At 35.0% G+C, this 72,089-nt stretch overlaps 4 protein-coding genes across 5 annotated transcripts; 1 reads left to right on the top strand and 3 right to left on the bottom strand.

Annotated features, from left to right (window-relative positions):
* Positions 1-3,046: 3,046 nt before the first annotated feature.
* On the bottom strand, positions 3,047-7,078 carry LOC105158768 (protein IQ-DOMAIN 22-like). Of its 2 annotated transcripts, XM_088885943.1 has the most exons (4): positions 6,458-7,076; positions 4,532-4,732; positions 4,100-4,180; positions 3,047-4,013 (listed from the first exon to the last, which is right to left on the bottom strand). In XM_088885943.1, exons 1-4 carry the CDS (start codon positions 6,881-6,883, stop codon positions 3,243-3,245), a joined length of 1,479 nt encoding a protein of 492 aa, XP_088742069.1. In that variant the 5' UTR covers positions 6,884-7,076; the 3' UTR covers positions 3,047-3,242. The 2 variants fall into 2 exon arrangements, with proteins under 2 accessions (XP_088742069.1, XP_088742073.1); XM_088885947.1 differs by lacking the exon at positions 4,532-4,732 and having other exon boundaries at positions 6,458-7,078.
* Positions 7,079-49,349: 42,271 nt separating this feature from the next.
* HAP2 (hapless 2) lies at positions 49,350-58,458 on the top strand. The gene is made up of 18 exons (XM_011073907.3): positions 49,350-49,595; positions 49,692-49,835; positions 50,440-50,528; positions 51,631-51,670; positions 52,591-52,648; positions 52,740-52,800; positions 53,207-53,285; positions 54,056-54,190; positions 54,376-54,570; positions 54,950-55,030; positions 55,108-55,208; positions 55,743-55,860; positions 56,103-56,135; positions 56,232-56,325; positions 56,443-56,531; positions 57,109-57,218; positions 57,668-57,768; positions 57,867-58,458. Exons 1-18 carry the CDS (start codon positions 49,425-49,427, stop codon positions 58,253-58,255), a joined length of 2,088 nt encoding a protein of 695 aa, XP_011072209.1. The 5' UTR covers positions 49,350-49,424; the 3' UTR covers positions 58,256-58,458.
* A 356-nt stretch (positions 58,459-58,814) lies between these two features.
* Positions 58,815-62,183, bottom strand: LOC105157494 (cytochrome P450 87A3). Its single transcript, XM_088875128.1, has 9 exons — positions 60,811-62,183; positions 60,371-60,692; positions 60,132-60,281; positions 59,778-60,029; positions 59,606-59,695; positions 59,442-59,520; positions 59,241-59,351; positions 59,034-59,157; positions 58,815-58,959 (listed from the first exon to the last, which is right to left on the bottom strand). Exons 1-9 carry the CDS (start codon positions 61,008-61,010, stop codon positions 58,815-58,817), a joined length of 1,473 nt encoding a protein of 490 aa, XP_088731254.1. The 5' UTR covers positions 61,011-62,183.
* A 1,968-nt stretch (positions 62,184-64,151) lies between these two features.
* LOC105157484 (uncharacterized) lies at positions 64,152-71,812 on the bottom strand. The gene is made up of 14 exons (XM_011073892.3): positions 71,501-71,812; positions 71,294-71,341; positions 71,153-71,213; positions 71,020-71,052; positions 69,717-69,841; positions 69,472-69,606; positions 68,033-68,109; positions 67,678-67,934; positions 66,793-66,849; positions 66,527-66,695; positions 65,659-65,716; positions 65,465-65,550; positions 65,305-65,361; positions 64,152-64,688 (listed from the first exon to the last, which is right to left on the bottom strand). The coding sequence occupies exons 1-14, from the start codon at positions 71,661-71,663 to the stop codon at positions 64,605-64,607; spliced, it is 1,410 nt and encodes a 469-aa protein (XP_011072194.1). The 5' UTR covers positions 71,664-71,812; the 3' UTR covers positions 64,152-64,604.
* Positions 71,813-72,089: the final 277 nt, after the last annotated feature.

Below are 72,089 nucleotides of genomic sequence, written 5' to 3'. Positions count from 1 at the left end.
ATTTTTGACATTACAAAAAACTGATATAGCAGTGTGAAAAACATCAAATTTGTGTCTACAGCACATCTTTTCATTATAATAGTACTAGTCGTCCTGACATACTATCCCTGCATGCGTATAATAAATAATTTTTCACACTTTGAAATATATTATAAATAATAATAAAAGGTATAACAAGCACATCACCTATATTAATATAAAAAATAAAAGTCATCCACACCCACAAATGACAATTAATGACACCGTTGTATCAATTTTTTGTAAAATAAAAAATGTCATTCGACTAATAAGATAACTCACTTATTCAATTTTTTAAATTTTGCATTAATTAATAAATTAGTTTTTTTTTTCTTTCTTTCTTATTTTTTTTTATATAATGTATTGATTTATATATTTTTAATTTTATTTATAATATTTTTAAAGTATGAAAAATTATTTATATATGCACACAGAAATGACATGCCACAATAGCTAGTATTTAAAAAAAAATTAATTTAAAAGTATTATTGGCACAACAAAAATATTGGTGCAATGGTGTTACAAACCTTGCGAGTTTGGAAAGTTCATTTCTTTTTCGTATTAGTATAAAATAGTATCAAAGATAATTTTGAGTTAATTATATTTAGATCCTCTGAAAATAATTTTATTACATCTGCCCAATTGATTTTTGGAAATTTCACTTAAACCTCAGTTTCGGAATAGGTTGTTCGTAAACCCAATTATTATTTTATTCTTGATTTACTAATTAAAAAGTAATTAAATAATATATTTTGAACATATTATCACTTATTATATTTCGGGAATTTCACCTAAATCATTAATATTACGAGAGAATACTATAATGATTTAACCCATTTACCTCGAAAAAATTCTTATTCGGATTAGGTTTGGCTGAATCGAATCAATCACAGAGCAAGTGACTAATCATACTTGATATGTGATTGGTCACTTTTTCTTAACTGTACACCAATCACACAGCATGTTGCATTTGCCATACAATTAATTCAAGTTCAACCGACCTCGATTTGGGCTAAAATTTCACTTTACCCCGCACCTATTCATTGATCTAAAAATGAAAATTACCAAAAGAAACATACTTACAACTCTCATTTAAAACTCATCTAAATTCGAATATGGATAAAATGTGAAATACCAAAACCATAATACATTATGTATATTGGCAACGACTGTAGAGAAATTCTAAACTCTGACCTCGATTGGACGGATTTGAATTAATCATATGATAAGTGTAATATACTTATTATTATATTGATACACAGTTCAAGAAAAGTGATCAATCACATAGTAAGTGTTCATATGAACATAAGGTTCATGACACTAGGATGGAGAGCAATGTCATATATATGTGCTAAAGTTTTTCAATGACTGATCAGAAAACTATATGTTCATGCGTATGATATTTTTTGTTAAAGCAATTTAAATTTCGATTTAAGCTACGATCATCTTGATTTCATTTTAACTTTAAAATATTTGTACTAACAAAAAGTTCAATTGACATGTCAACACAGTTGAATATTTGTGAATACGTTATATTACAAGCTAAGTGGGGGATTAATGAAAATAGTTTGTAAATAAAAATACCTCCCACATAGAAAGAATTAATAAATCTAAAATGATTTATAATGAGATATGTCTCTTCAAGTTTCAAAATAGAATTAGGAGGGAATGAAAATAAGTTTATGTATATATATATACACACACTCGGCACTTGCTTGAAACAAAATAAATAATTATACTTATTTATTTTTGAAATTAATTTTTATTTAATTTATAAAAATTTAATTTCAAATTTCCCAACAAAAAATGCAAGAAATGTGACTGTGACTTTTCTTCTGAGAAGTTATGCACCTTTTCTGTAAAATGTCAAACATTACAATGCTTGAAAGAATTATGCAGCTTTTCTACCAAACATTGCAATGGTTGTGAACCAATGAGCAATTTAAGCATTGCAATGATTCGAAAAAAAGGTTCAAAATGCCTATAAACACTAAGTGTCAAATAACATATTTTATCCCCTAAATTCTATATTCACATATATAAGTTTTTTGTCGGTTCTTAATAGAAGTCTTGAAATTGTTATTCGCAGATTTTAATGAATTTTCTGTATCCCAAAAGTGAATTATCATATCAACTCCATAGCAACTTATAGTGGGAGCAATTATCAGTTTAAGAGAAGTGTGCTTTATCCACACTTCAAGTCAAAATTGACTTTACTTATGTTTTGTTCATTATTCTTCTAACACTTATGACTAATTTAATTCAGTCCAACTTGATTTGATTTGAAATTTTCCATGATTGTATATTCACAGCTGGTGGGCTTATCAATAAATACACCAAAATTATTGTTCCTTCTGAAACTATAATTTCTCCCAAGAATTCAAATTCACAGCTTTAATGAACAATAAAAGTTGGATCAAACAGCCAAAATTGAAGGGGGGCAAAACCAAAAAAACAGAAATATGGTGGTAGTACAAGCTTGCCATCCCTATCAGCATATTCCCAAATATGGGATCATAAGGCCGCAATAAATTTGGAAGATTTAGATTCTTGATAACCATCGTGTGTCAAAACAATTTACTCATCAATATAGTACTCATATTACAATAAAGATCAAACAAAGTACTCATTCTGATCCCAACTTGGATTAGTATCATTAAACGACCACTTCATTTAAGAATTTATGTTTTTAAAAAGAAGAAATATTTAATGTTAACATCTTACGGAGTATATTTAAAGATTGATATGCATGTTAGTTAAGATATTCAAAGATTGATATGCATGTTTGGTATCGGAATCAACCGGTTTATGAGAAATTCTAATTTGAAAATAGTTGGCAAAATCTAGTGCGACTACGTTACGTTGCAATGATTTGTATAAAATGATCAAACAAGAATTGCATTTATAGCTCTTGAAATATAATTAGTTTAACGTGACTAAACCGGGTTCTGGTAAAAACTTCACCTCGTTGAGCATTTAGTTCATGTTCTAAAACAGCATTGCCATCAAGAGTTTATCAGCCATAGTGTATACTGTGCACAGATGCAATCCCTTTGCAGTTTACATCAGCAAAACATAGTTTTCGTGGTATTTTCAGCATCCAACCAAACTTTAATCCACACCATCAACACTAGAACAAAGGTAACCTAGACTATAGAAACCTTAACCGGCCACATTAGTTAGCATAATCAGTTGTATCGAAAAGAAAGTAGCAAGGCGAGTTACTAATATCTGTGCCAATGACCACCGCTGAAACCAGAAATGTCTCCTCTAGTTGGCATTCCGAGCCTGTCCAAGCGGCCAGATCCTGGATAAGCTTTGTTGGTGAAGTTGGCATGCAATGCAGAAACCTTCTGTGTGTTGGTTCTCGACTCACCGCATGCATGGACAGAATATCTATTCATCGAGCTCGATCTCTCGTACTGAGGTCTTTGTTTTGGGACACTGAGGGACCTCACTTTAGCTTTTGATGACTCAGTATAAGCCATGTAGTTTGGGTGGTCGGAGTAACCACTTAGATAGCTTCTCGAACCATCACTTTTTGTAGGGGTAAATGCTCCCCTTTTGGAGCTGCCGCCCATGGATGACGCCGAGTAGTATTGTGGGCTGTTATCAGCAGTGCAGAACGGGCTTTCATCTGTGTCTTGCGTAAACTTAAGACGGTTCAGGGATTGGACTTCACCAGATAATGGACTTACTGCTGTCGTATGGCGGGCTGTTGAGTCCTTTGATGTAGAAAAGCTTTGAGAATATTGTTCTGAGCTGTGGCTTAGATGAGAAGAGTGAAAGATGCTTCTATGTTTGGGAGTGACGTGTAGTTTCCCAGTGTCGACTTCAAGAATCTTGTCGGTTCTTTCGTCGTCCATGGGGATGATTCTAGTAAAAGATCCTTGTTCCCATGATCTTTCACCTGTTCTTCTGTCCATTCGATGACGACTCAACTGTGACTTTTCTGGATCATAGATGGAATTGCCATTTAATCTTGAACCATTTCTCTGCATTTTAGCATCAATTTGTGCTGAGGTGTATGGTACAAGAATCGACAAACTAGAAATCTTCCGAGACAAGGATCAAAACAAACCTTGAGCATCATATGCTGCTCCTGCTTCATGGTACTCCTGGCCCGTATCGTAGGCTCAAATTTCTCAGGGGTTGTTGGGCCCTACGAGTTCAAAGCAATTTATGCTGTCATCAGTACCTCAATCAATACAACCTATAAGCTTTTCAACACTCTCATCTAGTGAAAAAAAAGGCCAAAGTTATATATATACTTGCAGCAGCATGTGTGGCAAATTCCACCATAAAGATCCGCACGAGTATCTTTTCACATGGCATGTTCATATTTATGTCAAAAAGTGTTGCAGCTTTTTCCTCTGCATATATTTTAGTGCTAAGAAATCAAAGGGTCAAGAATGGTCCACCCTTCACTTTACTCCATATTCCAGCATTCAGACACCCAATCATCGAATTTAATTATACTCTTAGCAGGGAAAATGAATGTTATATCTCTTACTACATAGTTGAAGTGAGCAGACTTCATGCTCGAATGTGGGGCTTCAGAAATCAGAGCTCGCCCAGCCCGAGCTCGTGCTTGCACCCGGGCAATTGCCTGCATCTGTCGCAGAATCTCAGCAGTGTGTTTCCTCAAAATGTGACCTCTCACCAGCGCTTGGAGTTTGACTAATCCTTTCAATGCCCGTAAAGCTCGTCTTGACTACATATTTTGTCATAAACGGAAAAAGGACGAAACCCAAATCACAGAATTAAATCCAAGATATTAAAAATGACGATGTTTCTATCAAGTAAGGTAGAATTAGTACAAGGAAGCACTTAATGGCTCTTTATTAAACTAGAGTGAAAGATTCACCACTAAATGATGAAGCCATGTGTATTACACCGAAACCATGAAAAGTTCACTTGATTACTTTTGAATTCCTCTCAGGGTAAAAGCCTGACATATAACAAGACACCAACACTCAAAAGGTAAGGAAAAAGTTAACCCAAGAAGCTTTGATAAAGCATACAAAGAGATCAAACTATAGCAACCTTTCATCCTAAAAGGAATAGAAACCCTCTTCAAAGATTTGAAGGGTACTCAAAGATGTCTGTCCTAGTTAACTTTTTGTTGAGATGTAACTTTCCTGGAACTACTGTAGTTTTACCCATCACCAACAGTATGCTTAAAAAAGTTCAAAAAGTCCCCTCTTATCCTATACAAATAGCCATGCGTAAGCGTAAGAAATTATAACTTAAGATAGTAGAGGGAATTACTTGAAAATTTCAGGTAACAAGCTTCATGGAACTTCTTTAATTTCAATTACAAGGTAAGTTTCCAAGGTAATTCCTCAAAGATTAGTCCACCTGCTTTGAGTCCTTGCCCTCAAGTTAATAAAGAAAGTGAACCACGGTCTCATCTTAATCAAGAGAACGATACCACATAACTTCTAGTCAAGCTCAACTACAATTTCTCGAGTTATTGTTTGTGTTTTCATTTTCAGTTTCAAGTGGAAAACAAGTATTTTCACTTTCGCTTCAAATGAGAATATGTTTGGATTAGTTAATGAAATTATGTTTTGTGTTAACATGGTGTCAAATCAATATTCTCCACATGTTTTCACTTTAATTTCTGTTCAAAAAACTGAAAACCGGAAATAAAAACACAAAAAAAAAAAAGGGAAAGTTCCAAAATTTTCATTCTTTTCAGCTTCCAAACCCAATATCAAAAATAAGATGAAGGAAAGTTAGCATCACCTGTCCAGCAACTGTGGACAAAACGTCAAAACCCATTAACATATACTTGAACTATTTCAATCAACTTTTGACTACATATTTACAGATTATTCCAATAGGTACACGAAAACTCCACCCCAACCACAACACTTGCACGGATAACTGAAATAAGCACTTGATATCAAAATTACTACACAAGATTTCTCCCTGGTCCACACGGCTTCAGCCTAGCTTTTGACCCCACCCCACATCATCACCTCATTATAGCCCCACCCCCCACCCCAAGAAACCATAACCCACCACTTCATGATCTATACATATATACAGAAATAAAAAGATACACATTTGTGGGTGTATAACTTCAAGAATTTCTCTTTTACAACCATACCAAACAAAGGCATTTACGCCGAACACGTAAAAACAACCCAGCAAACAGCTCAAGAGTAAAGAGTGGAAACAAATTGCCCATCTATTCATTCAGCCTAACAGTTCAGTTCTTAGCCCCACAGCTTCTGTTAGAAAATTATGGATACCCGAAGAAAAAAGAAAAACAAACAAACAAGGAAAACTTAGAACTCATTTAGGCCCACAACACAGAGTGAATCGCTGATCAATACTCCGAAAATTAAGTGAAAACGAAGGATGAATATGTAAAATATGGCGATAGCATAACATGTATGTACACACTTGTGTATATACAGAAACTAACCAGATAAGCACGAAAATGAGACTGGATCGTAACGGCCGCCCGCTCCTCCCGCCACCCGTAACCGCCTCCACCTTGACCAACGCAAACCGCAGAGTTCAAACCACCACCACCACCACTCCCCACCGCCGAAGTGTTCCCTCCACTGCTTGTGAGCCTGACCACCGCAGCGGCTGCCTGAGCAGCCACCACAGCAGCCTCGGCGACCGCGGCGGTGGCAGTGGCCACCGCAATGGCGCGCTTGCTAGCGTCGTCATCGTTGTCTCCGCCGGAAACAACGCCGTTGTGGGCTCTGCGGCGATCTTTTTCCTTGTTCGACTTGGCAAAGCTCCATCTCTTCTTGGGGGGTGGCTTCTGAGACGGATTGGGATTCGGGTCGGACTTCTTGAAGCCCAACAAGCCTCTGAACCATTTGGAAGCTCTGCCCATTTCAGTTAGAGACGATTATGGCTTGAAGTAGAGAGCATGTTTGAGAGAGAGAGAGAGAGAGAGAGAGAGAGAGAGAGTAAGCAAAAATGGTGGGAATTCTACATGTTCTTCTTCTTCTTGTTGCTCCCTTGTAAACTTGGGATTAGCAAAGAGCAAAGGCATTTATTATATGGGAGAGTGTACCTACTAACAAATAATGAGCCTTATTTAATCTTACTCATATTGTCTTATTATTATTACTACTGCTATTTACTTGTCATTGTTTCTTGTCAGTCTTGGCTGCTCTTTTTTTTTTTTTTTAATGAATTACAAATAAGTCCCCCCATTAGTCAAAAGTTATATATACTCTATTGATGTTTGCTTCTATCTAACAAATAAATCCCTCCATTAGTCAAAATTTATTGAATTTGTTTATAATAATAATAAAAAAATCAGAAAAAAGATCTGTATTTGCCCAGATTGGGTTCCTACTGATTTATAGTAATTTGAATAAATTTTTTTATGACCAAATTACACTCATACGTCATTACGTGTTAATGCATGTGAGGAGCTATATATTTCTACCATTATAAGGGTAATTTAGTTCGAAAAAAATTGTTTGACCTTCAATAAGTCAGTAATAAGTCAATCAAAAATAAATATCTATTTTCATTCATTTTTTTTTATTAATATCAATAAATTTAATGAATTTTGACTAACATCAAGATTTATTTACTATACGAAAGCATACCTCAAGGGCATTAGATGTAATTTTTCAAATTATATGGGGTTTACGTGTAATTACACTAAATCTCAAGGGCGACGAGTGTAATTATCCCTTTTAATTATCAACAATCAATATATATCCGAATTACAATATCGAGTACGTATAACTAACCAACAATTACTATTCCAATAAACTAAGTTACAAACAACTAATATAACATTAGATTAATATCTACATAGGTGGGACTCAAACCCATAATCTATTGACTATGAAGCCTCAAATTCACCAACTAAACCTCATTGGCGCTAATATCATTCTTATCAATTAATTTTATTTCATTTATCGTACATAGTGCCCGTTTGATTCTGTAATCGAACGGACTAAACTTGCGTTTTAGGTAAAAATGTAGCTTTTATTATGTTGTTTTACTTATTTTTCTTATAATAATTCAAAATTAAATTCGACCAAAATCATATTTTGATAAAAGTTAAAATTCCATTCTAATTTTTTTTAATCTAATTATTTATTACAAAAATTAATTCCTTGGTTAAGAACAAGGTTAAATTTTTAAAATTTAGCTGTAATAATTGGCATTCACTATACCAATTATTTACTTGTTTATTTGTGTTTTTATTTTCAAATTTCAACGTTAAATGTAAAATATAATTTTTGTATAAACTCTTGTGTGGAATTGAAATATATTTTAATTAATTAACAAAATTAAATTTTATATTACTAATGATATCAAATTTATATATATATATATATATATATCGTATTTTAATACAAATGATAGTTTTATTTTTTTATTTGTCAATTGAGTCAAATAAAATATTTTTTATTTTCATGAATTGATTTTTTTTATTTATTCATAATTGTGGGTGATATTATGTCAATACAATCTGAATAGAATATATCGTCGACGTAATAAGTAAATGATTGAAAAAATTGTATATGAATGCATATATAGAGAAAAAAATAACGATTAAAATGATAATAACGGTAAAAATATCAAAATTCATACAAATAAATATATTTTTGAAAATAAAAAATTGATAATAAAAATAAAACCAAACAATAGTTCAATATTTATTGAAAAAGCTTGAGAGATAATGATATAAAGTTATAATTATTTAACAAAAAAGATTGACACATAAGTATACGTAGAAAATAATAAATGGCATGAGATAATTCTTTTAAATAAACTCCACAAAATAATAAAAAAGAATTATGGATTCATCTAAATAGTTGCTTTATATTCTTAAGGACAGATAAACTTTAAGGGACAATTATACGTACACCTCATAATTTACGGTTTATTTACACAAAGGATAATTATATTTTTCTTTTTTAAAATTTGGTATAATTACACGTAAACTTCATGTGGTTTGAAAAATTATATCTAACATTCTGAGGTTTGTTCCGTTTGACCAACAAGTCCATCCATTAGTAAAAATTTCATAGAATTTGATGATATTAATAAAAAAATTGGCTAAAAGTTCATATTTGACCTGATTAACTTATTACTGATATATTGCATGTCAAATAAATCTTTTTATGACCAACATACCCTTATACATCTTTGCACGTTAATTTATGTGACAAGATATATCTTCACCGTTACAAGGGTAGTGTGGTTTCAAAAGATTTATTTGATTTGTAATAAGTCTGTAATAAGTCAATCGAGGGTAAATATCGATTTTCAATTTAATTTTTCTGTTAATATCAATAAATTCAGTGAATTTGACTAATAGAGTGGCCTATTTATTAGACAGAAGCAAACATCAGAGATACTAGATATAGTAAAACCTCTATAAATTAATACTCTATAAATTAATAAACTCTATAAAATAATAAAATCTTCCGGTCCCGACTTGGGCATTTGTAAAAAATCATCAAATTCGATAAGATAATAAAATAATATTTTTTTAAAAAATTCCTTTATAAATATTAGGTCCCATTAAAACTCTAAATTAATAATTCATAAATATTACAATTATAAATATTATGGTAATTTACTAAAATGTGAAGTCTGTAATGCTTTACGCATTTGATCATTCATGGATGATTTTGTAATGTCTTTTAGATGAGAAGACATGGTTGGGTGTTATGAATTATTTTATTATCATATTGAGATTTATGTAGTATATGTTTCATTCATGATGCATGAATATATTTAATTGGGTATAATAGTTATTTAAGTGCAACGAATTAATGTAAACATGTATATTTAAGTTATTCCAATGAATTGATACATGTGTCTATGAATATTATAGTTAATTGTAAATAATGAATTGATATTATACATTAATATATTTAATTAGTTATAAAAAATTAATTGATGCATGAATATAATCAATGAAACATATATGAATTCATTTATTTTCAATACATATGTACTAAATTTGCTGAATTTAAAAAATCTCTCTTTTAATTAATAAAATATTAATTTATCGATAAATTATTATCTCTCTAAATTAATAAAATTTCATGGTCCCAAGGTTATTAATTTATAGAGGTTTTACTGTATTATTTTTCGAACTAAGGGGATTTACGTGTAATTACACAAAACCTCAGGGGGGAGTATGATTATCCCTTTATAAAATCATTATTATCATTCGCGTAATTACAAAAACCACCATTGACAACAAAATAATTTGTGTAATAATGTTGACGTTTTCATAGGTATATGTGTAAATTTTTAAAAAGTAAGAATGATTTGTGTAAATGATATTGACGTTTTTTGAATGTGTATGTATACCTTTTTAAAAAAAATGAGTAATTTGTATAAAATAGACTATAGATATCGAGTGCAATTTTAATATATTTATTGAATTTGGATGAGTAAATTGTAAAATAAATTATATAGAGGGCAAAGCTTATAAGGCAAAGTGACACCACGCACACAATTAAGGCACGCAAGGTTAATTCATCCTGAATTTAATAAAGAAAATACTTCAAAGTAGTTCTTTCCTTTCTTTAAAAGACAAAAAAAAAAAAAAAAATTGAATTTTTAATTACGTAAAATACGTTTTGGTATTCGTTTTATTCCTAAGATCTATCATCAATTTTATCAAGGTAATGTTTTTTACTTATATTTTAGGATAAATTACAACGAGCATTTTTAAAATTTGATATAATTATAAATTATTCTTTATTATTTGAAATATTATCAGTACCTCCATGATGATTGTCGTATTTCTTCTTTTTTCATAACAAAATTTTGAAAACGTATAAAAACACAAACAAATGAGGTGGATGAAAATATATAAAAGTTTTCAACTTAGTCTATAAAAAAGATAAAAAGAATTAAAAGAGTAAGTAAAATTATAAATTATAGTTTACAAGGGCATCTTTTTATCAGTTTTTAAAAAATAGATGGAAACCTAATCATTCTAACGGATTAGGCTGGTTCTCGAATCGCTGTTAATATCAATGAGGGTATTGGTAATTTTTCGTACTAGAAGTGGGTATTTGTAATTATGTCAAATCTTATGAAAAATCGTTGTAATTTACCCTATATTTTATACAAACTTAGATTACATTTGGATCAATATTATTTGGATTTGAGGAAAAAGTTTGAAGAAATGAATGAAAATGACCCCATATCAAAATAAGTTGAAATTTCTCAATTTTTCACAAAATATAGTGCAAATATAAGGTGATGCGGGGATATTTATAACGACACGTTAGGGACCTTCAAGATTGATAGAGACCTTTATTATCAAGAAATTACTACATAGAGTCGTCAAGAAACCTTTAGAAGTAGTATATTTGAAAAGCTTATTGGAAAAACTGTACTCATATTTATTTCGCTAAGTACTCAAGATACTTAGGAGACTTTCATACTTAATGTCAACAACAGGCGTCCTTCATTGTCACTGTTCAATTCTGATATGTAAGACCTACTGCACATCGTAGATCATATTTTAGATCAAGGGTGCACATGGGATCGTACAACAAACCAGCATGTATAAATATCTGCTCTCCTGCATCAGGTACAACTATTGCTATCCCAACTCTCCGTGCTCTTTTTCTCAGAGACCTTGAACTCCAAACTAACCTGAACGTCTGAGAGTCACTCCCAAAACCCTTTCCAGTCTGGCCTTAACATTGTCTTATTTTGCATAATACAACACATCTTTGATAATATATTTGGAATAATAAAAGTAATACAGACCTTAAACCCTTAATATACACGTATACCAAATATCTTGCTGTATTTTTTTAGGTACAATCTAAAGTTGAATGATTTCAAAGTCTTAAATTTGGAATTATCGAAATTTATAACTAAGGATTTGAAATGTGTGAATTTAAATCCATCCATACAAATGTAACTTAAAAGACATTTTTATTTTTAAAATTAGAATAGCGATTTTTCCTTTTATTTTTTCACAAAAATCAAAGGTTGAAAGTTGAAATGTAGCAGAAATCTTGAAAAGTTGAATACGTTCAAAGAACACTTTTTCTTCACTTTTGGGCTAAAGAAGTGATTGGAAGGCTGAAAAACTATTAGGGCGTGTTTGGTATGTTGGAATGAATTTGAGGAGAATAGAATAATTTCTTTTTTATTTTTTATTTTCTTGACCTATTTCTGTCTTGACTTTATGATCTGTTTAAGGCTATAAAGCTGTATTAGTGATTTCCAAAAAATTCCTTTTCTTTTTTCTCTCTCTCTATTTTTTCTTGGACATATTCTAAAAAAATTAAAATGTTATTTTATGAAAACTCCATTAATAGTAAAATAATAATTATTTATCTTATAAATTATTAGGATAAATTACAACGGGCTATCCTAAAATTTATCGTAATTACAATTATTCTCTTATTATTTAAAAAATTACACATACCTTTATATTATTAATAATCGTCTAACAAATATCATCTCGTGACAACCCATTATATGAGGGTATTTATTGGATGGTTATTAATTTCAGAAAAGTATTTGAAAATTTTCGTGACGTAAAAGGTGATGAAAATAGCTTGTAAATAAAAATACCTCTCACATTAAAAGAATAAATAAATAAATAATAAATATATCTCCTTAAATTTTAAAATAGAACTTAGATGGAAATTAGAGGGAATGAAAATCGATATGTATATAATAAATAAAAACTTGGCACTTGGCTTGGACATATTGCATGTGTTCGTGCTTGAAATAAAATAAATAATTTTATTTATTTATTTTTAAAATTCATTTGTATTTAATTTGTAAAATTGAATTTTGAATTTATCGGTAAAAATTGGAAGAAATGTGACTGTATGTTATACACCTTTTCTGCAAAACGACATTGCAATGGTTAGAAGAATAAACAGTATTTCTGCATAAATATTGGGGAAAAGTATTATTTTAGTCCGCTAATTATGCTTAATTTTAATTTTAGTCCGATAACTATGTCCATTTTTATTTAGGTCCAGTAACTTACGAAATTGCTTACTTTTAGTCATCTGGCAGATTTTCGGACAATTTTACCCGTATGCAACTTTGAAAGACAGTTTTAGTCCAGATGCACTCATAGGGGTAAAATTGTCTGAAAATCTGCAAGAGGACTAAAAGTAAGCAATTTCGTAAGTTACTGGACCTAAACAAAAATGAACATAGTTATCAGATTAAAATTAAAATTAGGCATACTTAATGGGCTAAAATAATACTTTTCCCTAAATATTGCGATGGTTGTGAACCAATCTACAATATAAGCATTGCAATGATTCGAGAAAATATTTAAAATGCCTATAAATACTAAATAGTGTCAAATGGCATATTTAATCTCCTGAATTCTGTATTCACATATATAAGTTTTCTGCCTGTTCTTCTTGATAGAAGTCTTCGAAATCGCTATTCGCAGACTTCAGGGCTTGTTGTATCCTATAAGTGAATTTTCATATAAATCTCGTACCAACTTATAGTGGGAGCAATTATCACTTTAAGAAAAGTGTGTTTTATTCGTACCTCAAGTCGAAATTCACTTTTGTCTTTCTTGTTCGTTATTTTTCTAACAAAAGGTATTTATAATTATGAAAATTCCATGTAAGCTCGTTATAATAATACCCATATTATTAATACAATTATTAAAGACAAATGCTTGAATTTAAGCTTTTTCATGAGCAAAATCTGAGCTAGACTAATTAATACAATAAGTTCTCTTGATGTCCGTCATAATTATAAATACCCTCTTGTTATCTATAAAACTACAAGTATTCTGATGCAATTAATAAATATTTGGTAAATACCCCGGCCCTATATTAGACTATCGTGAGAGGGTATTTGTTAGACGACCTTTAATTTTAGAAAATATTTATAATTTTTTAAATAATGATACGGTATTTATAGTTATGAAAAGACTCAGTACAGCTCGTTGTAATATATCCATGATTTTATTAACAATAATGGTGTTCCTAATGATAATTATACTATTAACATATTTATAGTAAGTTATGATATTTAAATTGATATTTATAGTTATTGATAGTAAGTTTGCACTTTAAATTGTAAATGCATGTGAACATATTTTTATTTGTATTATAGTATTATAATAAAATAAATATACTATTCATCATAATTATAGTATAATAATTATATTTAAATAATTAGAATAATAAATTTCACATTAATTCAAAATTCTTGGTAAGCTCGCGTTTAGGCACGTAAAAAAGTTGACGTCATTCTTATTATTTGGAGGGTATATGTCACTCGTAATTTTATTTATTTTTGCCAAAACTGCAAACATCGTGATAAAAATAATATAAATTTTAAGATTAATTATACGTAAATTCTTTCTAAAAATATAAAATTATATTTTATTCAAAAAAATTCCAAAATAATATTTACATCCTGAACACCTGACCTTTTTAATTAGAAGTTGAATGAAGCATGCTGATATTAGCCAAAATAATCATATAAATTTTCAATTTATCCCTTATTAACATTTTCATATAGCAATTTTGTACTTATAAGAGAAAAATTGTAATAATGTTAACTTCACTCCATATAGATATTATACTTATTCCATTATAAGTATAAAAAGATATACAGAAATGTGAAATGATGGGGCAAAATTTTTTATTTGTTAGCATTAGCATTTTTCATTCAAACCCCAACAGAAAGATGTAAGGTGTAACATAAGAATTTTCGAAGGGGTGTAATTTCAAAATTATTTTAGAGAAAAGTATATTTTTATATTTTTAGAGAAAATTTAAGTGTAATTAATCCTAGATTTTATCGAGAAATACAACTTTTCTTACTTTTGCCTTTTTTTTCCGTACAATAAGAGAAAATCATTGTTTTCACTTTGTAAAAAATTCATTACCTCATGAAATATTTATTCTTCTCAAATTAATATATCTTTTCTGGAGCATAGATTTAATTTTATTTTATCATTTGATTGATGCAGGCAAGCGTTTCATATAGATTGCAGATGAGGATTTTGAGTGTTATAAGCCCCAAAATTACCTCTCTTTAGCGAAGCACCTTTTCAAGATAAATCCGTGAGACTTATACGAAGGTAGAGCCGATAATACCTCGCACAACGGCCGCAGATCGAGTAGCAAGCTGCATCATTTGGTGTAGTCTGTGGGAAAGGCGATTCAACATTTCAGGATGAACACTAGATCAAGATAAGAATGACTTTCTTGAGGTGTCATAAGCGACACCCCGAATTGAAAGAAAACGAATTTCTTAGGTGTCGTATGCAACACCCAAAAGTCAAAGAAACACGACTTCCTTGATGTGTCATATGCGACACCCCGAAGTAAAAAAAAAATGGCTTCCTTAAGGTGTCAAATACGACACCGCGAAGTCAAAAGCAAATAAAATAAAAAATATCCTCCATAAAGTGTCATAAGTGGCACCCCCAAGTCAAAGTGACTCTCAAACAATTCTCCAGTGGATTCTACTATTTCACTCCAAAAATCATCCATTGAATTGGTACAAATTATGAACCACGTCAAGAGATAAAATTAAGAAAGTGAGAAATAAGAGGGCTGAGGAGAAAGCTCTGCTGCGTGATCAAAATTTAGGTAGAGGCGAGAAGCCTCGACTATGAAATTTGAAAGCAAGTGGAGTGCTTTGGAGCACATTATATTTCCACTAAGCTTGACAAATAAATTCATATATATAATGGTGAGTTGTTGGATAACATACGATGAAATTGGGAAGCGGCTTGCACGTAGACACGCAATGGGGCACGACACAGTATGACATAATGCAACATTGCAACGATGCATAATAGGGCACGACACAGTATGACACAACGCAACATTGCAACGATGCATAATAGGGCACGACACAGTATGGGCATAGTGCAACATGACACGACAAGATGCGACTAAGTGATTTGCTAGACCCTCCTTGCCTTATGGCTACTTACAAGGTCGCGGGAAGGAGGGAGCAAGTGAGGTCTCTCGCCCCTCTTCCTTATGGAGGGATGAAAATGAATTTGCGAATCGTGCTCACAATCACACTCTCACGCTCGCATTAAGCCTTGGAGCATTGGATGTCCTACAATGAAGCTTGGATCGGGGGCTATAGAACACACAAAATCATCACTCCAGACAATAACGAGGCTAGAAATCTTTCTTGACAACTTGATTCTATCAACATTTCAAGAGAATTTGAATTACTCCTGGGCAAATCCCTAATAGCTCCAATAAACTTTCTCAACTTTCTCAGCCTCGAAGAAGAGCTCGAGACCACGATTTATTCCTAAATATTCTATGAAACTGTAGGAATTTGAGGGCTATTGATGAAGGAAATAAATCACATCAGATAAGGCAAGCAAACTATACCTAGAAATGAAGGTCCATTGCCAAACTTATCAAATCAACATAGCACAACAGATTACTGAAATAAACTTAGTCAATGAATCTCAACCATGTAACAGGAATATGTAAGGATAAAGTAGTACTTTACCCTTACCTACCGTAAATAACATAAATCTCAGCTTGTATAAATACCCCTTCCCATTCTCTCATTAAACGAAAGGAGAGTTACTAAATCAAAAAAAAAAAAAAAAAGAGAGAGAGAGACTTGTATGAACCTCTAGAGTAACCGTATTCAATCGCGCTCATATAATACAAATTGATTCATTTCTAAAAAACGAATTAGAATGTTTATTAAATTTATATATTAAAAAAATCACAATTATAATGTTACAAGATCTTAGATTTTATAATGCTTTAATCTTTTTATGTAATTAATTTTTTTTTTGAAAAATAATATAATTAGTAGTATATGAAATTATGAGAATTATGCTATTTTTGATAGTACCAAAATAGATTCTTATATGGAAGCAGTTGAAATAATCTGAATTTTTGTGGTCAGATCATCTCAATCACATCAGGTGTCGGGGACTTGCAAACCAAACAAGACCGTACTTTGCCTTTGACGCTACGCTGTTGACAAATTCAACCCCCCCCCCCCCCCACCCCACCAACAGAACCCCACCCCAAAAACCACCCACCCACCCTCTTTTTTCTTCCCTCTCTTTTTAAAATTATTAGTTATCTATCTATTTTATACTATTTAATAATTAAAAAAAGTAAATTACAGCTAACTCTTTTAAAATTTAAATAATTATAAATACTTTCTTATTATTTAAAAAATTATAAATATCCTCCTCAAATGATAGAATAATTATGTATTCCTTAGATAGTGAGGTAAAAAAAATACTCGTTTACCATTACTAATTCTTTTAATATTTTAAAATTATAAAAAAAATATGAGGTTGGGTAAATTAAATAATCTATTGAGAATATTAGTTCATAATAATATTTTATAAAATTTTAAAAAGTATATAAAATTATAATTTATAATTTGAAAGGGTATTTTGGGCTATTTAGCATAAAAATTAGATGAAAACCTAAGAAAATAAGGCTCATTATTACACGAACGTCAAAATTATAGAGAATTTATAATTTTTTAAAATAATAAAAATATATTTGTAATTATGTTTAAACATTAGGGGAGGTGGCTGTCATATACCCTAATTAATAAGCATTAAATAATTAGATGTGGTATTTACAGTAGCTTCTGAATTTATGGTGAAAATAGATTGTAGAAAAAGTTGAAAGTTACGCAGTGACGAAAGTTGGGTTATTTGAAAACAAAACTAAAAGTCGAAAAAGAAAAAAAAAGTAAAATTTGGGTGTCCGGAGAACAACTTATTAATATCTAAAATTTTACCAATAAGCTCTAGAAATTGGTTTGAAATACTTATAACTTTTAATTTAAATCAACTTAAATAAACAATTCAAAAGCATGAATCGTAAATATTCATTTGCTTACTCGTACGTTTGTTTATTCGATTATCAATAATTTGAATTTATTTGGATAATTTTAAATTTGAAATAGTCCAAGCCATTCGATTTTAAATTTGAAATACGTTTTATTTAAAATTCTTTTAAGTAAGAGTAATAAAATATTATTAATAGAAATAAATTGATTACAATCGTTCTTGTAATCAGTAAAAACACCACCTACTATTTAGTAAAAACAACATTACACACATAAAGCGGGAAAAGTCATACGGCCTCAACTTCGCCAACTAAACTAGGCTCATCGATGGGATTTTACAATTTTTTAATATGTAATCATTTGAAATTTATTTATTTTCTCAAATCTAAATCCATTAATTCAAATATAGTCTTAAATTTATCATATCAAAATTATGGAGAAAAAAAATATTATACTACACTCATAAAAAAAATAGCCTTTTCCACATAAAATTATTCGGAAAAAGTATTATTTTAATCCGCTAAGTATGCCTAATTTTAATTTTAGTCCGATAACTATGTTCTTTTTTGTTTACATCCAGTAACTTACGAAATTGCTTACTTTTAATCCTTTGGCAGATTTTCGGACAATTTTACCCCTATACAACTTTGAAATGCAATTTTACTCCATATGCACTCATAGGAGTAAAATTATCCGAAAATCTATTAGAGGACTAAAAGTAAGCAATTTCGTAAATTACTGGACCTAAACAAAAATAAATATAATTATCGAACTAAAATTAAAATTAGACATACTTAACGGAATAAAATAATACTCTTCCCAAATTATTCGTTACATTTTCACACGAATTTTTCCATGGAAAATTTCAACGAAAAGTAGTCCATTCGTGGCCACACGCTTGTTTTAGAGGCAAAAACATCAATGTCAGATTGTGTTGACCCACAGCATGCCATGACTCATGTTTTCTCACACTCTAATCACTCTAAATTAATATTCTTTTATTTAATTATACACACATATCGAATATGCTTCCTTTTAAAAAATATAATTTTTTTATATGATTAATTATTATAGTTAAAAGAAAAAAAATCATGACAAATACAAATTAACCACGTCTTGCAATGGCCATTAGTCGTTGCTTCTGCAGGTGTGACCAAAACATTAGCCATGGTTAAAACCATAACATGTGTTTTGACTATGGCTAAAAATCATGGCGAATATTGATTAATCGTGGTAAAAATTTAAGTTTTTATTTTGATTTTGTTTAACTGTGACTAACGGTATTGATTTACCACGATTTATTTATGATACAATATAAACTCATTTTTTTTTTTTTAGTGTTGAATTAATAATATCAAGAATTTGAGGAGTCCCTTGTTATCTTTTGAATTCAATTTTGACATAATCAGAAATTTGAGAGATAGAGAGAAGAGAGAAAGTTCAATTCTCATTTTGTATTTTTTCCACTCTTATTGACTCATAGTGATTGAAGTTAAATTATATATTTAAATATAAAAATAATGATTCTTGAAAAAAAAAAAATATTTATGTGATGGAATTATAGTGGTATAAATTGATAAATAATAAAATTAAAAAATATATAATGATAGGATTATGTAATATTTTATTTATACTTTATTGGACGAAGTATTTAATTAATATATGATAATTTTATCTTATATTTATTAGCATGTTATTAATTTGGAAAAATATTATTAAGCACCAAAACTACCCCTTAATAACGTGAAATGATCATTGTAAAACAATTGTTATTATAACTTTCTTTTTTCATTAGCAATTTTAGATTTTAATTATTATTATTATTATTATATTTTAATTAATTTTAATTAGTGATCAAACTTGTCCTTATTATCTCGCACTCAATTGAAAAAGTAAACAAGCTACTAAAAAAAGAAATAAAGAGAAATACAGTTGAGGCGTGGAAAACACTCACTATGTTTGTTTTTATTTTCAAATTATCTTCTAAACGAGTTAAAATATACTCAATATTTGGCATCATTTAAAAACATCTTACTAGGTATCTTTTATCGTTTTAGCATAAATACATACATATATATATAGGTACATATACATAAATATATATAAAAAAGACATGATTTGACAATGAATAGTAATTTTGATCTCCCAAAATACAACATTAAACATACAATACTTATTTTAAATTATCTCCAAAATAAATCCAAACATATACATACTATCTCTAACACACACTTATTTATTTTTATTTTTCTCTCTCTATCTCCACAAAATAAATAGGTTCCTCTATTAATCGAAATTCACTAAATTTATAGACACTAACAAAAGAATTAATGAAATTGATATTTACTCTCGATTGATTTATTGTAAATCGAATATTTTTTTTTTTACTAAACTACCTTTATAACAGTGAAAATATATCTCATCGTATTTATTAACGCTCAAATACTATTCAAAATTTATATTTATCATTAATAAAGTATATACAAAATAAAGTTAACTAATATTAAATTTATAAAAAATGGTGACATAAAATATGCATAAAAACCTATAGAAAAATAGTGGGGGAGTGAGAATTAAATGAATAAATGAAAAATCAAAATAAGTATTAAAAACAAACTGAAAAGGAAAGACATCAAGAAGGTCCTCTTCATTAATATATAGTATAGGCGCACAATTTTTAAAACTATTTAAAAAAATTATTTGCATAGATTGTATTATTTAATTTTTTTAAAGTGGTACCCAATATATATATATGTACATATGAGATAATAAATTAATATAAATATTTATTTATAAAGAGTTATTGATAAATTAAGATAATACATAATGATGCGTGCGAAAATAGCACGGGTCCAACAAGTTTGGACTTCGAATCTGGACTTGGGCCAAGAGATAAAAGAACTTGAGAATCGGAACCTGCAAAACAATACGTTAGCACTCCGAAGCTTAATTAAGTATCGAATTTAAGAGAAAATAATTGCAAGAAATAAATCGTAATAAGAAATCGTGATATGGTGATCAATTTCGTGAGAAACATCGTATTAAGAGTGCAAATAGAATACAAAATAAGAGTTTGAGAATAATATTCCAGCGTTTGGAAGATGTTCGCCGCCTAGAGACCAAAACCTGTATTTATAGGGGATGTCCCCCGTCTATAGGATTTTGCACGTTTCCTTTAATTTTGGGATGAGTGGATAAGAGTTGTTAAGATAAACCATAATCCGATCTTATCTCTTGCTAATCTTGCTGAGGAGAGTATGCCTTCAAGCTGAGGGGGATTCTTCACCATTGAGGACTCCTTAGTCAACAAGGAGTCCTTCTGCTCCAGGAGTCTAGGGCTTTGAGGGGACCTCCCTTGACATGTATATTCCATGTGGGCTAAGTGTCATGCGTGGCAACCAAGGTGGACATCATGTGTAGACGACTGAGTGTGAGCTTCGGTCTGAACATCATCATTGGGCCACATACTTGGGGCAAATTTGTGACTAGCTTGGGCCCTTCCCCTTATATGGGTTATTGGGCTAATGGGGGAAGCCTTGAACTTTTCTTTCTTCTTCCAACATTGTGGATCCTATTTGAGGGTCCTTTGTTTTTCTTTGGGCCGAACTTGTTTGGGCCATATACATCATCCAGTTCCCTCCCTCCCCCACTCTATGGAGGAAGGGTGCCCCAACTCCTTCTTAGAGTAGGAGTCATCGTTACATACAGGGAAGGAGCCCCCCTAACTTGGCATGCCATGAGTTCAAGGCGCCCCCCTCTATACTGACCTACGCTTCTTTTCCCGCCTTTTGCCTTTTTCCAAAATCTGGAGCCTTGCACCCTGTCACCTGTTAGTGAGGGAATCATGGCTAGGTCTTTTGATTACTGGTATGGGAGGGGGAGGGAGAGGGAGAGGGCGTTTGGTAATTGTCCCCTCTCACGTGCCTAAGATGTCAAGTAACGTCCCAATCAACGATGGTTATGTGAGGGATGTGGACTTAACTTCCCCTCCCACGTTCTTAATCACGAAGTAACCCCATTCCTCTTCATCTTCCCTCCTCTTGCCTTTCTTAAAGAACCAGGGTTTCTTCGTAAAAAAATCTATAAATATTCCTATCCTTCTCCAACTCTTTTGAAAATTTTCTTTTTGGCTCTCTCTTATGGCGTCTCAGATGAGTTTGTCCGTTGTCTTAAGGAGGTCTTCCTAGACGATGACCCCTCAAAAGCTACTTCAAGAAAAACGGGTCCCAACTTGTCTGGAACCCCGAGTGGTTGGAGGTGGAGTCTGCGGCAGGTATCAGTGGCTTCTCGCCTTGATAAATGAGGATGATGAGGTAGGGGGAATAAAGGGGAAGTCCTCCCCTGGGGAAGAGGAGAGGGAGGTGCCTTAATCATCAATGGATTGGGGGTCTTCCAGTCTTAAAACCCATGGTGTGGATCAGTTGATACGTGAATTCCATATTTCTCCTGCTTTCGCTATTTATACCCCTTCCTGTATGAGTCGCCCTCATTCTCCCCCTCCTAACTGTTTGTGTTTCTTTTCTGCTCAGTTATAGTTAGGTTTACTCTTCCCCATCCCTTCATTTTATTTTGATGTTGCTCGCGTTTTTCAAGTGCCCTTGAACTAGTTGGTTCCTAACTTTTTTAGAATGTTGGGTAGTTTCTTTATGATTTTTCGTTTCCATGAGTTCCCTGTTACTGCTAATATTTTTGCTCAGTATTTTCCTTGAAACGTGCTAAAATGGGTTTATTCCTTTTTATGTCTCGACTTGGTGTGTCTTTTTTACCTGCTCCCAACCCCCTAAAGAATTGGAAGAAAAGTTTTTTTTTTTTGTCTTGCCTTCTTGTCCCTGAACCTTCCATGATTGTTGGACGCATTGGCTCCCCCCTTCATGAATATTAGGGAGAGGACTGTTCCCTTATCTTATTTGTTGGATATTTTGAACAAGGACTCTTATGATTGTTAGTTTATGATTGATGAACGACTTTTGGGGCATTTTAGCTTAAGTCCTAGGGTGGAATCCTTGGGGGACTCCCTCGGTACTTTATATTTTCCTTTGTATTTTGATTTGTTTTATTCAATCTTGATCATAATTTGCATTTCGTTTTCTTTTCTTGACAACAAATATTATGTTCAGCAAGTTGATGCACGACTATGCTTCTGGGGGCTGTTGTGGGGGGACCCCCACATCCAGTGAGTCTAAAGGGAAACGTCCTACCTCTCCTTCACCAGGGGCTGCATTTGGAGGTTTATCCCAAAAGGCGAGGGATGAGTTCCTCGGTACCCCCAGGTTAGTTCTGCATAACCTCCTTTTGGGGCCCCCTTTCCACCCCTCTCAAGGATGAGAAGGGTGTCCCCCTCATATTTTCTCGCGCATTCTCGAACTGTTTGCATACTCGCCAGTCTTTAGAGTAGGAGAGAGAGAATAATTCTCCTTTGGTGGCTGAACTCATGAGGGGGTTCTGTCTTTAGGAGATAGGCACCTACTGGCGCCTATGCCCCAAGAAGAGTTGGAGGTGATAGTTTCTTCATACCTGCTCAAGATACTCCTTCTTGTTTTGGTTGTTTTCTTGTATGACAATTCATAGCTCAGGGATATCTTCCCAGCTGGGGAAGAGCCTTCTTTCCTTAATCTCGGGACCGCCATGGAGAATGCCCCAGACCCTTCTGTTGAAACTCCAGTTCCAGTAATGGAAGACCTTCCCCCTGGATCAGGTTATTTCTTTTTTCCTTCTTTAGTTAATTGCGACTGTTCTTTACTTCAAACTGACTTGTGGGGGAGGGGGCTTGTAGAAGAAGACTCAAACCACATATTTGGGGGGGGGGGGGTGAAGCTGAAGTGAGGAGTCCCTTCCTCCCCCCCCTCCCCCCCAAGCAACAATTGATTCTGTACCGGGGGACATTCCACGTGAAACAGCTCAAGAGTCGAAGGAAAGAGACGCCCCCCTGGCCGCTAATGTAAGACCCCCTGATGCCTTTGTAGATGCCCCACTCAGGAGAACTAGGTTGAGAAGGAAAAAGAAGACCCCGCTTGTGGGGATGAAAAAGCGAAGATGTAATTTGAACCCTCCCTGCTATCTTCAAAATAATTTATTCTTAAATTCTGCTCTTCTTTCCCCCATTATAAATGGATGTTATTTTTAATTTGCCCCCAATGCAATGATCCTCATTTCCTGCTTTACTCCATGCTTGGTATCTACCATGAAATTTGTGCCATGTTGTTTTTCTGCTTTTTCTAATTGATAAAATACTTGTGTCTTGCTCGAACTAGCCTTTTGGCATAATGTGAGGGATACCCTTCATGAAGGACACCCCTTTGGACTTCCTACATCTGGTGTCCTCAAAGACAAGGTTAATTTTCATGTTATATTGTGAAATGTATCTACATAAAAAGAAATGAATAAAAGGAAAATGAGGGTTTAGAAATAGGGGACCAGTGGGTTCCCTTGATTGGCGGATGCCTGAATAAATTTTTACAGGGCTTACTCCTATGTTGGTTTATACCTCGCCTTATTATATAAAACTAGGAAAAGACATATCTTTACGGGTGATGCCCCTAATAACTTTATAGGGGGACGTCCTTCAGGAGGATCTTATTCTTTGAGGAAGACGTCCTTCAAGAGGATTTATCATTTGAGGAGGGAGTCCTTTAGGAGGACTTATTATTTGTAGAAGACGTTCTCTAGGAGAACTTATCTTTTAAGGATGGCATCCTCAAGGAGGACTTATTATTTGAGGAAGACGTCCTTCAGGAGGACTTATTATTTGAAGAAGACATCCTTCATCACATATAATATTTCTTGAGATTGTGTATATTTCAAGGACGTGGTAGGAGACGTCCCTCTAGATCTTCTAATTCATAAGCTCCTCGCCCAATTACTCTTGTGACCTTATAGGGTTCTTCCCAAGTGGGGTCTAATTTTTTCACTGGCTTTAGGGTATCCACCCTTCGTAATATTAGATCTCCGACTTGAAATTTCGTATTTTCACCCTTTTATTATGAGTATTAATCATGGTGTTCTTGTACCTCTGTATGCGAATGAAAGCTTTTTTTTCTTAATTTTTTAATGAGATCTAAGTTTTCTTTCAAAAGCTCTGTATTACATTCTTCAGAAAAATACAGGACTTTGTGGGAAGGCATCCCCAACTCCGTGGGGATGATGGTCTCAGTCCCGTAAACTAGAGTGAAAGGGTTTTCCCCTGTAGATCCTCAGGGGATTGTTCTATAAGCCCATAAAATGTTGGTTAACTCTTTCGTCCAGTTTTCGCCAACTCCCTCTAATCTCCTTTTGATCCCTTGTATTAAGATAAGGTTGGTAACCTCAACCTACCCATTGAATTGAGAATGTGCTATTGATGTGAATCTTCGCTTGATACGCAATCCTTGAAACCATCCTAAATTTTTCGATCTTGGAACTGTCGACCATTTTATGAGATTATTTCTCGAGGAAGTCCAAAACTTCAAATAATATTTCTCCATACAAACTTCATTACTTCCCCTTCTGTAATATGAGCAAGTGGCTCTGCTTCTACCCATTTGGTAAAGCAGTCAATAGCTATTAAAAGGAAGTTCCTCTAACCCGGAGATAGAGGAAAAGGTCCCATGATGTCTATGCCCCACTGTGCGAAAGGGCATAGTGATAGCATGGTGATGACCGACTTTGCATGTTGTATAAGAGCGGAAGCTTCTAACAGTTTTTGCATTTGTTCACTAATTGTCTTGTATCTTGCTTTATATTGGCCAAAAGTATCCATCCCATAGAGCTTTGTTATTGAGTGTCCATGTTTCAGCATGCGCTCCACAACAGCCACCATGTATTTCTTTAAGGACGTGCATCCATTCTTGCTGGGATAGACATCGAAGCAACGGGTGCGTGATTGATTTTATATAAAGGATCACCCCTTGTAGGAGGAAACGAGTAGCTTGAGCCTTGAGCTAGGTTGCATCCCACCTATTGTTAGGGAGGTGTCTCCTTTCCGACCATTGGATCACGGGTGTCCTCAAATTTTCTATTTGAGATATTGCTTGAACACTTAAAGGAGCCCAGGTGTCACGGACGAACTCCTTTGTCTCGCAGCGGAATGTATTTTTTTTTCGCCCGTGAGGCGTCTTAGGTTACACCCAACCTTCGACCAGCCTTCGCACATCTTAGAGTTTACCAACTGTCTATTGTCTTCAACACTAAAGCTCGCTAGCACGACATCTGAACGCATCCCTGCACGGCACCGCATGCCCTTGCGGTTGCTTATCCAAAATGCTTATGTTCGCTGAGGCTCTCGGCACACACACCTTAGCGTCTCTTAGGGGCCGCCCCGACTAGCCAGTCTGCCGCCATGCGTCTCGTCCACAATCTGGGAACCCACCGACGTATTCCTCGATGGCAAGGAGCATCCTCACTCCGCCTTGGCATTACGGCGCTCCGCATGCGCCCGCAACGCCCATCTCATGCCCTACACACTTGGGGCATCCTTGGTACACGCCTTCATCGTGGCCGTCTTCTATGCCTCTCCCGAGTAGGACCGCATCTTAAGTCTGAGGCCCATTCGATATGCCGACATCTTGTCTTGATCTCGCACGGCATGCCCGACATGCCTTCTTGCCTTTCGGCATGATTTCACAGTTTGCCCACAGTGCGGCGTCGCCCCACGACCGCTCATCTTAACCAACGGACCCCCATGAACAGCTAGAACCCAATAGCGCGTGCCATGAGTTGGATCACGAGGTCTTGGAGTGCTTGCCTCAATCACCCATTCGCACGAAAAATGTTGTCCTAATATCTCGCAGCCTGGGGAGCAACCTTGCGCGTCACACAGAACCTCTCGGCCGCTTTTGCGCCCAACGCAGGCCATCCTGACCCTCGCTGCCCGTCTGATTTCCATGCCTTTTAGGACTCTAAACACTCCTTTGAGATGCCTAGAGCCCGCTCTTAAAGCCACCCAACATGCCCCCAAAAGATGCTCATTTAGTGTCGACGTTGCCTACCGTCGCTGTCGTCGTGCACGGGGAGGGCTGGCTAGAACTCACCACTGCATGCCCCCCTTATAATAGACTTAAAAAAGTTTTTTCTTGTTCCAAGAGTAGACACTGAAATGGCCGAGGAGTGCAGTTTTTCGCACCTCCTTCAACCGACATCCAAATTACGTGCCGCTTGAACCGTACCGTAGCCTACGATTTCCACATCATAACTCTTGAGTTTCAGCTCCATCCGATCATCCATCGTTGAGAAATTGTCCGCGCAATGCTCTAAAACTACAGTCTCACCACTGCACTGGCATACTCTGAACATCGTCATTGTTTCCTACCCAAACGAAACCTTCTAACTCTGAAACATCTTGGAGTTGCTCCCAACACGCTAAGGATCTCGCCATAGAAACAGTTTTGCAAATCTCCAAGGATAAAGTACTCTGCTTCACACATTGCTCTTCTGCTCGCGCGCAGGGTGGCGCCTGATAGCATCCCCACAAATCAAGGAAGTTTCCATACGAAAAACTTTGCAATTCCCAATTGGTAAGAGTCTCTGCTCGAAGGCCATTTGCTTACCTGAATGCCAGTCGGCATCCCCTAGCCGTCCGCACGTCCTCCGCAAGTCACTGCCGGCCGTCTTGCCTAAGGAGTGGCCAATGACACCAGGGTTGGGGGAGGTGCTATATAGTGACGTGCCTGGTTCTGCAATCCTCTAACGTACTAGCGAGCTTGGAAAGGCAATCTGCTTAAACGTCTTCTACCCTCGGGATTTGAACGAGTTGGAAATTTTTTAATCCCGTTTTCAATTATGTTATCTATCGCAAGTACTGTATCACATTTTCTTCTTTTCCACCTGTTTGACTATTAGTTGAGAATTTGAGTAAGCCACAAAGTGTTTGGCTCCTGCTTCGTGAGCCATTTTTATGCCTATCACCAGTGCCTCATATTCGGGTTGATTTTTGGAGACTTCAAATTCTTAAGTCCCCCCCCTAAGGTGAAGTGATGACTATGGTCGCACCACTACCTTGGAGTGTAGATGATCCGTCTACATGAAGTAACCATTTTTCAGTTTTGGGGTGTCCTCCCTGGACACTCTGGCCATTTCAGATACAAAATCAGGCAACACTTGGGCGTTGATGGTTGTTCGTGCTAGGTATAATATGACATACTCACTTGGCTCCACATCCCACTTCACCAAGCTCTAGAAGTATCAGGTTTGCTCAAAGTTTGTTTCAATGATAGCTTGTCTTCACTCAAATGGGATGTGACAGAAAAATAGGGGCGCAGTCTTCTTGCTGTAACCAATAAATCGAAAGCTATTTTTTTTAGGAGTATAGCGTCCCATCCTCACAGTTAAGTACCTTACCAACGTAATATATTGGCATTTATTTTCCTTCATCTTCTTAGATGAGAATGGAACTGACTGCTTGAGGTGTAGCAGAGAGATATAAGTAGAGGTGTCTTCCTAGGAAGGTTTCACCAGTAGGGGAGCCCCACTAGATATTCCTTGAGTTCTTCAAAAGCCTGTTGGCATGAGGCATCCCACTGAAAGTTTTTTCCCTTTCTTAGCACTTTAAAGAAAGGTAAGTTTTTTTTCTGCTACTTTAGAGATAAAGCGACCAAGTGCAGCTATCCTCCCGATCAGCCGTTATACTTCATTAATGTCGGTCGGTGCCTTCATATCCAGGATGGCTTTAATTTTGAGGGGGTTGCCCCCTCTTTGAGTTACCATGAACCCGATAAAATGACTCCCCGTACTCCAAATGCACACTTTCCTGGATTGGGTTTTAGTCTATAGTTCCTCAAAACAGTAAATGTTTCTTCCAAGTCCACAATGTGGTCTCAAACCTCTTTACTTTTGACTAGCATATCATCCATATAGACTTCGACGTCCCTCCCCAGTTATGGATAAAATATCTTGTCTATCAAACGTTGGTAGGTGGCTCATGCATTTTTTAACTCGAATGGCATGGCTATATCATAAAATCTACCTACAGAAGGGATAAAACTAACCCTTTTACGATCTTTGGGAGCCAACATAATTTCATGGTATCTTGCAAGGTATCCATCATGCTCAACAGTTCACAACTAGATGTAGAATCAACTAGTTGATTAATTGGGGGCAAAGGATAGAAATCTTTGGGACACGCTTTATTGAGGTCCTTGAAATTAATGCACATTCTCCACTTTCCTCCAGGCTTAGGTACTAACACTATATTGGATAACCACTCGGGGAATTGTACCTCCTTGATGTGTCCTGCTACCATTAATTTGTCTACTTCAACTTGAATTATCTTATTTTTTTTAGGCCCAAAATGACTTTTCTTTGTTTCACTAGCTTGATGCTAGTGTCTATATTGAGGTGATGAGTAATGACGTTTGGATCAATTCCCACCAAGTCTTGGGGGTCCATGCAAAGATATCTATATTACAGTGTAAGCACTTGACTATTTCTCTCTGAATTGCATCATCCATTTGGGAACCAATTTGTGTGATTTTCTCCGGATCTGTTGGTATGAGTTCAATATTCAACAATTCTTCAACTGACTGAACCTTGGGGGACGTCCCCTCACCCTCGTTTGCTTCTCCCTTCGACTTAGTATCTTTTCCTTGCTTGCTTGGGGGTGTTTCTTTAAATGCCTCACCTGTGTTTCTCTTCTGTCCTTTGCGTACGGCCTCTATATAGCATTTGCATTATTGGAGGGGGTCTCCCTGAATCTCTCCTACACCTCCAGGTGCTGAAAATTTAATCTTCATATGATAAATAGAGATTACTGCTTGGAAAGTATTGAGTGTAGGCCTCCCTAAGATGACATTATAAGCGGATGGCACGTCTACCACCAAGAATTTCAACATGCAATTCTTACGGGTAGACCTAGATCTCAAAGGGACTGTGATCATATCCCGAGGATGGATTATCTCCCCAGCAAAATCGTACATGGAAGTATTCATGTTTTCCAAGGGGTATCACCCAACTGCATCTGGTTGAAAGCTTTCCTAAATAATATGTCTGTCAAGCACCCGGAATCTATGAAAATTCGCCCTACTTCGTAGTTGGCCAACAATGCTGTGATGACTAGAGCATCATTGTGAGAGTGTTTTGGTCCTGATTACTCTACTCGCCCAAACTGGATGAGGAGGGGTATCTTCCATCATGTCTAATCCAGTACTTCCTTCAAGGACACATGTTTAGTCTTGCGAGGGGGGTCATTAATTTTGGTCTTGCTTCCAGAAACATGTTTGGCTCATTCCTTAGGGAGGGGTTCTAGGCTAGAAACTTTTGCCTCCTTTCACTTGTCAGCCTCTTGTTTCTGATAAGGTCCTGTTCCTCAAGCCTTCCCCAACGCACATATTCTTGCAAGTATCCATTTTGGATAAGCCTCTTGATCTCGTTCTTGAGGTGCCGACATTCTTCAGTGGTATGACTGTAATTATTGTAAAAACAGTAGAATTTATTAGATTTGGGGTGATGGGGGCCATCTTTCCATGATCTTGGATGGGCTAATAGACATTTTCCTTCCATTATCATGAGGGCCTGGGTGATCGGTACAGTCAACGAGGTCTATACTGCATTCACTTTCTGGAATGGTGGTTTTTTATCTCTAAAATCAGTTCGCGATTTCTTAGAGGGGGCCTCTTCCTTCGCTTCCTTCCTCTTTTCTCCATGACTCTCCCTCTTGGAGGCTTGGGCATCCTCTATGTTGATATTTGGCAGCACAAGCTTGAAGGGTATCAAACTTGGGCACAGGTTTCTTGGCCAAGGACTTAAAGAAGTCCCCGTCCAAGAGCCCCCAAGAGAAAGCACTTGCTTTTACTTCTTGGGTGGCAGAGGGCACCATCAAGGCAATTATGTTGAATTTTTGGAGATACTCCTTCAAAGGCTCGTTCTCCTTTTGATGAACAACGAATAAACTAAGTTCTGTTTTTTTAAGCTTTCGGCTACTAGCAAATTCGTGCAAAAAAAGAGATCGGTATTCCTGAAAACTTCCTATGGCGCCTGCAGGCAATTGATTAATTATTGTTGAGCCGCCTTGGCTAATAGAGTGACAAATACGCAGGATTTTATCCCATCCGTATACTTGTGGGGGAAGGTTCATTCTCAAAACGCGAAATATTTTCTTGGGGATCAGTAGTGCCATCGTATCCGGTGATAGCTGGGGTATGAAAATTCATTGGGAGTTCATCCGCCATCACCGTATCTATGAAGGGGACACCCTGCTGCTCTTCCTTGGCGGCCCCTACAATCTGATACTAAACATCTTGTAGACCTTTTTGCAAGCACTCCAAACACGCAAACCATTGAGGAGGGACCTCCTAATAGGCCATTGGGGGGATGTTCTCGTCCTCCTACTACTGGTGGTGCGGCAAGGGGGATACCTCCTTCAACTCTTCTACGAGTCTGTCGCCATCAAATGGGGTAATTGTGCGAGTAGGTACCAATGCTGCCACCTGCTCTCAAATGGCTGGCGAGACTATTTGCTAGATGGCTTCCAAGGGGGCCGGAGACAACTCTCCCGAGGAGGTGTCAGAAGAGTTGTTGTGTTGAGTAGCGTTTTGCCACGAGATCCGCAGAGCTAGGAGGTGGTGCATTAGTGCCATAGGTGCTGGGACTGGCACATTACCAGCCAGGGCTAGGGACATCCTTGCAACAACTTTCAAAGCTTGGGAGTTGCCAGATGCCTCCACGGCCTTCTGCTTGCTTGCGGCATTGTTAGGAGTCTCCATCATTACTCACGTCTTTTGCTTTGTGTTTCCCACAGACAGCGCCATTTGATGCCTATGAAAATAGTACCGGTCTAACAAGCCTAGATTGAATCTGGACTTGGGCCAAGAGATAAAAGAACTTGAGAAATGGAACCTGCAAAACAACACGTTAGCACTCCAACACTCAAGTTAGCATCAGATTTAAGAAAAAATAATTGCAAAAAATAAATTGTGATAAAAAATTGTGATATGGTGATCAATTTCGTGTTAGAAATTATGTTAAGAGTGCAAATAGAATGCAAAATAAGAGTTTGACTACAATATTCTAGTGTTTGGAAGGTGTCCCCCTCCTGGGGACCAAACCTGTATTTATAGGGAGTCCCCTTCTGTAGGATTTTGCACGTTTCCTTTAATCTTGGACGAGTGGATAAGAGTTCTTAAGATAAGTCTAAACTGATCTTATCTCTTGCTAATCTTGTTGAGGAGAGTATGCCTTCAAGCTTAGGGGGATTCTTCACCATTGAGGACTCCTTAGTCAACAAGGAGTCTTTACGCTCGAGGAGTCTAGAGCTTTGAACGGACCCTCCTTAACACGTGTCTTCCATGTAGATTAAATTTCATGCATCATAACCCAGGTCGACATCATGTGTGGACGACTGGGTGTGAGCTTCAGTCTAATCCTCATCATTGGGCCACATATTTAGGCCAAATCTATGAGTAGCCTGGGCCTTTCCCCTCATATGGGTTGTTGGGCTAATAGGAGAAACCTTGAACTTTTCTTTCTTCTTCCTAATGTTGTGGATCCTATTAGGCTGTTGAGGGTCCTTTATTTTTTCTTGGCTAAACTTCTTTGGGCCATATACATCACATAATATTTGAGAAATTAAGAAATGCATGAGGGAAAAAAGATAGACTAAAATGCATTTTACCCTCTTGTGTTTTGTTGAAATAGCTACAACCCCCCTGTGTTTCGACATAGGCTAACTCCCCTCCCCCTGTATTTTGTAAAGCTAAGCAAAAAATACCCCTTCCGTTAGTACTTAACGAAAGGTGTATTACACGCATTCCTTGTGCGTTTGGGGGGTGTTTTTTTTAACTATTATTTGACTTAATTTTTGGTGCTTTGACAAAAATACCTTCATGGTGTTTATATTCGTACAGAGATTCTTAATTGTTTCGAGTGATTTTTTTTTTTGCATTTTCATCTATCTAAAAATATAATATTTTTAAAATTTATTAACTTAAAAGTATGAAAAATATTATATAAATTTTTGAAGTTTTATATTTTAAATTGAAATATTAAATTAAAATAACAGTATAAAAATTAATATAGTAAATTTATTTTCTAAATTTAAAATATCTTGACTACTATAAATGTTAACAATTAAAAAAATATAAATAATAATAATTTAATTATTTTTTAGTTAAATAATTTAAATAAAATATATTACATTTAAATAATTTTTATAATTATTAAAATTGAAATTTAAACTTTGCTTTAATTATATTTAAAAATATTTCATTCAATTATTTTTAATTTAATTAATGCAATTTTTTAGTTTTAAAATTCAAAATTTAGAAATTAAAAAAATTATCTACAATTATCCTTAATTAATTATATGTTTAAAATTATATTAACTAAAATATATATTTAAATGAGTTTAAGTAGAATAATTATTTTAATTATCAGATATTATCCTTAATTAATTATACATTTAAATTCATTTAAGTATGATAATTATTATAATCGATGTGCAAAAAATAGGCTAGTCCAAAGAGGCCCAACTGACCCAAAAAGAAGAAAGAAATGAGTGGCCTGTAACATCTTAAGAGGCCCAAGAGGGCTTGGCAAGCGGCCTTGGCGGGTGCCCCAGAAAACAGACTGGTAAAGGAAGGAGGTTGAAGGCATCCCCTTACTCGGATTACGATCAAAACCCAACAAATATTCGACCCAAAAGACCAACACACGTGGCAGCCCACTCTTCCATGTGGCATCTCATCAACCCCGATGTCATCATCCACATTGGACCACATCAGCCCTAGGAGGACCCCCCTTGGCAACTAGGACAACCCAGGAGAAGGGAGACCTCGCTATGACCTAGGATTCCTAAACCTAAATGGACTCCTCGCAAAATAGGAGTTATGGCACGAAAGGAATCCTCCCCCCAAAAAAAGATGTGTTCTGTAAGCTGATTAGTTGAAGATAAGATCAAATCCTACCTTATCCTACATATTTCACCCCCTTTTCTAAGAATAAAAGAGGTGTGTAGACACCTCCTCTATATATACAGGTGCAGTCCTCCAATAGAGACACCTGCAGCCCCCCAACAGAGACACCTTCATGGCACCCTCCAAAATCTGGAAAATCACTCTCTATTCTTGCTTTAGCTATCAAATTGCACTCTTAGCACGATTTCTCTCACGAAATTGCTACTCTATCATGATTTCTCATTACATTTTATTTCTTACGATTATTTTTCTCCTAAATCTGATACTAACTTGGACGTTGGAGTGCTAACGCCTTTTTTGTAAGTCCCCCCCTTCAGGATTTGCATTCGTTTCGGGCCAAGTTTTGAGCCTAGTCCATATAAATTGGACCTGTGCATTTTTTGAATGTATCATTCGCGTCGTCTGTGGAAAACTTGCGTTAAAGATGTGAGTTACCATAGAAACTTCCAGCAATCCTGCAAGCTAATAAAAGGCTATGGAGGCACCTCGCAACAATCAGACTTTGCAAGTTGTTGCAGGAACCCCCCTGGCACCCGCCAGTAAGGTATCCCCTATCAATGGGGCAATCTCGGCCAGTGGAGTAATGGTCTCAGGACCCTCCAGACCTACTGACCCACTGACTGAGCCTCCATAACGCAGTCCCTCTCTAAACGCCTCTTTATGGGGCTCCCCCAAAACTCCTATGGACCATACAACAGATGATCATGACAGCCATACGGGAGCAAATGGTGACACTAATCCCAACCGACTTAGTAACTCCATTCGACGTGGATGCCCCTAAGGAAGGAAGTCAAAGGGTATCCGCTTCCCCTGCACTGTCGGTCGCAAGAGACTATGGACCCCCCTCGAAAATCCAACGGGGTCCTTCCTCAGTGGATCGCGGGTCTAGAATGCCTGCAAATAGGCCTCCGAGACGTCTAGTACCAAATTGCGGGAACGCCTTCGGAGAAGCAAAAGGGTATCCCCTTCAGTAAAGAGATCATGGCAGACTAACTCCCCCTCAATCAGAAAGCACCTAACCTGCCAGAGTACGGCGGAACTACGAATCCGCAGAAGCACCTCTCCTATTTTGAAAATGTTGCCCTTCTTCATTGTTACACCCCTGGAGTCAAATGACGTGTGTTCGTAACCACCTTCACAAGTCGGCCTAACAATGGTTCAATCAATTGCCCTTGGAATCTATCCAATCATTCGGAGAGTTTCGCTCTCTATTTCTCCATCAATTTACTAGTAGTAAACGATGTTAAAATACAATCATGAGCCTTTTATCTTTACAACAAAGAGAAGGGGAATCACTGAGGGAGTATCTTCAACGCTTTAATATAGCAGCCCTAGAGGTTCCTACTACAATATCTAATACACTAATTTGTGCTTTTACACAGGAATTACAAGATAGGGATTTCTTTAAGTCCTTAACTAAGAAGTTCCCTCGCAATTTTTATAATCTCCTAGCACTAGCTAAACAATACATCAATGTGGAGGACGCCAGGGAGTATAAGAATGTTGTCCTGCATGGAAAATGCAAGGAACAAGAAGACGAGGACCTACTCCACCCAAACGCCTTTAAGAATAAATCCTGCCCTGAAGCACACATTCCCGTAAAAAAAAAAAAAAGAATCCTTCACCAAGGGGGCATCCTCCTCATAAAATAAGCCCTACTCCCAAGCAGGCATCCATCACAGAATAATCCTAGCCCTTAAGCAAGCATCCCCCTCAGCGAATATATCTTTACATACCTGCTTCCCTTAAGGAGTATTTTTTATTTTAATAATTTTGAAGATTTATTTTACTACTTTCGATGTGTTAACATATGTTTACTTATAGAATTTAATGAGAAAGACATCCCTCTCATAAGAAGCCCTATCTTCCACACAGGCACAAAAGCCCTTCTTTCGGTTGGTACTTAGGTCCTTCTTTAGGAAACTTCTAAGCTCTGTCCTATACAGGCACCTAAGCCCTCCTCCGCGCGGACATCTTATTCTTCCTCCGGCGAGGTTCCTAAGTCATGCTCCAAGAAGGACCTCCCCTCAAATAAGCCCTCCTCCGAGGAGGCACAATAATTTTGCTCCGTGCAAAATCTATTCGTAATATATACATGTCTTTGTGATTTAATATTCTCTTGCAGAAAAATAAAGTCCTACATCGGAGTAGGCACAAAAAGCGCCCATTAAGCCCTCCTCCATGGAGGCATCCTCATAAAAAGCCTTGCTCCATACAGGCACGGAGTAAATTCTTCTTATTCTAATCATACTTATGCTACATCTTAAGAGGTCCAAGAGTGCCTGGCAAGCGGCCTTGGCGGGTGCCCCCCAAAAAACAGATTGGCAAAGGAAGGAGGTTGAAGGCATCCCCCTACCTGAATTACGATCAAAGCCCGATAAATATGCAGCCCAAAAGGCCCACATACGTGGAAGCCCACTCTCCAACGTGGCATCTCATCAACCCCGAGGTCAGCATCCACATTGGACCACATCAGCCCTAGGAGGACCCTCTTGGCAACTAGGATAGCCCAGGAGAAGGGAGGCGCCCCCAAGAACCATGATTCCTAAACCTAAACGGACTCCCTGCAAAATAGGAGTCATCGCACGAAAGGAGTCCTCCCCTAAGCAAAGACGTGTTTTGTGAGCTGATTAGTTGAAGATAAGATCGAGTCCTGCCTTATCCCCACATATTTCGACCCCGTTTTCGAGAATAAAGGAGGTGTGCCGAGTCCCAACCTAGGGGGACGCCCCCTCTATATATACAGGTACAGTCCTCCAACAAAGCCACCTGCAGCCCCCCCAACAGAGACACCTTCAATCCCTCTACGGGGACATGTAGCACCCCCTTCGCTACAAGGGCTATATCTACCCTAAATGTCGTACTAATAGTAATCCCTGTGTTTATATATAAATTTGCACATAATCATCTAATCAATATGCATACGTAATCCCAACGTCATAACAGGCATAATCAATCCACAACATCATATATACATATCAAACACCACAAGTAATCCATCACAATTAATCCCTACGCTTACGTTCTCTTTATACAAATAAAATACCGATTTGTACTCTAACTGACAAAGAGGAAAAAACTGTATACTGGCCCGACCTGCCTGAGTATAGCGTGTAGACCTAGTTTTCAACAGACAGACACCTCAAAGTCTACTCTTGAAAGAAAATGTCAACAGAGGAATGAGCTTGCCACTCAGTAAGTAAATAACCAGCCCCATCTATACATGTATATCAAACACAGCCCAAACAGGATAAGTAGGTAACATGCATGGAATACAGTCAATGTAATTACAACATAATCAGTTGTAATACACCACATAGCTATCTCACAATAAAATAATCAATTAAACTTCCTTTTTTATAGTTTGCTTACCAGAAGGTGATATCGTGTTTTTCTCACCAATTCAATCTCACTGTTATATAAATTTAAGTGAATTCCCTTGACAGCCGGCTTATCAATCTCGTTTCGCACATAGCTCTTTCATTATGCACATAGCTCCTTCATTTCGCACATAGCTCTTTTCATATCACATCTTTTTCATATCGCAACATCACTCTTTTCATATCATATTTTCACCTTATAGGCTTTTCAACACATCAAGGGGTATTCACACCACAATTATATTCAATTTTCACCACTCCCTCCTTTCCACATATCACCATTCTTGTAAGCAACTAGTAACATAAAATAATATATCAACATAATCTCATTTCCAGGCATCCACAACACATCAAACATCAAACATAATATTTCAACATACTTCCTCATTTTACGTACACAATACTGTCAATCAAATCAAATAATCCACACTCATATACTTTTAGATAAATGAATGTCAGCATGAATCACAAATTCATATAACAGTAAAACCACAAATAAAGGGGACATATATAGATAATACTAATTATTTACTTACACTGACCTTACAACGCCTTTATCTATTCAATAGGTAGTGGTTCGGTCTTTTCACTTTACCCCGTATCCTATAATGAGTTATACCACATACTGTTAATATATCGAGAATATCGTAATTTCTTTTAAATATAATATTAAATATTATTTGTATAATTTCTCTTTAATATTCCATTTCTATCGAAATACAAATCTTCGTTTTTTCTCTTTATTAACATACCATTTATTAAATATAATTTTCAAAATATTTCTATGAATTTTCTATCAATTTTCGCTAATATACAATTTAATTAAATAACAATACGTAGAATTGCGTATTTGGTTAACAATTCCAATGAAATTGTATAAATTAGCTATAGTAATATTCAAATCTAATAAATTTAATAATCTAATTAACCAACAATATCATTGTTATACCCGATTTGATATTTAGTCCGACACTATTTTAATTAGTCAAACTCGTAAAATATTCCGGTTAAATAATACATCGCTCAATATAATCAACATATAATAAATGAAATAAATGAAAGATATAATTATATAAATTAATATAAATTAAAATTGAAAATTTCGCACCTCTGTTTCGAAACCCGCAGCTGAAAGATGAGTTTTCCTTATTTGATAGTATATATCATTACTATATACATGTATAGATTGTATTTTTTTAAAATGGTGGGCTTGCCTTCCACCAAATTAGTGGCAGCCCACGTGCTGCCATTTTATTTATGTTTTGTTTTTTTTTTAATTAATTTTTTTTTGTTAATTTATAATTTGACCCCAACTTTTAGAATTATACAGTTTAACCCCAATTATCTTATTTTATAATGTTTCAATTTAGTCTCGGAGGACTTTTCATGTATTCATATTTCAACTCATAATTTAATTCTCAATTTAATAATAGACAATTAGTCCTACAATTATGTATTATAATTTTTGGGGCGTCACACGACACCCTCAGAATCTGGAAAACCACTTTGTATTCTTGCTTTAGCAATCGAATTACACTCTTAGCATGATTTCTCTCATGAGATTGCTTACTCTATCACGATTTCTCATTATATTTTTTTTCTTACTATTATTTTTCTCCTAAATTTGATACTAACTTGGGCGTCGGAGTGCTAACACCGTTTTTTGCAGGTCCCCTCTTCAAGATTTGCATTCACTTCGACTCAAGTTTTGAGCATAGTCTATATCCATTGGACCCATTTATTTTTTGAACGAATCAATAATTATTTAAAATTATTCTTAATTATCTAAAATATATTTATTAATATAATTAAATTAATTAAAATAAAATTTGGTGGCATAGACAAGGACGCCGTCGTCGCCCTGTATCTTTATCTGCACGATGTCGCCTAAATTGGCGTCACCACCATCCATGGGGGTCGCCGCCCCCCACTCCGTTGCCCCCATCTGCGGGGGTGAGGGGGGCACGGGGGGAAGAGGGAGATCGGGTGGGGGTGGCGATGATTGGGGAAGGAGGTAGGCAGGGGTGGGGGGTGTTAGTTATGTTTTTTTTTTTTTTAGTTTTTTATATAAAAAAATAATATTTTTTTTATAATTTTAAATTATTTATATACGATATAAGTTAAATAATTTGTTGAAACAAGTCCTTTCATTTTTTTAAAATCTAACTGTTGAGATTAATGTAAGAAATAATATATATTATGTAAGAGTATAATGGTGATCTTATAAAAAAATTAACGTTGTTAGTTAGATTTAATGAAGAGGGGTGATTGAGCTATGTTTAACAAAACAAAGAGGGATTTTTTGCATATTTTTAAAACACATGAGGGTTTTTATATCTATCAGATGAATCGCTTTTATACACAACCCAACCTTCCTTATATTGGAATGATTCTATTGATTTTTTTTAAAGCAAAAGTAATGAGTTATTATTTTATTGAATAAATTAATTATTATAATTATCAATATCAAGTATTTATATCTAACAACAATCGGCAATTGTATAAATCATACATTAATTAATCATCAATATGAGATAACTATATCTAATCAAAACCTAGTACTAAAGTAGAACAATATCTTCACACGTTGATGAGATTTGAACCCATAATTTTAAATTCACGAAGTTTCAACTTCACCGATTAAACTAGGATTCTTTTAACAGTATCTCAATGGGAATGATTCTATTGACATAAGTAGGGTAAAATATTTTTTTTAGCCCCATAAAATAAGAGCATAATATTTTATTTTTGTACAACAACTATGGTAGGTGATGCTTTTAATCTCATAAAACTCAAAATCACAGCTTTTGAATCCTAAAATTAGAATGTCATTTTAGCTCCAAACAACGCCTTTTTAGTCTCGAATTTATAACTCATATGACTTTTTGGGACTAAAATATGTGATTATGAGTTTGATGGGATTAACAGCAACACTCGTCATAGTTATGATATCAAAATAAATTCTAAATTTTATTTTATGAGACTAAAAAGGCATTTTACCCGATATAAATATTATTGTTGGGGGCCTACCAATTGCCTTATATATGATAGTGTTCTCGATTTTACAAGACTAATTTTTTTATATGAGACTGAAATAGTTCGACCAAAAATTACATACGACATGTGAAAATATTAAATTATATAAATTATTGTATATATTAATACAATATAAATCTACATTACCGATTTAATAATTAATTTATATTTTTTTACACGATTTAGAGGGTGTTTGGCTAAATTTTTATAAAACATCTTATAAGTTTCTAAATTGTTTGGATAAATAAGATGTTAAAGCTTATAAGAGGTTTTCATGTTAAGGTATTTGGCATAATAAGGTCTTTAATTGATAAAATGCCTAAAATGGACATAATACCAATTAGGATCAACAAGTTCTTATTTCTTGACATAAATTATTTTTAAAAAATTTAAAATACTTTTATAAATAGTACACTTCAGTTTAATTCTAAATTAATATTTAATAGATAATTTTTTTACAATAATAAGAAAACAAAATTATTACCTAAATTTTGAATAAAAATAATATATATCTATATTCATACTAGTCTAATATTAATATAGATATGTAATTGATATTTTTTTTTATTAATGCAATGATTATTTCCAATCGTATAATTTATAATGCATTGTATTTATATTTTTCAATAAATAAATTATCAATGCCAATCTGATTTTTATTTAACTATAATAATTTATTATTAAATAATAAAGTATTTTCTCTTTCTCGAAATGTTAAAAAATAAATAGCAAAAAGAGTTTTTTAAATTCTAGAGTGTGTGAGTGTGTGTGCGTTGGAGAGAGAGAGAGAGAGAGAGAGGAGAGTGGGTGTGGGTGTGTGTATGTGTGAGAGAGAGAGAGAGTGTAGAAATGCAGATACTTTTGTCTTATAACGTATTAATTTTAGGTCAAATTGCATATTACTCCCTGTATTTATAGAAGAAGAGTTCTTTTACAACAAGAATCCGATGAGGTGTATTTGGTGAAGGGGAACCGAACATCCGGTGGAAAAGGCAGGATTTGGGAATAAGGCTCCTCATCCGTTTCTTTAGCAACAAGTTTCTGAACGAAGGGGGAGCCCTTCCTCGTGCAGACTCGTATCCAATGAGGAGTCCCTTCAAGCTGCAGAGTTCAACTTCTTAGGGGCACTTCTCTTCCTCTGATTTGGCTTGGAGGGCCTTCGGATTGGACATCTTCCTTGGGCTATATTCGGTAAAACAAGCTTCTCTTTTGGGCTAGACTTTGGGATAGGGGAACCCTTTTGGGCTGAGCTAGGTGGGCCTCCCCTATGAGCCGAGCTTGATGAGGTAATCTTTTATCCTTGGATGGACTTCGGTGCTGGGGGCTCCTCCTTGGCAAGAGCCCAGCGAGCCTCCCTATCGATGGGCCTATATTTAGGCCTAGTATCTCTTCATGGGTCACTCTCTTGTGGGTCATAACCATCAATAGAAAAAATTTAAATTAATAATTAATTTAAATTTAAACCAATTTTTCTTTTTCTCAAATATATTTTTAAAGTTATAAAAAAATAAAAAACAAATTGACCGACTGCCATAGGTGACCTGGGCGCCGTTTTATCGCGATCTTCCATAGGTAACCTAGGCGACCGTCGTGATGCGATCGCCCAGGAGGCGTCGCCTCCTCTACGTTAGGCGGTGCAAGGGGGGGAATTGGGTGGGTGGAGGGGGGAATGGGGCTTGGTTGAGGGGATGGGGTTAATTTTAATTTTTTATTTTTTTAAATAATAGTTTATATTTTATATATTATAAATATAGATATAATATACATTAAAATTAGTTAAATCTTAACCTTAATAATTTAGATTTAACAGTTGAGATGTAATGCTTAAATCCTACGATCGTTGTGCAATTAAAAAAATCCAACAGTCATAAAAATAAAAAATAATATATAATTGTTAAGAGCATAGTTGACTTTTGATAAAAAAAAAATTTAACACCGTTAGCTTCAATTAATGGTGGGGACAAGTGTACTATATTTAAGAAAAGGCTAAAATAGGGCTCGTCAGGTCGTTCCAAAGTGACTTGCTATTGCTTCTGCAGTGCATCTTGTTCATCAGAAGATGAATTTGCAAGTAATATACTGTAAGACTGACTGGCTTCGAATGAGGTTTTGAAGAAAGAGATAGAGGTTCTCAAGCAAGAGTGGATCTTCAAGAGCAAAGACCAGAGAACTGTTTTTTACCCTTTTCTGTTCAAAATAAGCCAAAAATCCCCCTCTATTTTGTAAAATTCACCAAAAAACACCCATTTCTGTAGTAATTAATGGAAGGTGCATTACATAGGCTCCTTGTGCGTTTTTAGATGGTTTTTAATTGTTTTTTACCTTATTTTTTAATATTTTTTACTAAAATACCCTCATAGTATTTATATATTTTATATGTATACTTTTTTATTTATTTTGAGTGATTTTTTGGCATTTTCATTTATCAAAAAATAATTTTTTTAAATAAATTTATTTAAAAATATAAAAATAATTACCTTAATCAAATATACTGATTCTAAATTTGTTTTTAATTGATTCTTTTTGCATTTCCAAAAAAGTAAATAATTTTATTTAAATATTAAAATACCAAAACAATATAATTTTTTACAAATTTATAATTTAAATAAAAATTAAATTAAAATCAAAATACAAAAAATAGTATATTTTAATTTAAATACTATATAAAAGTTAAAATTAATAATTAATTTAAATTTAAACCAATTTTTCTTTTTCTCAAATATTTTTAAAGTTATGAAAAATAAAAAAAAAAATGGTGAACCGCAATGGGTGACCCGGGCGGTCGTCGTATCGCGATCTCCTATAGGTAACTTAGGCGACCGCTGCGATGCGATCGCCCAGGTGGCGTCGCCTCCTCTATGTTGGGCGGTGCAAGGTGGGGGGTTGGGGTGGGTAGAGGGGGGAGTGGGGCTTGGTGGAGGAGGGAGAGGGGCTTGGAGGCGGTGGGTGGGGTGGGCGACGGGGGAGGTGGACCTGGTAGCAAAGGGGTGGAGAGGGGGTGGGGTTAATTTTAATATTTTTATCTTTTAATAAATAATAGTTTATATTTTATAAATATAGATATAATATATATTAAAATTAGTTAAATCTTAACCCTTAATAATTTAGATCTAAAGGTTGAGACGTATTGGTTAAATCCTACGATTGTTGTGCAATTAAAAAAATCCAATAGTCATAAAAATAAAAAAATAATATATAATTGTTAAGAGCATAACGGTCTTTTGACAAAAAAATTAACGTCGCTAGCTTCAATTAACGGTGAGAGACAAGTGTGCTATATTTAAGAAAAGGCTAAAATATGGCTCGCCGGGTCGTTCCAAAGTGACTTGCTATTGCTTCTACAGTGCATCTTGTTCATCAAAAGATGAACTTGTGGGTAATATACTGTAAGATTGACTAGCTTCGAATGAGGCTTTGAAGAAAGAGATAGAGATTCTCAAGCAAGAGTGGATCTTCAAGAGCAAAGATTGGAGAACTGCATTTTACCCTCCTGTGTTTTTTAAATAAGCTAAAAATCCCTCTGTATTTCGTAAAATTCACCAAAAAACACCTCTTCCGATAGTAATTAACGGAAGGTGCATTACACGCACTCCTTGTGCATTTGGAGATAATTTTTAATTATTTTTTACCTTATTTTGGAATATTTTTTTACTAAAATACCCTCATGGTATTTATATATTTCATATGTATACTTTTTTTATTTATTTTGAGTGAATTTTTGGCATTTTCATCTATTCAAAAGTAATTTTTTTAAATATTTAAAAATATGAAAAAAAAATTATATAGATTTTTGAAATTATATAATTTAAATTCTAATATTAAATTAAATTAAATTAAATTTAAATAATTTTTATTATTAGTAAAATTGAAATTTAAAAATTATAATTGTTAAATATAAAATTATTTTTAATTAACTAAAAAATAAAAAAAAGTCGAGCCTACAACGATGGTCGCTGCCCCCGCACAATCATCGTCGCCCAGACCCCCGCGACGCCCAGACCATGGGGGTCTGGGCGTCGTGTTGTCGTAGCCCTCTTTCTTATTCTGGGTGACGCGATCTGGGGAGTAGAGAGGAGGTGGGAGTGGCGGGGGCGAGGGAGGAACAATGGGGTGGGGTGGGGGGGTTTAGCCAGCTGGATGGGGGGATAGGTTGGGGGTGGTGGGGATTAATTTTGGTTTTTTTTTTCAAATAATTTTATAATATATATTTTTAATTAATAAAATATTAACCTTTGATTTGTTTTATAAATTTAAGATCCAATCGTCAAGATTAATTGATTAGATATGATGGATTAGTATAATAAATACAGATCCAACGGTTATTAAAATAAGAAATAATATATATTAAGTAAGGGAATAACAATCATTTTTTGAAAAAATAACGCTGTTAGTTAGATTTAATGGAAATGGGCAATTAAGCTACATTTAACAAAATAGAGAGGGGTTTTTTTTGCCTATTTTTAAAACAGAGGAGGGTTCTAGCTGACTTTTTAAAACACAGGAGGATTTTATGCATTTTAGCCTTAAGAAAACAGGGGATAGACTGGCCAATGGACATAGATTGGGCTACAAGAAAATGGAGAAGGCAACACGTTATTTAGCTGGCTTATCCTGCGCTACTTGCTTCATGTGTTTATCATATTTGGAAGGAACGGAACTTGAGACGTTTTGAGCAGTCTGAGCGAGAACGGACCGTACTTGCTGGACTCATTGTGGAAGAGGTTAGACAGAGGATTCTTAGTGCTTCTTTAGCTCGCTCTGTTAGTTCTTGTGCGTTATATAGACTTTGGCGTATCCCTTGGCCTGTCGAGGGAGACGCCACTCATTGAGCACTGTTGTACTATACGATTGTACTATTTATTTAATAAAAATTATAATTACCTAAATAAAAAAGGAGTTTTTTTCCCTATTTTTAAAACACAGGGGAGTTTTTAGCTGACTTCTGAAAACACAAAGGAATAATATGCAATTTTGCCTTAGTTTTATGTAGCTTATAAAATGTTACGAAAAAGTTAGAAAAGTTAACTTTCTTATAAAGAGTTTATAAGATTCAAAGCATCTTATTTTGAGATTTTATAAGTTTTTACAAAAAAAACAAATAAACAAATATTTAGAGTTTACAAACTTTTAAATATCTTATAAGATATTTAGAGGAGCTTATAAACTTAGACAGACACCCAAATTTTTTAAAAGCACTAAACTCACTCTTTCGATATGACAAAACAACCTCTAATAATTTCTTTAAATCCCCTCTTTATTTCAAACTCACATATTTATCTCAATTTTGTTTATAAATTACTCCGTCTCTCTTTCTTCTATATGTTTTACTTAATTTGTTACTAAAGCTTATTTTTTGAAAGTGTTTTTAATATCATATTTAAATAATTTTGCGCACACATTAAGTTTGCATGACACATAGATTTGTTTATGTTTTTATTTTTAATTTTCAGTAGAAAATATGTGATGCGCGCGTACAAAAAATGCACTTATAGAATAAATGATACGAGCAAAAAGTGCGATGCTCAGTCCACTTGGAGTGGAAAGTAGTAAAATAAATGCTAAAAGGTAAAAACAGTTAAATGAGTGAAGGAATGGGTGTTATTGCTTGATTTTTTGCATATAATAGAACGATTGATATGAAATCAAAACTTTAAGTACGAAATTACAATGCCCCTTTAAGCTAATATGGTAGCAAAAATGTGAAAATTGTAGTATGGGAAGTTAAAAACAGAACATGTCAAATATATATGAAGGTGTAAATATATATCCCTCTGATCGTGTCCTTTTGATTGTATGAATGTGTGAACATGTCCTTCTCTCGCTGGGGGAACTCTCTATTTATAGACAACCATAAAGTTATTGGAGAAAGTCACGAATTTAGGGGGCATAACCCCAAAGTTGTTGGATAATGCTGAATCCCCCTAAGATTGGTGCACAGTCCCCAGTCTTTGGCCGATCCCCCTCGGATTTGAGGGGTACTGGAGGATCTCCCTAGATTTGAGGGACTATTAGAGTCTGTTCTGTATCTACTAGGGGATAAGATGTTGTCTTCTCGAAACTTTAGGGAGGTGGGTGAGGAGACCTCTTCTAGTTGGAGTCAAAGTTTGTTAGGTTTATAGTACTTCTCTTTAGGTGCGCCTTGTGTCTTTGAGGGGGTTGTTGGTCCTTATCCGATTTTGTGAGGGGGACCTCTAGAGGTCTTGCATGGCCGTAACCTGGGTCCCCATGGGCACAATGTGGAGGACCTTTGAGTTTGGCTTGTGAGGCCTTTATGTCAGGGCCCTCTTGAATTTTGGTCGGTTGGACTTCTATTTTTTGGGGGATATCTGTCTGTTCCCCTAGGCCTTCTATCGAACTGGACCCCCCAAGGGGGCACTATGGGCCTTACATTTTTTTCTTCTTCTGGGGCTGCTTGGGCTTTTTTGAGCCAGCCTATTTTTATGCACATCAATATGTATTTTTAATTTTTATTAGATCTTTGTGTGAAATGAGAATATATTTGTAGTAATTAATGAGATTGTATTTTATATTAAATTTTAGTATCAAATCAATATATTTTCAATAAGAAATAAATAGAAAAAGGAGAATTTTTGAAAAAAAAATAAATTTAATGCCACCGCAATTTATGATCGCGGCGACACTTTTGTAATTAAAGAAAAAAGCTAAGGACCGCTATTTCGTAGCAGGATTAAATAAAAATTGTGGTCAAAGCAGGAAAAATTCAAAAATTCGGATCTCAATGAAACGTTAACGAAAATGAGCAAACTTAGTCTCGTTGGAATCGTCTGGACGATAGGATTCAAACGGCAGTGGTCTCAGGCCGTGATTCGTCCTGACGATGGCAAACAGCTTCAGCGAGAACGTTCACGACGGAAAAGCTTCAAATTTTCATATCTCAACAAATACTTGATCAAATTGAGCAAAGTTGGTCTCATTGGAATCGTCTGGACGAGAGGATACGAACAGTGATGGTCTTAGGCCGTGATTCGTCGTGACAACGGAGAAACAATGGCAAATAGCTTCAGCACGAACGTTTTCGACGGAAAAATCTTCAAATTTTCAGATCTCAATAAATACTTGATAAAATTGAGCTAGGTTGGTCTCGTTAGAACTCTTGGGTCGAGGCGAGTCCAGTTGGTCCGTGATTGTGGGTCGCTTCGGTGGCTGCAAATCGACAGCGGGAAGGTGCTGTAGTCGTGTTAAAAGCCAATTGTCTACAATTGATAAAATTTAAAATTTTTTGAGAAAAATTGTTCATCTCATCAAGGGGAGTCGAACAATATATGTGGAGGCCGACAACTCACCCTGACGAAACTTTAAAAAGAAGGTGGCGACGATTTTAAGGGCAACACAACAGTTTTTTTTTTTAAATTTACAAAAGTGTCATCGCGATCTACGATCGCGGTGACATAAAATTTAATTTTTTTTAAAAAAAATTGTCTGGCATCGTGTTTTGGGAACACGGTATTGCCCATCTTTATAACAAATTGAAATTCACCTTAATTCTGTAATTCTTTTTTTATAGTTTTTAAATAATTTCTCCATAAACAAATATATTCATTTTAATTACTATTTTTAAAACTGAAAATAAAAACATAAACAGACAAGTAAAAATTTGATAAACTTTTGATAAATTATAAGGGATTTTTCTGAAATTTGTCATAATTACAAAATACCTTATAGGATTAATGATTGTCTAACAAATACTCCCTATAAAAATTTATTTTTAAAGACGTATTTGTTAAACGATTTTAATTTTTATAATATATATAATTTTTTAAATAATAAAAAAATATTTATAATTATAATAAATTTTTTTAAAAAAAAACACCGTAATTTACAGGTAACTTAACTCTGTCAACTCATGTAAGGATTTTCTGCAAAAGGGGGTGGGGACCCTAAACCACGTTTAGATGTCGAAAGAAGTGTAAGGCAACCAACAACCCATCGGCAGTGACGTTTTTGCATCTGATAGCTCTGCGTCTGCGTCTGCGTCTGCATTGAAAAGACTCAACAGCTAAAGGTAAGATGTCAAAGTACAGAAAAGTGCAGTGCTACAACTACTTTATTGCGAGTTTAGAAAGTCGCATCACGTGCTTCCCTTCTCCCTCTGCTCCCGCCCTTTTTATCTTTGTCCCCATCAAATTTAGGCTGCTCCCCCAACTCTCAAATACACCTTTCTTTCTTTCTTTCTTTTTTAAATAAAATTTAAAATCAAATTTCAATTAAAAAATTAATCTGCTCATTTAAATATTATAAACTGACCATCTAAACCCACAATATATGAATCAATATAAATTAGAAAAAATATAATTTTTCGTCGTAATTGATTATTATGATCACAAGAAAAAATTACGGCACATACAGAATTAATTACGGCTGCACGATATTAGCCTTTGTTTCGACAAGTAAGGTAAAGAATTAGCCTTAGTTAAAAATCGTGGCGCATGTTAGTTATAGCTAAAATTATGATTATACTAAATATTGATCAATCGTGGTCAAAATTTAAAATTAAATCTCGCGCGAAAAATTATCAATGTTAATAATTTTTAATTATTAATGACATGTGTAAAGCAACAATCTATTAATAAAAAAAATAGTTATCATTGTACTTGTGTCGTCACTGTAAAGATATTGTTGATTATCCGCCTGATAGTTTAGCAGCATTTGGATGAAAAAGATTTTGATGTGATGGGACGATTGAAGTAAGAATTTTAAATGACTCTGTAGTAAATAGATTTTAAATCCATCGTAAAAGACACAAAAATATAGTCCTGAAGTTGTATTTGGATTGATGAATTTAAAAAAATAATTTCGAAAAACTCTATTTGAAAAGAGTTTGAAGTCTGTCCATATTCATCAAAATTTAATCAAAATTAGAACGAAAATGATTTAAAATCCGTTATATTTAGAATCGTCCAAACGTATTCAAATAATTTATTATGAAGAATTTGAAATTCATAATTTCGAATCCAATCAATAATAACTGACTGATTTTGATCATTTTAAAAAAATTAAAAATTAAAATTGATGAGGTCAGAAGATGGAGTATCAAATTGATATAGTACCACAAATATGTTGGGCCTAGCCCAATAATGTAAAAAGTCCAATCTAGGAACAAAAGTGGTTAATTTTACAATTAATTGAAACTCTAGGGACTCATTTGTAAAATAGTGGGTCCACTCGACCGTTGATGAGAATGCAGTTACTCGCGTCGCCCGCCAAAAACCGTTTCTGTTCTCATCCATACTTCTTCTTTGTCCCAAATCAAAAACCTACCGACTTCCATAACTCATTCACTCAATTCGTCATGAAAACCCTAATTGTGCTTGCTATTACGTTCCTTTCCCTCTCCCTGAACGTTGCCGCAATCCAAATCCTCTCCAAGTCGAAAGTCAAAAAATGCGAAAAGGTCTCAGAATCGGATGGGCTCAACTGCACTTCGAAGATTGTTCTTGAGTTGGCTGTCCCCAGTGAATCAGTACGTGTGTCTGTGTGTTTTTCTTCTGTTTCTTTTGGTTTTCGTTGCTTTACATGGGATGTTGGGTTGGATCTACTTTTCTCCGGTGTGTTGTAGAGTGGGAGGGAGGCGTCGATGGTGGCGGAGGTAGTAGAAGCGGAGGAGAATTCTACCAGCCACATGCGTACTCTACGAGTCCCTCCGGTGATAACTATTAATAAATCTGCGGCTTATGCATTGTACGAATTGACATACATACGAGTATGTAGCATTATCCTTTAGTTCACCCATCAATTGGTTCGTTTATGCATTTCTTTGTCTGTTTTTCTTGTTTATTTTTTGGAGGCAAGTGGGTGGGCGCCCCTGTGATAACTTCAGTTTAGGCTGGATATGTTGATTTTTCCTCTAAATACATTTTTCTGCCTGCATTTAAATATTGAAAGATGTTTGGCATGCTAATATTTTGTTTGCTATGCTGTCTTATTGTATTATTTATGAAGTGGTACATGTTCCAGGTAACTAATAAGGTAAACTTTTTGGTTTAAACTGTATATATTTTTGTTAAAACCAAATGTTTGAAATACCTGAGGTCGAGGAAAATGTAATTCAATCAAATGTCGGTCTGATTATATGCTTAAACATCTGAAACATACAGACACCAACAAACAAACAAAAGGTCCCTTAAATCTCATTTCAGGATGCTCCAAATTTGAGGGTTCGTGTTGGATGGTTTCTGCGAGAAATACTTGATTGAAACTGATGGAAGTGCATGACAAACCGTTGCTTACACTCTTATTTGTTTGAAAACTTCTTTGGCATATGGTTTCCTTTAACAGAGAATTGATTACATAAATTTCTCTTGCAGGATGTCGCTTATAAACCCCAGGAATTTTATGTTAAAACACGAAAATGTGAGCCTGAAGCTGGAGCAGATGTTGTTGAAATTTGTGAGAGGCAAGTACACTTTCTGATGTGCCTTTTTATCATTTCGTTCACAGTAAATGTCCTTAACACCTCTTGAAGTTAGGTCTAATTATATGAATATTTCTACTATTTGAAAAATGATATTTAAATTCCCTGATATTACAGACATGCTAGAAATACCTCTTTATACCATAGTTGTTAACAACCATTAATGACAACAAAGTACTTCTGAAATTTCAATTTGCCTACTCAGTATTTATTTGTGTTAGAATGTTCAAATAATGAATCCTAACTTTAGGGATAGTTTTTGTAATTTCTCATAAATAGGTTCTAAGATTATTTTGATTTTAATTTCTCATTATCATTAACTTTTAAATAGTTCTAAGTATCTTTCAATTGTAACTAGTATTTACATAAGTCGCAATCTATAACTTCAATATTCTACCAATACTGAATTATGTTGTTTCCAAGTTATCTTGTGTGTTCGATGACACTTGTCTTTGACCAACATTGAGTTTTTCCCATCACATTTCCGTTTCATATCTATAACCTGACCAGAATCTTTGATGAAATCAAAATTTGATTAGTTATACATAAAGTAGCTGCCAGGTTATCGACGTTTTAAGTTGAACATAAATGATTTTATGAAACAATGATCAAATTACTTGTAGATATTCTGACTGCTATAATAATAATTAGAGCAATATATAAATTATTAAGGCACATCTAAATATATTAATCAAGGGAACTCAACAAAGCTTGGTCTAGCATGTTGCACAAAACCAAATGTGCCCTGTTCTCTCTGACCTTTTTCCTCTCTCCTTAGAAGTGCTGTTTCAGCAATTCTTTTCTGGTCTTCACAGGAATTGTACGACACTCAGCCTTTTCATTTTCCTGATTCACTGAGACTTCAAACTATTCTTCCTGATAGACTTACTCAGTCACTAAGTATATCAGGAAAAATAGTTTGAACATCTGCTCTTTAACTAATTTGTTAAGCTTTCCACTTTTGTGTGTTTTACCTCTTCTCCATAACTATATTATATGTTCTGCGTTCTTATTGCTCCTGAAAATTCAGGTACAACTGTTTCACTTTTCTGGTTGTCTACTTCTGACTTAATTTGTTTTGCAGGTTGCGAGATGAGAATGGTCACATCATTGAGCATACTCAGGTAACAGTTGAAACATTCAGCCTCAATTCATACCAATAATCAACTTATCTCTCATTTTCAATCGTAACGTTCAGCAAATGTGCATATTGTTTCTTTTGGTACAGTCAACAAATAAATTAGTTGTATGATTTGTGTTAAGTTTCCTGAAATTGAGAATTGAAAAAGAGAAATTTCATCATCAAATTGTTGACAATAGAAGAATCATTTAAATTTGGAAGCAAATCGATGCTACAGACAACATCCGTCGTTATCAAGTAGTATCTTCAAGTAATTCTTTATCTTCAGAGTAAAAAGCCACACTTTTCTCCTTGTAGTTTCTCATTTCCTTCAAAATATCGAGCATTCTCATCTACTTTATGTGAACCGGTAGACCCTGAACAAACAATTTATACCAACAAGAATCTTACTGGATGAAGTTAGTCTATCTCTGCCAGTTTATATTGTAAGAGTAACCACATGGTTTGCTACTCTGAATTTATTGAACCATTATATCCCCAAGATTACTGTCTTGAGAAGTAAGCTGCATTACAAAAATATTATATTTCCAGCTTACTGAGCTGAAGTTCTGGCACAAGATACCTTTTGATTAACAAAGTAAAGCATATTTATATAATATAAAATAAAACCTCAAAGTAGAAGTCTTGGCTCCAGGACCCTTAACTTCCTCAAGGACACTGCTGGGAAGAATTTTAATGTCTGAAATATTAAGTATATGAAAGGTTCATGCTGATTATTTCTCCACATTGAAACATGTATCAATGGTTTGCTTTCCAAACTGCAGTACTGAGTACTCTTTTGCTGATCGAAAAATTTAGTTACATAAACTTCGGGTTATTTCAACATGATAACTGGATACTCACTTAAGGTTTGGATCCATTTAATACCTTTCATGAGATACTTGTTTTCTATTCTCTGCATAGCCTACTTGCTGTCCTTGCGGAGACCAGCGCAGGGTCCCATCATCTTGTGGAAACTTTTGTAAGTTTACTGAACCATTATGAACTCATCTGTATGCAATGCACCATAATGGTTGTGAAATACAGTATGACTTACAATTTTGGTTCTTTAGTTGACAAGTTGATGAAAGGGAAGGCAAATACAGCACACTGTCTTCGTTTTACAGATGATTGGTAAGGTATCCTTTCCTTTCTGTAATCCGCTTTTGCCAAGTTTATGTCTGATTCGAAGTTCAATAACCAAGACATGCTGTGTCAAACTATGTTAACTTGGGTTTTTACTCGTCTGCCGTGCATAAATGCTCTTATTATATGTGTTTTAGTACTAAGAATAAACTAACATCTTTGCTAGTTGTTGAGCTATAAGTCACGGAGGGTTTGCTTTAAAAATCCGTTTGTATTGTCTTAGCTTGTCAAGAGAAAGCACTTTCATGACCAGATTTTAGAGTTCGAACCATGTCATTAATCATTATGATTTATCCATTTTCCATTTGATTCTTGATAATGTCATTACTGGTTAATGCCATTTGTTTTATCTGTTTTTTTCTTTCCTTTAACTTATCTAATATAATGTTGCTAGGTTTCATGTCTTCGGTATTGGAAAGCGGTCCATTGGATTTAGTATCAGAATTGAGATTAAGACAAGATCAAAAACATCGGTAAGCCACTTTGTAAATACAACTATCAAGGTCTATGCCGTACACAATTGTCTGTCTCCTTGGTACACTTTGCTGTTATTCTTTTTGTTTGCTGTTTTATATGTCGAATACTATTTGAACATTTCTTTTGTAGTTATGATGCAGAATGCATATGTATGAAGCATTCATTTCCTTTTACATGGGTATCTTTGTAATTAAAACTGTGGAAAAAGGATTTGATTTGTATGGAAAGCTACTCATGCAACTACAGAACATCTCCAGTATCTTTTTTGTGCTTGACCTATGAGGCTACCTTATACTCTTGAAGTATTGTCTTAAACAAACTTCTTCATAGTGAAGAGCTAAGATTGTGCATTTTACTCCATGCAAATAAACTTGAAGAAGACAGAAAGGCTTTTTAACCATTGACATTTTATCTTGCCTTCTCCTAGGCCTCTTTGACCTAAAGCAAAGGTAGTGATTGGAGATACAAATTAGATAAGAATCCTAAGAATACTTGCGTACTATTTTGTATCATCTCCATGGAACTGTGACAGACGTACGTCAAGCACTTGGTGACTTCCCCGGTTTCAACTTCCTTTAGAATTCTTTATTTACTGAATATCATGATAATACTAGTGAAATAAGATAAATATGCTTCCCCTCTATATTTAGTAATCCTAGTGAAATATTAAAATGTTATACATAAGATGGTGCTTTATTTATTTGGTTATTGTGGAATTATCATATTGGAAGTTTTTATCTCACTCTAATCTGGGAATTTTTGGCAGGAAGTGATAGTGGGGCCTGAAAATAGGACTGCAATATCAAGGGATAAATTTTTGAGGGTAAACCTGGTTGGGGATTATGTGGGATACTCTGATATTCCGTCGTTCGATGATTTCTACCTTGTTATTCCTAGACAGGTATCATTTTTAGTGCAGGTAGTTATATACCTTCTCTGAACTTTAAGGTGCCAAGTCTACATTTTCACCAAAATTCCCTTATGATTTCTCATCAGCTGGTTCTAAGAGCTATTGAGAAATGGGTTATAGTTTAACTTGTTTATGAAGTTTCATGTAGGAGTACTTAGTTTCTCTTCTTATTGTAGGTCAGTCCAGGTCAACCACAATATCTTGGAAGCAACTTTTCAATGTGGATGCTCCTTGAAAGAGTCAGGTTTACGCTGGATGGTCTTGAATGCAACAAAGTCGGTGTTGGTTATGAGGCTTTTAACATGCAGCCAGACTTTTGTGCTGCACCATTTTGGAGTTGCTTGCATAATCAACTGTGGAACTTTTGGGATGTTAGTGAATCGACTAAACCTTTAGTTCTAAACAGTTCTTAACTTCTTAATGTGTGGATTTGTGTTTGGATATCTTATTGTAAATTTCTGCTTTTTGATGCTATATCTCCTAGCCTTCTTTTATTTGGTTAAGCTTATCATTTTTGTAAGTATTAATTATGATATTAGGAAACAACTTTGCAGCTGCTCAAATTCTGTTGAAGTTGACTTAGTTACCAAATCCCAAACCAATAAAATTTTCAGATCTTGAGACGCTTCTAAAATTTGTTCTTCTCTTGCTTATATACATTTTAATTACTAATCATTAAGTGCTTTTTGGCTTTTGATAAGGCTTGCAAGTGTTGTAATCCAGCTCACAGGATATGTTTTCTATTTTCAGGCGGACCAGAATCGAATTAGTCGGAATCAGGTTCCTCTTTATTGTGTGCAAGGGAGGTTTGAAAGGATAAATCAACATCCAGTTATGTTTAAGGGATTTAAGTAACTTTGGAGTATCGAGAATGTTATTGAAGCCTAATCATTTCAGTGCATCTGCAGAATGCTGGAAGTCATGCATTTTCAATAGGGATCACAGAAGTTCTTAACACAAACCTTTTGGTGGAATTGAGAGCTGATGATATAGAATATGTGTATCAAAGGTTAACCTCAACTTTCCAAATGAAGCTTTGGTTTTGTGTTTTCTTGTTGCTTTCTCATTAAAGGCATCATAACGCTGTTGTCCTCTGCCTCTCTGTCTTTCTCTCACTTTCTCTCTCTCACATACACAAAAAAAGTATGGTTTTTATGCTAATGAGTGAATCAGTCAGATGATGAACTCACTTACATTCACAGGTTGCTGCAGCCACTGTTTGCAACTCCACCATTCTCCATCACTTTCAATCATTCTCTGTTGCATTTCGTGAAAAATAACGGAGGTTTTAAGGCTGGAAAAGGAAAAAAGTAATCACATTACTTGGTTTCATAGTCATCCACCAAGTTTGGATCTTTGTTATTTTTCTCTTTCTGATAGAAAAGGGAAAACTTTTTAGTCTATAAGAGGAGGAGGAACATTTTATGTCATTTCATCTTTCACACAAAAATTCAGGTCTTTTCTTATAAATCTGAAATAATTTGTTTGACCTTGTACATTATGTTCAGTAATAAGTTCTAAAGTCTGACTCGTATTCTTGCAGGAGTCCAGGGAAAATTTTAGGTATCACAGTGCCAACTTTTGAAGCTCTGACACAATTCGGGACTGCTACAGTTACTACAAAAAACATTGGTGAAGTCGAAGCATCCTACAGCCTTACTGTAAGCTTTGTGTTTTAAAAATATGAAGATCTGTAGTAGATATCCAGAGTATGCTTACTGACTCAGTCAAATATATAAATTCTTTATGGTAATTGTAGCGATATGTTATGTTAAACTAATAATTTCTGTATTCAAATTCAATGAGATACCTTGGTTCGAAAATAGTTTCTAAGTTTGATTAATTTGTGAAAGAAGGGATTTCATCTCCCTATGCTTAGATCATACTTATAACTCTCTTGCAGTTTGATTGCTCATCTGGTGTCAGCCAAATGGAGGTAACGTTTAAAACTTCCAACTGTATGGTTAAACTGTTTACCGTTGTAGAGCATGGCAACACCACTGGAATACATATCATTACTGTGATATTGCAGGAACAATTTTACATAATGAAGCCACAAGAAGTAATTACTCGGTCATTCAAACTCTACCCAACGACTGATCAAGCTGCAAGATATGCATGTGCAGGTATGTATTGATTCTGATAAATTGTTTAGTCCCTTTGCTTTCTTGATCCCTATTTCCAGTATTATATGGAACTGAAATTGTATATTGAATAAAATCCTCTGACTAACCTGTTTGCAGCCATATTGAAAGACTCTGATTTCAGTGAAGTTGATAGAGCAGAGTGTCAATTTACAACTACAGCTACTGTTCTTGAAAATGGATCACAGGTTTGTCCAGGGTATAGTATCAAATCTCCTGATTAGTCACTTGGAATCAAGTGAAATTTGAAAAAAAAAATGATTAAGTAAATGAACTAAGCATCTCTACTCTTAGATGAGTTCTGGAAGAAAATTAATTTCACAACAAGATGGTCTTAGAGAGATGCAGAATACTTAACTAGGACTGTACTTGGATACCAGATATTGCAGTACAAGTGGCTAATGTCGATAACAGACCCGGTGAAATAAGCTATTCTTTTAAAGCAGTAGTTCGGAACCAAATGTTGAGGAGCTGCTTCTATGAAAGTATTGTAATTGTCAGGCTGTTGGTTGTCTTAAGGAGAGTTGTATTTTTTTCGTAGTCACTCAACACTAGTAAAAGTGAATATTTTTCGCATAGGAAGATTATGGAATGCCAACTTATTTGGAATTTCATATATATAATTTCTTGGATGAATGACTGCTGCTGACTGCTTGCTTTTATTCTGTAAAAAGTTTATACATGTCAAAGAGTGACTTTTGTGTTCCATATGATAAAAAGTTCTATTCACACCAATTGAAACACATCAATCTGGTGCCTATTCAGATTCCTTTCCAACCTCCAAAGACCATAAATGGTTTCTTTGAATCCATTGAAGAGATGTGGAACAAGCTTTGGGCTGGCTTGGCGGATTTCATAACTGGAAAAAGTTGCAGGTACTTTTTTTTTCCTCTGTGAAGAGATATGCAATCATTGAAATTCTGGAACTCACCTTATCTAGGAATTTTCTGGCTCTTCAGAAAAAAGAGTTACACACACACATATATGTATGTATGCATGCATGTACATTTATTTTCTCGCTGAATGGTTTGGTGGGACCTTATGATATCAGGGCATGATAATGTTGCATAACTTTTATCACTCATCTCCAATATAGATACATGCTCTTTTTCTATTTGTCATATTTCTCATAACTGGGAGAGCATTAAGTTTTTGGGTTTCAGGAAGGTAGTTTCTTTAAGTAGTAAAATATACTTTTGCCACCAACTCTCTGACATGAATACAAAAGGATTCCTGCAGAAGAGATTCATGTATCAGCAAATTTGACACTGTTATTTCAGGTTTTGATATCTGACAGTGTTCCTGTGATTCTTGTGTCAAGCAGAAGGAGATGCTCTCGATTTTTTGATTTCAGCTGCCATATACAATATATCTGCATGAGTTGGATTTTGATGTTTGGTCTATTTTTAGCAATCTTTCCAACAGGTGCCATGCTTAGTTACTTGGAATTTTCTGACACATGAATTTGTATCTTGATTTTAGAGGGTAGTAGTATAATTGATGTCTCTTCTTTCTGTGCTAAGCTATTCTGCTACTTTGGCTTTTACATCAAAAAGGACTTTTTGATCCTATATACGACTGGTGGGAGGATCACATATGGACTACCAAAGAGAAACGGGGAGACATATGGAAGCATGCCAGAGATGCTGACCTTTCACTCATCCGCATGAAGAAAAGTCATAGGCATGAAAAGAGACATCACAAGCATGATGCACAAAGGAAGCGAAATAGTGTCAGTGGGCACAGGCACAACAGCAGAACAGCGGAAAGTGATTATCATTATTATCTTCATCATGTTCATAGGGAGAAGCATAAGCAGGGAAGAGCCAAGGACTTGGCAGTCTCAGGGAAAGCTCACTTGTGTAGAGGAGAGGACGACAGAGCTAGACATCATAGAAGAAGAAAAGGATAAAAGGCTATAACAGGCACAGGGGGCCAGCAGTGAGGACAAGATGAATATTTAAAGAAACAAGAATCCCATCTTGGATTATAACGTGAGTGCAAAATGGAGAGAATAGCATATTGGAGAACTATATTCAATGTTATAGTGTGAAGCACCTATCTCTTCGTTAATCCTACTCCATTTTTGTTTGCAAAATCACACCTCCCTCGCTTCTCAGACCAGTTCCGATGATTGAACTTGGACATAAAAAGACTAATACTGGAAACACTTTTGTGCTAGTAACAGCTATACTTACTCTGAGAAGATGTATGTTTTGTTTCCTCCGACATTCTTCTCCTTTTCTTTTTCTCTGTTTCCCTAGACCTCTTTTTTGTGTGTGTATATGTGTAAGAACCAAAATTTTGTCACATACTGATCAAAATATCACCAAATCAGTTAATATGGTGGAAGGAGGTTGTTGCTATGTCCTTGCTGATTGCTTCATTGATTCTTCAAATTCTCTGGCAGCTTGAGGACATTGATGCTCGCAGTGGAGAGGCTGAACTAGAGTGCTGATTTCATCACGCCTTTAGCAACCCAAATGAGTTGCGGACAGTATTCTTGTCTGACTTTCTTGCTTGTACTTCTCTTTTTCAGAGATATGAATGTGATAACCATTAGGAAATTGTAAACCAGGAGTCCGAAGAATGTCTCCTCCTTTGATTGCTTCCCACCTGACAGATGCAAAGAAGCCTTCTCTAAATTCATGTACAAATTGAGATATTTTACTCAACGGTTTTGTTCTTACTTGTACTTGGTTACCAAGCAATGAAGAAAGACAGCCATTTGGACCTTACTGAAATCTGTTCCAACACAGAACCTCATACCACCTCCAAAGGCCATGAAGTTTCTTGATGCGGCATTTGTGTCTACTCCCTGTAGATCATCAATATTCCCATGAATAAGAGCAGTTTTCTAGAAAGCACAAATATATTTTGTGATTATTTGGAAGTACTTGCCTCCCATCTCCAAGGATTGAATTCAAGGGGATTTGTATGTCTGGCGGGATTCAAGTGCACAGCTGGAGGACATACCATCACCGCCCAACCAGCTGGAATGGTATATCCTGCACCAACAAGGATTTGTACCAATTTATGATGAAATGAGCCAATATGGAGTTCATTTAGGAGAAATTAATTCAATATTTGACTCTAACCTTTAAATTTGGTATCCCTCAATGCTTTTCTGAAAATTCCAGGAACTATATTTGCCAATCTGACTGTTTCATGGATAAACTGCAAGCGTATTCTGTTAGAAGATGGGACGTATTGTAAATAATGAATAAACTTTTAACAAAAAAGATGATGTTAATAGGTTCACCTGAAATGTGAATTTCATTGATTTGTACTCCTCCCATGTCAGTCTAGAATCAGGATTCTCTCTTCTTCTAATAATTGCCTCGTGTTCTTCCTGTAACATATTTAGGGCATGTTAAAGAAAAGAACCTGTATTGATGCAGCTGTTTCGATTATGTTAATTTATCTTCACTCACGGTTAGTTCTTTTATTGCCAGGGGATGGTCTACTAGAAACTTGATTGCGAGAATGAGTGCCAAGGAGGTAGTTTCAAAGCTGGCAAAGAGTAACACGAACATCAAATCCAGAGCAATTGCCTCCTTGAGTAATGTATCCTCTCGCTGAAGTTCTTCCAACACATAATCAAAGAAATCAGTTCCTATTTTTCGTGGCCTTTCCCGCCTCTGCTGTAGCATGGTTTTCAGCATCTTCATTGCCTTCTTTCTTCCCTGATCAAAGTAATGAAGTAGCTAACTATATTTTCCATCTAAACCAGGATGCCTAATGTGCTGTGACATAATTAAGGTTACGATATACTTGTCCGGACACACCTGTAAGCATTTGCTGTAGGCTGTTCCTGGAATGTTCAATGGGAAAGAGATTAAGCCCTGTATGAAAGCTACAAAACTTTCCCTCAGATTATCGGAGGATTTTTCTGAATCATAACTAATTAACTTTTTTGCAGTGAAGTCAAATATCATCTGCAAAAGAGATTGACTCAATCCATTAGTTGAGTTTATAGAGAAAAGGCATGGGAGAAGTTAATGAGGATAAGGTGTTTCCTTTTTACCTGTGCAGTTGCTTCCTTCATTTCAACAGAAGTGTGGCTTGACCACCTTCTTATGTTCTGCTTTGATACTTGTTCAACCTCTGGAAGCATCTTTTTTAGGCTCTCTGGACCAAACAAATTCAGCACCATGTTCTTAAGGTACTTGTACATGAACCCATGCACAGAACCTACATTTTGCCTCCCAAATATTTCTGTGAAGCTATCTGGATACCAGCTTTGGAATAACTGTCCCTCTTGTTGAAAGATGAAGTAATTAAGATCTGCATCAGTGGATACTATGACTTGTCGTCCCACTAAACTTGTCTTGAAAATAGGACCATATCTAGAAAGCAAATGGCCAAAAGGTGTCAGATGATTGTGATGACGATGATCATTTTGATGTATTGGCTGCATTGTCATTCTTATTTGAGCCTCTTAGGATGAATGTTAGTTAACATTACCTTTGGATCCTCTTCTTCACAAAAGGTAGAATATCAAAAGAGTTGCTCGGAGCAAAGAACTGAAGAGTCTCCCCAAGGAATGGGCAGCCCATTGAACCTGGCGGGAGGACTCCACTGCACCTGAGATTCCACCAAGTATAAAGCCAGTGAGTGATGATGATAACCAGAACACCTCCGATGCAGAAAACCACCGAAAACATTGGTATTGATAGCTCAAAGGACAATGTACAGGATTATTTCTGAAGAGAATGTTACAGTGATGTGAATTTCCAGGAGAAGGAAATTTATAGGCCTGTACTCGCCAGAAAAAGGAGTTCGTAGAGTATAGGAGGGCGAGACAAGGTCTAAATGAAATTGCTAGTGTGTATCTGATATCCATGGCTGAGTAAAGCTTAAATAGATAGGTGAAGAATTTGCAACTGGTTAGAATAACAATTTTTAAGTTGCTGCACTTTGTTTTCTGAAGTTGGTTGGTTTAAATACATAGTGCGGCAAATGACTGATACAATAGCAACAATAATTTTGTCTACAGAACCTCCTAATCCATTGTCAACGCAGGTATAAAGTTCATTTAGAAAGCTTTGCATGACAACGAAGCTTGCTGGATACTTCCTCTCAGACACATGTAATACACTCAGGTATCTCTTTCCATCTTTGATGAGTCTTAAAACCTAGAACAGAACCTCATTTGGAACATATCATTGTTATTTTCTTTTCTTATATGAATAGAGTTGGAAAATCAATGAAACATAAATTACTAGAATCTGAAGGATATCTCAAATATTCCCTAAATCTGTGCTAAATACTTTGTTATTTAAGTGCTGATGCCACTATACTAGTTCCTCTCTGTCTGAGTCTCTCTATTCATTGTTTTCATGAGGTGCAAATCTCATCCTAGATCTTCTTTGCTGTAAATTATCTCGTATCTGATTTTGAATCTATTCAGATCAGCATTTGATATTAAAATGCTGTTTTCAAGATTTCCATACAACCACTATATCTCACTTGTATCTTGTAAAAGTTTTTCTAACGTGCCTTTGCAGGTAAGGCAAGCTAGTTGAAGTTTATCACCATTCAACACATACCACCCCTCCAACCCTTTAAGGCACAGGCTTAAACTCATTCAACAACTAATTACATGTAGGTTACTGTGTATAATGATGTATGACCATCCTTTAATTTTTCGCCGTTCATGCTTCCATTTTTCCACAGTTAACTATTCATTTTCACTATATTATTGTTTGATCAAGATTATCATGCTATTTGGAGACCCTGATTTACAATTGCACGCTGATCAAGAAACTTTATCTGCTACTTCCACTGTATTAAGCCCTTGATTCATCGGTGCAGATTAGACCTTAGTCAAAGGGAACATTAGAATTTGAACTGGAAAGGGGTTGCAAGATTTCCCAGTAAAATTTCTTGTCTGATTTTGTTTTCTTGGCTTTTTCCAGTCTAGTCTTTGTTCATCATAGAAGGATGTTAACATTAGTGCTTAATTAGACTCCTCACGTTGCACCACATTCTGCACTTTACCACCTAAGAGTTGTCTTTATTTCTAACGATATCAGATACGTGCATGGCCTCAGTTTGAAAAAGATCTCATTAAGAGGGAATGCAGAATAATGACAGCTCAATCAGTTCATACCTTTGAGGCTTCTTGAAATAAAATATCCCTCTGCAGAAAAAGAGTATAAAAAATGGTGTTTTAAGTCAAATCACTCAAACTCTTCATAATGCACAGATACAATGTACTGGACCACCTGTATAGCATGACCTAGGGTTAAGGCCTTGGAAATTTCACATGTTGAGAAATTTCTAATGATTATTTGGTTGTTTCCTTTAATTCTTTTGATGAAAAAGTTTTATATTTGAGTGTTTCTTAAACTGATACACGTAAAATGATACATTAATAAAAAATATAACGTGTAGCGTACGATATTTATTATCAGTGGACATGACCATTTAAATGTTTCTTATTGAATATAAGTTGGTGAATCTTTTGCTTTTTCCAATGGGATTCAAGAATTTCATGATCTGCGTTGATTTTCTCTTGGTTTAGGAGTTGAACCACTCAATTGTTACTTACTTTTGCAAAGTGTAAGCTCACGAGAGATTCATAGTAAAGTACATAGTAAATAAGTGTCTCTACTATAATATAGTAAATATTAGTTACATATCCAGTACTAGTAATTAATGTACATTGATTAGTGATTATTGAAATTCATGATATGATTGTATACTAGTAATTAATGTACATTGATTAGTGATTATTGAAATTCATGATATGATTGTACTAATTCACTAATAATAATAAATAAATAAATAAAATTGCAATTTGTTTGTATTTCTCCAATACACATTTTTCTTTCGATTAATACACTGTCCGTTCATCTTATTATGAATCGCACAAAGGTTTAGTTTGAAATTGGCGACTGCTCTGTTCCTTAAAAAAGATTCGTTGTCCCATTATTAGACTGCTGGTACTTCGGATTTGGTTAGGTATAGTTGACAATATTCAACTTAATAAATTAACTTTCATCGGCATGAAACAATTCAACTTAGCAATTTTAGGAGTGTGAAACTGAAACAGTTGGCGAAGCCCACAGTAAAAGGCTGGTCCAATTAATCATGCAGTGTTCCATACTCTAATGATCTGAAGGACGAAAGATTTGCATTTTTATAAAACTACAAGTACATTATTTGGTCAAACAGAATAAAACAGACACATACACTACTTCATTTTGATGCACTACTTAAAGGAATTTGTTGTTTTGTAGAAGACTAGGTTTCTTTATGCCTTCAGATACATGTAATTGTTACTAATGAAATCTTTTAGTTTGCTGGTTAAATTTGACGTGCTATTAACATAATAATAAAGCTGTTAATAATTCGAAATCCACTTAGATAGTGCAGTACCTTGTTAAGATCATCCATAAATATATAGAGCCATAAGATAGCCGAGGAACATGAACTACACTGCTAAAAAGTCAAAGTGGACCAAAGATTTTGAGAAATGAAGGATTCTCCAGCTTTACGAACATGTCAACACCACCAGAGTCAACTGTGAGTAAAACATTTATGATATAGTTATTGAAGTTTACTAAAATGATAATTCTATTGCTTCAAATAATAGAACCTTGTGCTCTACTATTTGACCATGTTCCTTTTCCTCACCAAAATCTATGATCCAAACATAATTTTAAGGTTCAAGTAAGATGCATTTGAATCTAGAAACTGATATCAAATTTGCTAACAAAAATGCTATCATTCAGTTCCTAACAGAGTAGTAGTTTCATCAATTGTAGAAAGATCACAAACATTTGAAAGCACGTAAAAAGTAGCACAAATTCATAAAACTAGATAGCTGAGGGCAGTTGCATAGAGAGAGAGAGAGAACAGTTCACAAGTCTTACTGCAGGTTCCATCGCCGACAGTTGTTCTCTAACTGGAGAATTACAAAATTCACCCATTGTCTCATGGCAAAGTTTGTGTTCTATTCGGTACACTTCTACTGGTCCGTTGAAATTCATTTTGACCACATTTAGTTTCCCACTGGTCTATTCGGTACTGATTGCGCTAGAATGTATTTGAAGGACAATTCGAAATATGTTGCAAGGGATCCTCTGTAATCTGTATAAACTTCTATTTGAAACTTTGCTCCCACCAGTTTATCGCACAGCAGACTATCTCCAGCAGTTTATCGCACAGAAGTCAAGCATCAAGGCCAGCTCAAGCGAAGTAAATACCAAATAACTAGTCCAAATACCCTTTATCTAAAAGCAGCAGGCATCTCAAACTTTTGCAGTATTGCATAGTTTTCTGATCTTTCTGTCATAGTTAAGCATAGCACTCACACTCTCAACCACAAGAACGATCTGCAAGAATAAAGAAATAGATGAACAGATGAATATCTTTAAGAACGGACAAGAGGAGAGGAGACATTAATCTACAATCTCCAATGTTCACTTTAAATGATCCTATGCATTGCATATTTGCAACATATTCCTTCTTTGCAAACTCCCAATTAAACTGGAAGCAAACAATAACTATTCTTGTTTTCACAATATCAATTGCAATTCCAACACAAGTGGAATATTAGGAAGTCAATTCGTACCCAACTTGTCAGGAAACAAGGCCACCCTAATGCAACACCAACACTAAAATAACAAGCTATGGCGCCACCTTTTTCTTTTTCCTCTTGCAACAACCATGGCTAATTGGAAAATTATGTCTGTTGTCACATTAATCCTATAGTTTAGCATAGAAAAGTTGTACTATTTCTAACTCTCAACCAGACAATATTCATATGATTGCTAGTTTAGTTACTACATAACTGTCCACATACTGGATTTATGCATATCATAAATGTAGATCAGAAACATGGGATATAGTCACGTTTCTTCTGTAACAGTTGATCAAGATTGGTCAAGATGTAGATTTTCAAGAATCAAATAACTTAAATTCAGAAAAACAAACAAGAGAAAGAAAAACCTGAAAACAAGCATATGCTATGGCTGTTGCAAAGTAGAAGTTTGCATTGCCAGTCCCCTGCAAAAGTTTAACAAGTAAGAGATACGTAATCTAATATCCGACATGGTATTGAATTCCCACGAAAGCTTGTGCATATCCATCTAAGCAAATAGGCACGTACCCTCCAAATCCACAGATTGTGCATCACAGGGCTTAAAAGTGAAACCCCAACATATCCACAAAAGAGGAAGAATGAAAATTGCATTTCTGCATGCAATAGACTATGTCACTATGAGTTCTCAGGCCTTGGTCAGCAAACTAATAAAACAAAGGCACACGAGCATGGAGAGAGTTACTGTCGGAGAGACAACATACCTGCTAACTCATTAACAAATAACACCAGTAAACTCAAGTATAAAGCTGAATCCCCAACCTGATAAATGAAAAGGACTAAATCAGGTCCCCAATATAATTAGCCAACCATAGAAAGCCTAATTAAGTCCAACTTCAAACTCTCACTCAAATAACTTAACTCCTTTTTTATGATTTTTCCTTCTATTTCCTTATTCAACTGGCTACAAACTGATCTGAAATTAGGAGGTGTTCCACCTTACCATAATTTACAAGCAGCACCCATTAAACTAAACTACAATAACCAGTGGGAGGTTGCCGCCAGTTGAGACTGCAATTTTCTTATGCTTAGACCTTAGATATGCTCTAGAACTGTTTGGATACAACTAACCATAACTAGATCAAATATGTCAAACATGTAAAGTGAAGATTGGCATTATTTTTCAATGGCTGGAGTCTCATTTACTTAACTCCTCTCCTTTCCAACTGAATATCTGCTTCATACTCACATTATATAATTTTGAGAGCTAGAGTTTAGTTCTTGTCAGGTAAGCATTACAGATCGTAAACTGTCCCCCCTATTTGTAGATATCGCTCAGCAGGAAAAGTTACTCTCTCACCAGTTATTTATCACCTTGTGTGTCTTATATGCTAAAGAAAAACGCATATGCATATCATGTTCATGTTCACGATCTGAATTCTTTTCAAAAGAGTGAATCGTTCCACTTCAGCAATATTAACAAAATTCACAGCAATATATGTTGTTTTAAGCAGAATTTATGCGAGGGAAGTAATATAAAAACAGAAAATAGGTGATGTCGATGACATCGAGTCCCAGTGATATAAATCAAAACATGCAATTCTAAAATTTAGAGAAAGATGAGGAGCTCACTGAAGGATAAGATTTTAGCATTGAAGAGATTGCCAAGTAAACAAAGACCAAAAAGCATGGCCTATGATTTAGCCGTATGGCCAAAGGCAATATCATGAAGAGAATGTTCACGTGAAAAACTATCAGGAAAAAATTCCTGAAAAAATCAAACACTTCAGCAAAGAAGTACCTGAAACGAAAAGGCAGATATGTTATGAAAGTTGCAAAAGATAAACAGCTATGCAAAGTAAAACATATTTAACCAACAACAGCCACTTGCCACTTACCATAAGACACCTATATTAGGAGATAAATCTTTGACAGTAAGAATAAAACCATATGTCCTGCAGAATGGCTTTTAAAGTAATTAATGCAGCTCAAAAAACAGATAAGCAAATATATCAAGTTGCAGATCTTCATCAGAGACCAACAGGTGAATGCAAAATAATTCAAAAAGTGACAAGGTATAATCAAGAACGTTTTGTGATAAGAAAATATTTGAAGAGAATAATTTCGAACACTTGTCGAGCACAAAAAATTAAGCAGCACATTTCTGCCTGCTTTAAATGGGATAGGATGCAAGAGAAGGAGTAAATTTTTCTTGTCCTTTGAGTTGTAAATGGCTCATAAGATGGCATTTAATTCATAGCTTTTCAATTGGAGTGCTACAATTGAAGACCAATTATAATAAGAATTTGATGTGCAGATCCTTTCGAGTTAGAAATACAAGAAATCATTTTCAGGTGACCAATCCCACAACTAAATATGCACAAAAAGAACCTGAGATGGCAAGAGGAAAGATCAATATGATGAAACTGAGTCCGCAATTGCAGTAATGCCACCTCCATTGAGGAGAATCTAAGTGCTTTCAACAAAATCAGGATTACCCAGTTTGAAACCAGTTACTTTAATTGTTGAGAAACACAAGCAAATACCAGATTAGCAGCAAATAAAAAACTGTATGAATGACAACAAGTCCTGCTATAGAAATGGATGCTGCGCATAAAGGTATACTGATTTTAAGAGGAATTAAAGATTCTCTATGCATTAAAATTTCGAGAGTCCAGCACATTTGGTCTCACAGAAGGCATAAAATTACTAGTACCTCAAACAAAAAGTATTTGAGGAAATTGGAGGAAAATTAAAAAGAAATGGAGGTATTACTGCTGTACCTCTTAAACATCTCCCAAAGACCACCATGCTCTTTCATATCAATAGCACACAACATTAACACGTACAGTATCCATATGGATGCCCACAAAAAGAAGACAATGACTGGCCGCCAGGAGAAAATCGTTGTTTTTAAGGGTTTATTAGTCACTGACTTGAGTTCTACATGATCAACTGGTCTCTCTTCTCCAACTTGCGTACTCCGCACGAATAATTTTCTTGGGGGTGCATCCAGACCGTAACCCAGTAAAAAGATCACCTGGAATTGAGAAAATTAAACACAAAGTAATTCTATGGTACCTGTATGAACTTACAAAGACTGTTAAGCCAATTACAAGTTTCTTCCCCAAAACATACCGGTATGATTAGAACCAAGGGATAAAGAGACAAATGTGATGCTATGACCCACCCAAAAGCTGCTAATGGTATTAGTCCTGTGTACATAGCATTCGGCAAAGCATGAGCAATAGTTCTTTATCTCTCAGTCATCGTATAAGACTTCACTGTCTTAGAAAATGTTCAACAAACCTGGAAAGCACATCTAAATGGAAACTTGGCACCCAATCAAATGGTTTTTGAAAAATAACTTCATCTAGTCTTTCCTAACTATTTACCTGACAGAATACATACTACACACTGCAGACACCAGGACATTCAAACTTCCTTTTATGCTTAAAGAATCATAATTTTATTCAAGGTGTTAAGAGGTTAAAAATTGGGTGTTTGATATAAATTGTACTTGTTCATCCTCAAAATTATTGGTCAAATATTTTTTGTTAGTCATCTAAATACATTCAGGGGAGAATTGTTGTTACATATTAAATCAAGAAATAAGCATTATTAATGCATGTACCAGAAAGAAAGGGATCGATCTTGGAGAAAGGAAATATATGATGATATAATTGCTAGCAACATATATATATTGATGTATGTTTGTGTGTATACAGTACAGTGTCCTTCGTAAATCATGAACAAAAAAAAAAGGGATATCTATGAAGTTAATCAGGGTTTCTTTCTCTAGTTGCAGCTGTAAATTTCTCAAAACTCAGACAGAATGGATAAGACAAGATATATGGTGATGACTTCCTAGAGGAGGGCAGCTAATAACAAGGATGGATTCACGTTGTACCTTGGAGGTATAAAAGTATTATAATAGTGTAGAAGCTGTACCACTACATTTACTGCCATTACGTTTTGGAAACTAAATTTGAATGCACTTCCCAAAAAATGTTTTGGAAAGACAAGATGAAGTTATAGCATGGAAATCAGTAAACCACAAAATACGTAAGAGTGCTTCTGGAAAGCAGAGACATTAAGCCTCAATTACATTGATCTTCCACCACAGAGGCTGTTGGTGACCAAAAATGCAGAACTCATCTGATTGATGATGCAAATACTTGGTTATCCATTCCTAAAATAAACCATAAATTTTGACATTATTTTTCTAGTGCATGATACTTGAGAATAATGACTTCCAGTACATTAGGTCTAAGTTATGAAAAATCAGAAGACACTCATCACCAATGAGCAAATCAACACATGAGGCCAGATATAATATTCTGATATTAGCATGAGCAAGCAAAGGAAAACAGGAATCAATGAGACAGGAGGTATTTAGGGAAAACAACTAAACAAATTTTTTAAACGTATGATGGTAAATCTAACTAAAACACAGAAAGCTGAACCACTTATCAAATACAGAGATATAAAGCTATAGGCAAGAAAGAACCATTAAGGCTTTTTAAGTCCATTATCATAATAAATGTATGTGGAGTGAAAGGTTGAGCACTTTATACCTGCAGATGCTCCATAAAGAGACAAGATCACGAACAGGTTTTCAATAGGTGATGTATTAAAACCAACGCAAGAGACAATTGTGAAAGGGTTCCACAAATACACGAGAGCAGCAATATCACCAGATGGCAGAATCTCTAGATACAAAGGAAAGCAAATTCATCATTTTACTGGAGGTATCCAGAAAGCACGATGAGCAAAAGTACATAAAAAAGAAAAACAGAGTTCTAGTAACGGCAAGTATTACCTATGTCTTTGAACAGTTTATCAAGGCCCAATGATTTCAAATTGTGAACATGTGCTCGCACAAGACTGTGTCCAGTTGCACGGATAAGAATTGAGCTGATAAGATCTGCAAACACAGAAACCAGACTATCTCCAAAAATATGTTGATATTCTACACAGCAAAATGATATTCAAAGAACATATTACCAAATAAAGGACAAGAAGGTATGAGCAGCAAACATAATTTATAGATGACCTTCAAACAGGATAGGAATTTATTGTCTATTCAAAATTCAGCCCAGACAAAAATATTTTTCAAATAATACCATGTAGTAATTGGTGCCATATATTATATGAGTCATTTATATTATCAATAGGCGCCACCACTTTTTTATCATCGTGAAAACTATCTACGGGAATGCCGCTTCCCTAGAATTACGTAGTATTGATGTTGGATGACAATACAGATATGAGCATCTAATATGCAATCTTGAATACTGTAGGATAGAACTTAGAAGAGGGCAGTAAAAAAGTGCCCTGACCAGGTACATGGATAAAAGGGTTGTGCCATTTATAAAGTAGTAAGTTTATAGCTCGTAACTCCAAAGAAAATTTGACACGGGAATATGGATGCCCAACTAAAAAAACTTGATGCCAGAGAAGAAAGAGCTTGATCAATTATTGAAAGTGTTGGCTGCACGTTAGAATTTTGTGACTTGCATCAATCATCTGAGAGCCAGTTTCCAGATGAAGACATCACATCATGTATTGAGTGATGTGCGACAAATGATGTGGGTATAGCATGAAAAGATTGCAATGCATGGAGAAAGTGACTTTTGTCACAAGCTTCACTCAGCCTTAAGTGCGAGAATCCAAAATAAATACTCCAACTCCAAAAATGTAATTCAACCTTGAAAGGAAGAAGGAAAAAGAAAATGTAGAAATTGCTAAATAAAGAATTAAATGGCATAACAATTAAGAATAGACAGTTACATAGGATTTATCACATAATTGTGTCAAAAAGCTTGGCAGATCACACACACAACTTTGTGGAGTTGAGGATTTGCTCAGGTGGTGCAGTATACATGCTAAATATTTCATGTATGTACAATTGCTCACTTGGTCTTGTTTCTATTCAATGCATAACCATTCAGTATATATGTTCTAATCATCCAAAAAATGATAAAAGAGTATAGAGCGGACCATCTTAATTTGTTAAGAATGGTAATCATCCCTAACTGCACACATTCAGAATTAAGTAAACATGGATCAATGAACACGAATAATAATAATAAAGATATTAGAGAGAAATAGAGAGCTGATACCTGCACAATAGATGACTAGGTTGTCCTCCAATTCTGCATTGTTGCATTTCATTAATCAATTGCCACATAACATTGCCAACCAAACAGAGCATGAAGTTATTCAAAGTTGTTGATTACGGATATGGAAAGTTACGTTTTCACAGTAAGAGGACCGAGAATCGAGAGCAATAAAGGCGAACCATGGTACATCGAACCTGCTTGTGACACCCATAATTACTTAATTACATGAATAATCTCAAAGCCAAAATAATGAGAACAGCTCCAGAATACGAACCAGAATACGGTGACATCGATAATCGCTTTAGCCAGTAGCCCTCCGCCACTACAAATTTGGCACAAACACGAAATAACCAAAAGAAAGTTAAATTCAACAAAAATCATCAAGAAACACACATACTCTCTCTTTCTCTATCACACACACACACACACACACACACACACATATATATATATAGAGAGAGAGAGAGAGAAGAGATGGTACAGCGACGTAGGCTGGTGAGCGGAGTGGAGACTTCGGGGCGAGAGGACAGGTTGAGATTTTTGGAGAAGTAACTGAGAATTAATCTGAATATGACCGAAGCTATTGCCCATTTCCAAAACCCTAGCTTCTTTGTGTTACTTCGAATTTGGGGCTTCTCCTCCATTGATGAGTGGAAAGATCCTTTGCTGGCTTTCAGATCGGACGCCGTCTGCAGCCAAGAGTGGTACTGGGGGTTCAGTTCTTGGACGAAACGCCGTCGTCCTGCAAATACACTTTTTTCCTTTTGCCTTTTTCATTTTTCTCCGGCGGGGTGGTTATTCAATTCAATAATTGAATAATAATTTAAAGGAAAAAAGAAAAGATATGTCAAAAGGATAAATTACAATTGGGTCCATGAGATTTACTATAATTATAAAATACTTTCTCATTATTTGAAAAATTATAAATATATTCTTAAAATTAACCACTGTCTAACAAATTCCCCTTATAATAGACTATCATTAAAGGGTATTTGTTAGATGTCGTTAATTTCAGAGATATTTAAAAAATTTTAAACATCAAATGAGTATTTATGATATAGCAAATTTCA

This window comes from Sesamum indicum, linkage group LG1 (assembly GCF_026168435.1).
Source record: "Sesamum indicum cultivar Baizhima isolate 11 linkage group LG1, ASM2616843v1, whole genome shotgun sequence".
NCBI classification, from domain to species: Eukaryota; Viridiplantae; Streptophyta; class Magnoliopsida; order Lamiales; family Pedaliaceae; genus Sesamum; species Sesamum indicum.
The sequence above is the reverse complement of the archived record's forward strand: the minus strand, read 5'-3'. Positions and strand labels throughout refer to the sequence as shown.

Coding starts and splice junctions, on each gene's coding strand:
- HAP2 (XM_011073907.3), top strand. CDS start 49,425: ATGAAAACCCTAATTGTGCTTGCTATTACGTTCCTTTCCCTCTCCCTG. Junction 56,532..57,108: donor TTCTTGAAAATGGATCACAG/GTTTGTCCAGGG, acceptor GTGCCTATTCAG/ATTCCTTTCCAACCTCCAAA. Junction 57,219..57,667: donor ATAACTGGAAAAAGTTGCAG/GTACTTTTTTTT, acceptor TGTGTCAAGCAG/AAGGAGATGCTCTCGATTTT.
- LOC105157484 (XM_011073892.3), bottom strand. CDS start 71,663: ATGGAGGAGAAGCCCCAAATTCGAAGTAACACAAAGAAGCTAGGGTTT. Junction 71,342..71,500: donor GCTCACCAGCCTACGTCGCT/GTACCATCTCTT, acceptor CCAAATTTGTAG/TGGCGGAGGGCTACTGGCTA. Junction 66,850..67,677: donor CTTTGGGAGATGTTTAAGAG/GTACAGCAGTAA, acceptor GCCATTCTGCAG/GACATATGGTTTTATTCTTA.
- LOC105157494 (XM_088875128.1), bottom strand. CDS start 61,010: ATGTTTTCGGTGGTTTTCTGCATCGGAGGTGTTCTGGTTATCATCATC. Junction 60,693..60,810: donor GTGAAGAAGAGGATCCAAAG/GTAATGTTAACT, acceptor TTTGCTTTCTAG/ATATGGTCCTATTTTCAAGA. Junction 60,030..60,131: donor CCTACAGCAAATGCTTACAG/GTGTGTCCGGAC, acceptor TACTTTGATCAG/GGAAGAAAGAAGGCAATGAA.
- LOC105158768 (XM_088885943.1), bottom strand. CDS start 6,883: ATGGGCAGAGCTTCCAAATGGTTCAGAGGCTTGTTGGGCTTCAAGAAG. Junction 4,733..6,457: donor CTCATTTTCGTGCTTATCTG/GTTAGTTTCTGT, acceptor CAAAATATGTAG/TCAAGACGAGCTTTACGGGC. Junction 4,181..4,531: donor CTGCTCACTTCAACTATGTA/GTAAGAGATATA, acceptor TTGAACTCGTAG/GGCCCAACAACCCCTGAGAA.